Raw genomic sequence first — 72089 nt, forward strand, 5'->3', positions numbered from 1 at the left:
TTAAGTTTCAAGCCAACTTTTGCACTCTCCTTCTTCACCCGCATCAAGAGGCTCTTTAGTTCCTCTTCACTTTCTGCCATTACAGTGGTATCATCTGCATATCTTAGGTTGTTGATATTTTTCCCAGCAATCTTAATTCCAACTTTTGATTCATCTAGCCTTGCCTTTCTCATGATGTGCTCTGCATATAAGTTAAATAGGCAGGGCGACAGAATACAGCCTTGCCGGACTCCTTTCCCCATTTTGAACCAATCAGTAGTTCCGTGTCCAGTTCTCACTATTGCTTCTTGACCCGCATATAGATTTCTCAAGAGACAAATAAGATGGTCTGGTATTCCCATCTCTTTAAGAACTTGCCGCACTTTGTTGTGATCCACACAATCAAAAGCTTTATCGTAGTCAATGAAGCAGAAGTAGATTTTTTTTCTGGAACTCCCTAGCTTTCTCCATGATCCAGCGTATGTTGGCAATTTGGTCTCTAGTTCCTCTGCCTCTTCGAAATCATACCTCTACTTCTGGAAGTTCTTGATCCACATACTGCTGGAGTCTAGCTCGTAGGATTTTAAGCATAACTTTACTAGCATGTGAAATGAGTGCAATGGTGCGATAGTTTGAACATTCTTTGGCATTGCCTTTCTTTGGAATTGGAATGTAAACTGACCTTTTCCAATCCTGTGGCCACTGTTGAGTTTTCCAAATTTGCTGGCAAATTGAGTGTAGCACTTTTACTGCATTGTCTTTTAAGATTTTGAATTGCTCAGCTGGAATACTGTCACCTCCACTAGCTTTGTTGTTGCTCAGATTTCCTAAGGCCCATTTCACTTCACATTCTAGGATGTCTGGCTTGAGATCAGTGATCACCTCTTCATGGTTATCAGGGACGCTAAGCTCATTCTTGTATAGTTCTTCTGTGTAATTTTGCCACCTCTTCTTAATTTCTTCTGCCTCTGTTAGGTACCTGTCATTTTGGTCCTTTATCATGCCCATCTTTGCATGAAACGTTCCCTTCATATCTCTAATTTTCTTGAAGAGATCTCTGGTTCTCCCTATTCTATTGTTTTCTTCTGTTTCTTTGCACTGTTCATTTAAGAGGGCATTTTTATCTCTTCTAGCTATTCTCTGGAATTCTGCATTCAATTGAGTATATCTTTCTCTTTCTCCCTTGCTTTTCACTTCCCTTCTTTCCTCAGCTATTTGCAAAGTTTTCTCAGACAGCCATTTTGCTTTCTTGCATTTCTTTTTCTTTGGGATGGTTTTAGTTGCTACCTCTAGTACAATGTTGTAAATCTCTGTCCATAGTTCTTCAGGCACTCTGTCTATTAGATCTAATTCCTTAAATCTATTTGTCACTTCTACTGTATATTTATCAGGGATATGATTTAGTTCATATCTGAGTGCCCTAGTGTTTTTCCCTACTTTCTTCAATTTGAACCTAAATTTTGCAACGAGAAGCTCATGATCTGAGCCACAATCAGCTCCTGGTCTTGCTTTTACTGACTATATAGAACTTCTCCATCTTTGGCTGCAGAGCACATGGTCAATCTGATTTCTGTGTTGACTGTCTGGTGATGTCCATGTGTAGAGCCATCTCTTGGGTTGTTGGAAAAGAGTGTTTGCTATGACCATCATATACTCTTGACAAAATTCTATCAGCCTGGGCCCTGGTTCATTTTGTACTCCAAGGCCAAACTTGCCTGTTATTCCAGTTATCTTTTGGCTTCCTACTTTAGCATTCCAATCCCCCATCATGATAAGGACATCATTTTTTGGTGTTGATTCTATAAGATGCTATAGGACTTCATAGAACCAATCAATTTCATCTTCTTCAGCACCAGTGGTTGGGGCATAGACTTGGACTACTGTGACATTGAATGGTTTGCCTTGGATTCGCATTGAGATCATTCTGTCATTTTGGGGATTGTATCCCAGTATTGCTTTTCCTACTCTTTTATTGACTATGAAGGCTATTCCATTTCTTCTGAGGGATTCTTGCCCGCAGTAGTATACCTGATGGACCTCTGAATTAAATTCACCCATTCCTGTCCATTTTAGTTTGCTGATTCCTAAGATGTCAACGTTCAGTCTTGTCATCTCTTGTTTGACCACGTCTAGTTTGCCTTGATTCATGGATCTTACATTCCAGGTTCCTATGGAGAAAAGATATTTACAGCATCAGACTTTCCTTTCACCACCAGATGCATCCACAGCTGAGTGTCCTTTTGGCTTTGGGCCAGTTGCTTCACTCTTTCTAGCCCTCTGCTCTTCCCCAGTAGCATATTGGACACCTTCTGACCTGAGGGGCTTATCTTCCAGCGTCATATCTTTTTGCTTTTTGGTACTGTCCATGGGGTTTTAATGGCAAAGATACTGGAGTGGTTTGCCATTTCCTTCTCCAGTGGATCACATTTTGTCAGAACTCTCTGCTATGACCTGTCTGTCTTGTGTGGCCCTGCATGGCATAACTCATAGCTTCATTGAGTTATGCAAGCCCCTTCGCTATGACAAGGCAGTAATCCATGAAGGAGTTGCATCTTGTATTACACAGTTTTTATTTTGTGAACACCCTAGACAACTGTTGTCATGAGATTAACAATTTAACTCTTGTTAATTTTAATTCTTTTTTATATTAATGTTTTTATTGTATTTTAAGCCACCCAGACTCCCTTTGGATGGGCAGCCTATAAATTTAATATAAATAAATAGTTACATTGAGTGAGATCAGACAAGTGTGTTTTCTTAAAAAAGGGTTCTTGAACTATCCACTTGAAGCGCCTTCACCTACAGACTTGATTTAGCACATGCTCCCAAAAAGGATTGGAATATCAGTTCTCTGTTGGAATTCCTGTACCATGATTCTTTGTTGAAAATATTATCTTCAAAGAATATTAGAAATGGAAGGGAAATTTGAAACAGGAAATTGGTGTAGGGCTACATTCTATATAGGCTCCGATGCAAATTTAAGATCATTTGCTATTTTGTCTTTAAATGAAAAGTGACCAACTCAGTTTTAGAAACGAGTGTGTAGTATGCAATATGCCCTTAAATTAACATTTCTCAGGTTGGTTGTCAGAAGCCTCATGCTTAAGATTCTTCAACTAACTGGATGCTTCACTGAATTTAGCAGTATGGAAAGGTCATAACTCTTTAAAACCAATAGGCTGACTCTAGTTATTAAAAATCTATCACTAAGATTTGATCTCATTTCATTTCACTGCATCATATTTGTGTTCTCAGAATCTTTCATTTCATCTCAAGCAAAAGACAACAGCTCACCAGTATATAGACATCTCCAGCTGTTTTAATTAGACAAAGTTAACAGGTCTCACAAACATAAAAGATGGTACTTAAGGATAACAGATTCATTATCAAATGGAAGGGCTATGATTTATTCTTAAGGATGCAGGATCTATTGGCAATCCATTTGGATATATATCTCCCCTGATGATATATGTTCTCAAGCTAACTAGTATATTTCAAGACAGGTGTCTGTAAATAATTTTAGTCTATAATATTCCTTGTTTTAAAATACTGCTAATGGGGTGTGAGCCATAAAAGCTATTGAGTGAAGCTTAAAATTGCAAGGGTTTATAATGAAAACTCTTCTACTCAAGAAGGACAAAGAAAAATGGGTAACTCAGGGCTTTCTGTGTTCTTCTAGGGAGACACTCAGACCTCTCGTGCTTCATGCAATCAGCAGTAATAAACTTGTACTCCAGCACTATATTTTTCTTATAAAAAGTTGTTGTTGTTTAGTTGTTGAATCATGTCTGACTCTTCACAATCCCATGGACCTTAGCACAATAGGCTCCCTTATCTTCCATTGTCTCCTGGAGTTTGCCCAAATTCATGTTCATTTCATCAAAGACACTATCTGACAATCTCATCCTCTGTCATCTCCTTTTCCTTTTGACTTTGATATTTCTCAATATCAGATTCTCTCTTCTCATTAAGTGGCTGAGTATTTGAGCTTCAACTTCAGCATCTGTCCTTCCCAAAAAAAAAAAAAAATAGTCAGGGTTGATTTTTTTTAGGATTGACTGATGTGATCTCCTTGCAGTCCAAGGGATTCTCAAGACTTCTTCTCCAGCACCACCATTCAAAAGTATCATAGAAAAAGTTACACATTGCTAAAGAGAAAAAAAATTATTGCATTTATTTCCCCAAGTGCCTTGTGCATTTATATAAATAAGAGCCGGAAAAATTAGTGTAGGCTTGAAATCAACCAAAGAACAAAAACTAAACAAAGAGAAAAAAAAACAAATTAACAACAGGAGACTACATCAGAGAAGCAGGCAGATGTAGCAGGTAAACATAGTTGAATAAGAATGACACTGATGGGGGAAATGAATGTCAATAACAAACATTAATCAATAGAAACCTTTTGCCAGATGACACAATAGCATCAGGGAGGGTATTAACCTGGCATCACAAAATAGGGAGACCTATAGCATAGGATAGTCACTTTAGGATAGCATAGTCACTTATAGCATAGGATAGTCACTTTAGGATAGCATAGTCACCTATAGCATAGGATAGTCACTTTAGGATAGCATAGTCACCTATAGCATAGGATAGTCTCTTTTATATCTTTTCCGCAATTGTGCTTCCATCAGAATGTCCTCTCTATTAGATCTTAGATGCCAAACAGAAAAATAAGAGTTCTAAAATATTCTTGATCTGGGTCTTCGTTTATTTATTTGCCTTATTTAGATAGCACCATCAGTAACTAGGGCAGCCATTGTAACATGTTCCAGCCTGCAATCCTGCTAACGATATTCCCATTGTTCTATTCTGGTCCAGTGTTTCTAAAACTTTTCAAAAGTAGCTCCAAGTAATAATAATATGTGTTATTGTAGATACGTGTTATCCTCAAATACAAGTTTGAGGGTTGAAGAAGTTATTCTGATGCACAAATTGAATGCAATCCACTGTGTAGAGTTTTGTGAAAAAAGTATTCACTTTCTTCCAGATTTTCTGGATTTTTTTTTTCATATCTTTGCTCCTGAATGATATCAGAACTTTATGATATTAACATTTGAGAGCGCTCTTGCATGAACTGTTCATTTTGAATTCTGCCACAATATTTTTAGAAGACTAAATTTGTTCTTCATCCTTTTTTAGACTTACTTGATATTCATGAGCCAGGATACTGTCCTGTAGAATTCTGTATTCAAAGCACAATTCATGTTTCCTTTATTGAACTAGCAAGTCATCCATGTTCTGGGAAGCAAACACTCCCAAAATATGATATGCCACTTCCATGTTTGACAATGCTATGATTTTTTTTATTAAAAAAGAATGTAGAGTGTTATTTCCATCAGATAAAATGATGCTTACATTACACTAAAATATAATGACTCATCTCCCCATAGAATATTCTTCCAGTTAGAAAGGTCATCCAAGTGGTTTCTTGCAAACTTGAGATGAACATCAATATTTTTTTTTAATGGTTGATGCCTTCCTTCTTGTTACTTTCCTTTGAATCTCATTTTACCCATGGTAGTTAAGCCAAGATAACAGAGGCCTTAAATCTCTGGATGCGGTCCTGGGGTTCTTTATGTATTCCTGGAGAACTTATCCTCTGAAGAGCTATGGTGGCGAAGTGGTTAGAATGCAGTATTGCAGGCTAACTCACTGTTCACTGCCAGGAGATCGAGTTTGGAAAGCTCAAGGTTGACTCAGTCTTCCATCCTTCCAAGGTTGGTAAAATGAGGACCCAAATTGTTGGGGGCAATATGCTGAGCCAGCAGTGTGCAGCAGCAGCCAAAAAAACTAATACAATCCTGGGTTGTATAAACAGAGGCATAGAATCAAGATCACACACTTTATAAAACCCTAGTAATATCACACCTGGAATACTGCAGCCAAGTTTGGTCACCATATCACAAAAAGATGTTGAAAGTTTGGAAAAATTTCAGAGAAGAGCAGCTAAGATGATCAAAGGCCTGGAGACTAAAACATACGAAGAACGGCTGCAGGACTTAGGTTTGGCTAGTCTAAAGAAAAAAAGAAATAGGAGAGACATGATAGCAGTGTTCCAGTATTTGAGAGGCTTCCACAAAGAAGAGGGGGTCACATAAAAAATAAAGAAGAGGTAAGGAAAAAAGTTTTTAAATGTTTTTAAGAAGAAGAAAAACTGCATTAAGTTAGGGTTTTAGATATTGAATGGAATTATATTCATGTCTGAGATAAGATGCTTTTGATGAATAAGTATTTATTTCTTAAATATATCACCAGTATCTGACTTACTAAAATGTTCCCTAAAATTTTATCAGCAATACTGAATTTGGTATGATAGAGAAGTAATTTGTTTCAACTCAAGTACTTAAGAAAAGGGTGGGGAAAAGCACTTATCCAATACTTTAACCCGTATACTAAAATATCACTAAACAGACTGCTTTGCATTACTCAACAGTTAAATATTTGGCTATAAAGGGTTGCTGCAACAACTCCCCAAATCCTTCATTGGTTTGGGTGTAATTGAGATTTTTGTATAGGATGTGTGAATGTGGTTTAATTATTGCTTTATGAAAGTAGAGCAATTTCAGCTACAGGTAATCCTTGCATTAATGACCCTAACCACAATCATAATTTATGTCGCTAAGTGAAGCAGTTGTTAGGGGAAACGTCATACTAGGTGAAAGTTTGGGTAGACCCATTTGAGGTCAATAGACAAGGACCATGCCATCATTAGGTGAGGATCTCATGCTTCTCCTGCCCTGCATGAATTAAGACTCTGTCCCACTGCCTTCTCCCTGGCCATCCCTTTGTAGATGAGGCTCCTCTCCCCAACAGAAGAAGACAACAAGGGGCAGCAGGCTACCCAATGTTGATCGTGTGTCTATGGGGCCTCTGCAACAGTCAGAACTTCGGGAACAGTCATACCTACTGTTGTGTCCTGAGCCTGCAAAAGCAGACTCAGGACGTTGCTATGGTCCCGGGATATTGCAAGCTGCCCGGGACCAGACTAAGCAGCGCCAGCCTGCGTGCATGCGAAAGGCGCTAAAGCGTGCCATTTTCTCATTGTAACCTTTTTGCCCAGGAATCTATATAGTCAGAGAGAGGCCTTCGAGCCTCTGAGCTGTGTTGGAGTGAGCAGAAGAAGAATAAAGAATTGTTGAATACAGAATGTGTGCTCTTCTTTCGCCATTAACTCGAGGATTTAACTCCTACCATATGTTCATGACCGTCACCAGTCCCAAAGGTTGCTGAACAAATGGTCATTAAGCAGAGTGAAAACATGGCTTTGCTGCCTTGTGTGGGGAACCCTGAGCAGCATGCAACTAGGGGCCTGGCTGGCACTGTGGGAGTCCTCCCTTCAACTTCCAGTTTAATTTTTACCAGTGTTTTAAGTATCCCTGCCTCTTTTAAATTTTTAACATCTGCATGTTGTTTTTATATTTTAATATTTTATCGTACACCACCCAGAGTCACTTTGTGAGGGACATGGGCTTTTTAACAATATGACATCCATTTACAGTATCTCACTGAAATGTATACAGTTAGAATGATTGGGAACGACAGATCAGATCAATAAGAGATGTTCAGGAACCACAAACTGATAAACTAGTATAAGCATTTTATTTTAACAAGCAGCGTTGCTCTCCTCACAGTGAGTACCCAGTACTTGTAAAAGACTGCAGGAGTAGTGCTGGAGGCCATAGACTTGTACAGGGTTTTATGTTTCAAAATTACTGAACAATTTTTCTTCACATTAAAGGTCCAGTGGACCTTTTCTTTCCTTTCCAACGTGGGGGAATGGTATGTATTCACAGCAATAAGCCTGACATCAGCTGCTGTTTTACTTTCCATCCTGCTACTGTTGCATCCGAGCAGCTTGTTAGATTCAGATTTTAGTGCTCCTGCTTCTTTCTTCTGATGTTGTACGAAGGCTTTATGTCTGCTTTAGAGGATTTCTTTTTTCTTTTTGCCAAACAAACAAATTCACAAAGTGGCAATACTACTGTATAAATTCCTTTTTTTCCCAGAGATTCAGAACATGCATTCCTATTGTCACAATTATATTGAAGTAGCTTTAAGCAACTACAATTAAATTTTATCAACAAAGAGAGATGTTGCAAAGGACCCGGAATAAAATAGTTCCATGATAAAAGTCAAGAAGTGTAATAAGACTATAATATTTAGTCCAGCTATGTATGGCCATCCCTTTGCCCATTATTCCCAGCTAAATCCTTTTTAAGATTCTGAGAGTCGAGAGGCACACTGTTTGTTTAATTTCCATTCCCTGACTTCATACACATATCCTATGTCAGGGTGTTTTCCTTGCTGTTCTAATTCACTGAAATCAACATCCCAATTGAGGAACCCGAACTTCTGGGAGAGGGGGAAAATCTCATTTTTTAAAAAAAACAGATAAATTCTAGTGAATGAATGAAAGGCATCAATCCTTATAATCTTTTCATGAACAGAACCATATATTGGATGCCATTTGCCTTAATATTTTGCCATGAGTGCTGAGCATCCATTGTTACGACAAGTCTACAGTAAAATGTATTCTGGCAGTTAAATGACCTCCAGAATAGAGAACTAGGATTAGTATAACCTAAATTTAGGGAAGCTAAAATGAGACACTTCCAGTGGAGAACGTATAGTACTCCTTTTATTGTCATTAAATGTCCTTCACTCTGCTGTTTCAGCTCCTGGATCAGAAAAAGTTGCAGACATTTGTTGGCACTGGATCCGAGAATCATAATGAGCACATTATTTGGCTATATTGTAAAACCGCATCATCCATCTCACAAATGAAAACCTTTTAATGTGTACTCTCTTAATTATAATATCTTGAAAGAGAACATCGGCTGGAATCATACCGAGAAGGTCACTGAAAGAGATTTCTGCCTTTGTAATTCCTTCTCTTTTTACTGTTCAGTGCTATTCAGTACCTCTATAGCACAGAACAAAAGCAATTTATACTGTTTATATGCAGTTTTCACACCTTATTTTAATTTATTAAAATGTATAACCTGATCTGTCCCAAAGTTTCATGGCTCATTTAAAAAAACAAAATAAAACAACCCCCTGATTGCAGTTGCGTTAAATGCCTCTAAAATGGGTAAAAAAAAAATCTCAATGCTTTGCCCCTTCTTTCACCACTGAACATAATAATTAGAATGCAATTAGCACAGCCTGCTGCAAGAGGATGAGTTTTTAAGCATTCACCCAACTGCAGAGCAGGCTGCTAGAATATATAAGAAGCGTTATTAATACATAAATAAACTATAAAAAAATGAATGTATAAGAAGAGTTCTAGATTTCTAGAATTCTACGTTTAGTTCAACTTCAATTCCACGATCCTCACAATGACCCATAGTACTTGGTAAAGGATCCCTGCTTATGCGTCTATTATTCAAGTACGATGGCAGATAAGATTGCCCCAAAGACATTCTCAGGTTGTTATTGTGTATGTATTCAAGGGGTCATACTTTTGAGGAGACATCTGAGAATGCAGCTGAGCTAAAGAACAAAAAGATCTTTCAGTTGCTGCATTTCGGGAATAGTATCGCACAACCTCTGAATACATCCCCAACCCTGTTGGCTTTTAAGAAGATACTGAAGACCTGACAGTTTCTGTAGGCTAGGATAGAGATATGGCCCCACTAACCATCAGTTGTGTATGAGGCTTTGGACTGCATTTTCTCCTCAGCATATTTGCCTTTTTATTGTAAGCTTTGGTGTTAAGCTACCCAGAAGCCTTTGGTGAGAAACCCACAAATCTGCTAACTAAATAAAGAGATTGATGCTTGGATGTTGAAGAATTTAGCAACAAAATCAGCAAGCTAGCTTATCTCTAGAACTAGAATGTGAGTATAACATAGACCTAAGTTAATATCTTTGAGGAATAAAGCCATGCTAACATTTCCTCAGCGAAGTCATCGGAAACAATTCAGTTTAAATGCAAAATGATAGCTTAGCTGATTATGAATGAATAAGTGAGAGGGCAAGTGAGTGAGTGACATTAAGAACAAAATTGCATGGTGAAAATTAAAAGTATAATATACAAACTAATATATATACTAATATAGCAAATATTAACTGATAAATCATACGCAGTTGAGGTGTCCCTCAGGAGGGGGCCTAGACAAAAAACACAGTGATGAGCCATTACAAAGCAAACTCCCCTTCTTCTTTTGTATGTATGTTGTAACATAATACAAACATTCAAAAGGGACAGATATTTTCTTATGATAGCATGATGCTTTTTTTCGTCGTTTTGATGAAAAATTCCATTCTGGTTATGGCAGTTTAAAATAAACTTCAGACTTCAGAATATCAGTTGCTGAAATACTCATATCAACTGTAGCAATCATTTATTCTTGCTAAAACCTGGAATGCTTACATATCAAATATTTCCACTTTGGATGATGGAATTTTGGATACTTTTGCTTTATGCAGCAGTATCAGTTGACTTGAGAAGGCCTGGTTGCGTCTTGGCTCCTGAAATCAGAAGTGTCCCAGTTTGTTGAGAATGAATAGCAGCTGAAGAAGGTAAAATCAGCAGGGCTTAAAGAGAAATTCTCCTTTCAAAGCTAGCCTTGTAGTTGTCATAGGTTAAAAGAAAACAGGCTAACAAGGTACAATGTTAAAAGATATTCTTTGTTTTTGTCGGGATGATTCCACTTTATATCAATACAGCAGGTCACGTTGGAAGAACCAAGGAACTGGCAGCACAGCAGAGCTTTTTGCAAAAATATTTGCTACATCAAAGCTTTTTAAAAAAAATTTTAACTTTTGAACAGTTTGTCTTTGATTAGAAGCTGAAGCATACATACTGATTAGTAAAAGAGTCCTTTTAGGAAACAGCTACTCATGAGCAAAGATGAATAAAACTTAATTCTTCCATGTATAACCAAAGATACAGTTTTAGAACATAGTTGGTTATATGCATAAAAATATATGACATAGATAAAATATTACAAGGGCTGTAGAGAATTAAGACCTGTGACACTGAAAAAAAAGTAACTAGAAAAGGAGTTGCTAGCAACTCTTTTAGCAATATAGCAACCATCCAAGGGCATGTTTCGGGGTGGGGGGGAGACTAAAACATACCTATTATTGGTACAAATTTAAAATTAAGTTCTGTAATACTGGCACTTTTATTGGAAGATTTGTAAAAAGAAATGGAGTGGTGCTGTGCATTGCTTAGGTATATGGCAGTAGTGGTGAACCTATGGCATGGGTGTCAGAGGCAGCACTCAGAGCCCTCTCTGTGGGCACGCGCACCGTCACCCCAGTCCTAGGCCTTCAGCTGGGTTTTATAAAACCTTTTCACTTTAGGCTTCCATCGCCGTGTACAAAAAAAAAGGTTCAATCAATCAGTCAATTTCAACTTCTCGCGGGGAAAAAAAGATCTTGCAAAGTTGGAATTGATTAATTGACCTTTTTAGTCCCACCCAGTCTGCTGTAACCACGGCAGCCACACCCACCCAATGGGCCACACTCACCCAATGGGCCACACCCACCCAATGGGCCACACCCACCCGGCACCTGACGATGCATAAGTGGGTTTTGGGTTGCAGTTTGGGCACTTGGTCTCTAAAAGGTTTGCCATCACTGGTATATGGTAACCTACAACTCTATGGTTTTATTTTATCAAGAAATGGTTTAATATTGTAATGAGGCATAAAGCAAGCATTCGAGCTTCAGTTATAACTTCTTCTGACCTGTGTCAGTTTGATCAGGTAGATCAGATCAGGAAATTAATCCCACAGAATAGCTAAAAAGACTTATTGAAATTAGCTATAATAACAGAATTGTGGAAGTCTGATTGTTCTATACCTCCTTCCCCTTCTTACATTCAAGTGAATCAGGGAATCGTCTTCCTGAGCAACTTCTAAGTGTTATCTCATTGTTCTACACCTAAAATATTTCAATCCTTTTTTCCTAGGTATCTCCATCACGATCACCTTCCTTATTCTCTCCACTCCTCCTTAGTGAAACACCTGTGGTGAGTAGGGCATAAGTCTTTCTCTGTCTTATTATATTCTTGAATATTAACATGTTTATATTAGGTCTTATGTTAATGTTCTTTGTTTCTGAAATTTGGAAGGGAGGCCGACTCACTGAGAGGTTGTTTTCTTTGTCCCATTGTTTTCGTAGACCCTTTTCAAGTGTAATTGATTGTATCCCCAAGTGATTATGAAACTGAGGGTTTGTTCCAACTTGGTGTCCTTGAAAAGGCTGTGCTGGCATGTGCGAGCATGTTGTTACTCCCTCAACCTCCTATGTCTCTACTCATAATGAAAGACACAAGACTTCCATCCTAGGGTCTCCACATAAGGAACAACAGTCCAAAATGCAAATGGACAATCTGTCCTTTAGCTGGAATGACTTCACCAGCCAGAAATCACCTCTGGCCATTGCTTCCTTCCGCAGTGCTGTCTCCGCTCCTTCAGTGGCCTATAGTCCACCATAGAACCTCACTCAGAAAGCAACATAAAATCATTCCTAAGAGAAAACGTTTTTTTTCTTTTCCTTTCTATTTTTTTTAACTTTCTGCTTGTTTCCCTTTTCCCTTTCTATTTTTCCTAACTTGTTTTTCCTTTTATTGTGTGCTTTCCTATGGCTGTATACCCTTCTTTCACCTTAGGTTTTTTTTTTTTTTCATTCCTATTTCATATACAAATCACAGCACAATTGCTGCTTAAAAGCACAACTACAAAGAGGTGACTTGAAAATGGCTAGTGGTTTGTTTGAAAATGACTTCTTAGATGGTTCCAGTAGCTTAACTGAGTTGTAAAGGAGGGGAAAGAAAGACAAGATGGACTGTGTCTGTTGTGTTGACATCAACAAATTTATGTGGAAAGCTACTTCACCAAACCACATGCAGTTGCCTCTTCAACCCTAGCACCAGCTTTGTCTGTAACCAACCTGGAATAAACTTATTTTGTGCAATGTAGAATATTGTACTGTACTATGCAAAAAGCACTTTTTAAAAAAAACAGAAAAAGTTTACATGGGAAAGATTTTTTTTGAAAACCTTTCAATAAATTTAACATTTCTTATTAGCCAAGTAGAACATGAGAAGGTGAAAAATGGTTGATCGTTCCAAGAAATACTTAAACATTACTGTGACCCCTCAAAATCAGGTATTTAATTGCTTTTAAATTTCTAGGCAAAAAAAAAACAACATTCCATGCAGCCTTCCCATGATTTGACAAAATATTTACATCAGTAAGATGTTAATAGTCTCACTGGTTTCCAAGACCAATTGCTTTAATTCCACGAGTATTCTTACCTATTCAACCCCCAACCTATGAATCCAGCCTTCATTCGTTTTTCACGGGAAGTGAGAATCTCTCCAGGGCCTTTTTGTGGCTTATGAAGGAACGGCTGCTATAAATCAAACAAGTGGTGGCATTACTGAAGGAGAAAGGGCTGCGTGTAGCATTTTCCCTGACCTCTTTGAGAAAGAGTCAAGTCTAGAGTTTAATGAAACAAAATCTCTTTCCAAGGGAATATGAATGAAGCTGCCTCCAGTGCCCTGTTCTGAGGAAATGATTTCAGCTGACCTCTGAGAAGATTTACACTCGGGTCTCCTGTGTCAGGAGTTTAAGTCACTACCTGGAGACCTTCAAAAGGTTTCAAAAGGAGGCGTATCTAATTGTCAAGCCAGGAACTGCGTAGAAAAATGCTTAAAGTAAACATAAACACAGGCTTTGATAGAACTTCAACAAACACTCTGTATGACAGAAAATTAAGTTTAAAGATTTCCTAAATTAGCATGCTGGATGCCAAAATACACAGAATTACTAAAGCAGGTTATTAGACTCTTGCATAACATTGAAAGAGTCACTTGGTGGGAACAAAGGACACCTCCTTGAAACCTTGAGGTAGTTCCATCATTTGGATGGTAGGCTGTTGGGAAAGTCTTCTCCCATTTTGTGTGTATGCATTTTATTTACTTACTTATTAAATTTATATGCTGCCCATCTCAATGTCCTGAGTGACTTCTGCTGCGATGCATTTACTGAGCTTTCCAAAGAATATGGCAGCCTCACTACTTCTAGGAAGAATACTTAGCTTGCACTAAGTACCGTTTTGAATGCTTTGCATAGTCCTGCTGGTTAATGTCACTGCACTGCAAACATTGGAATGGAAATAGAAAAAGTGCCACAATATTTTCTTTGTCCTCCAGAAACCTATTGCATCGTACAAAAACCAATTCAACATTTGCTCTTGTTGTTTCTCAGCACTTGTGGGGGGGGGGGTGGAAATGACTGATTGTAATGTTTGGATTTGGTTTTGTCCATTGTGTTTTATTGGGGACATCTGAGCAGTGAAGGAAAAGAATACAGGTAGTCCTCGCCATTCGAAGTTACAATGGCACTGAAAAAAGTGACTTATGACTGTTTTCACACTTATGACCATTGCAGCATCCCCATGGTCACGTGATTTACATTTGGATGCTTGACAACTGACTCACATCTATGATGGTTGCAGTGACCCGGGGACATGTGATCCCCTGTTGCAACCTTTTGACAAGCAAAGTCAATGGGGAAACCAGGTTCCCTTAACAATCGTGTTACTAATTTAACAACTTCAGTGATTCACTTAACAAATGTGGCAAAAAAGTCATAAAACGGGGCAAAACTCACTTAACAAATTTCTCACTTAGCAACATACATTTTGGGCTCAATTGTGGTCGTAGCTCCAGGACTACTTGTATAGGATGATAAATAAGACTGTGATCATCACAAGCTGCACAAAGATGATACAAAGCTGTGGAGGTATATAGGTATGGAGAAAATTAGGAACTTATTTGCTTTTCTTTTGTGAAGAGAGATTTGTTGTTTCACAGATCACTGAAGAGCACAGTCCATTCAGCAGTTAAGCAGTTTAAAACAGAGGTGATTGATGTGTGTTCTCAGTGCTTAGCTAACTTCGTCTAACTCTGACCTTAGTAACAATAAATGGAGGTATTCTCAGTGAGCTCTAGATGTTCAAGCATATAGGGAATATTTTGGGATCTGCAGATAGCAGTGCACAGTGTTGTTTAGTTTTGTTTTAATGTGCATTGTGAATGTTTGACAAATGAAAAACATTGTTGGTGTGGAAGTCATAGTAATTCCAAGAAGACATATCTTGATTCCAGAATTCCACTTTGGTAGCCTGCATCATTCTTTGGCTGGAATATTGAACACCATAAAGAGAAGTAATTTTATAAAAGAAGACCCAGCATGCTTTCCACCATTCATAAGAAGTTCTACATTTTATACCACTTTGGGCCTAATTTTTTAATTAGTACTTGTACACATATCTTCAGTGTTTCCAGCAATGGAATGGGACAATTGCCAATGTCTTGCAATATCTGGATTACTCTAGTCATTAATGAGATAAGGATCTATGGATCTACACTAGTTACTTGACCCACTCTAGCACTACCATCAGAACCACTTAATCCCACTCATCAAATGATGTGGGTAGAACAACCGCTATCAGCTCTGTAACAGGCAAGGATATTGGTAGTATCTCTGTGTCCTGGCCCTTTCAAGCTGTGACACTACACAAGTCCATGAGCAATCCAGGAGGTAAATAGTGTTCAGCTATTGCATATTTGCTAGTAGACTCAGTTAGGTTTGAATACAAATGGGTCACACGTGGGACTAGATTAGAATGGTCAAATGCTTAGAAAAATATTCTTTAAAAAACATGGAAGAACAAATTCCATAAGCACCTGGGTTGAAAATAAAATATCAAATGGATACAATCATGTAAAATTTATAAAACTCATGTATCAGATTGATTTTTCACATCAACATTTAATCTCCAACAAATATTTTCATTGCAAGCTGCTCTACAGATGGTCAAATAACAATTAGCAAATACTAGTCAATTATGGTTAGTATTTAGCCACTATTGGTGTTAAATAATTCATAAATATTTTCTTCATTGCTTGAGAAGGTGATCACATGCCAGATGCTTTCAATTTTTTTAAAAAAAGCAATACATCACCTAGAATCAAATACTATATAACGATTTGCATAGCTTCATTGAAGCATTCTTTTATTATTCAAATATTTATGATTATGCCCTAGAAAACTGGATCCTGATTTACAACTACAGTAAGTCATGGAAACTAGACTGTTTGGAAATGAAAATGCTGGCATGATTTTGAATCATATAAAAACACTCAAAAAGAGACTGATGGAAATGAAAGAAATGAACAGAAAACTGTCCTAAATGAAGCGGTAGGCAGGAAACGGATTGAAAACATTCATAAAGGGATTCTAAAGCAGAGAAGTGAAAGCAAAGAAGAGGTCAAGATTATTATTCTTTGATAGTTTACTAAGTGCACATCCAAAAAGCTAGATCATGAAAAGTAGAGAATGGGTTGATTTAAAATAACCTGTACATTCTGCTACTGAAATTTATTTTTCTTTTTCGTTTCCTCTCTGTCATGGTCTAATTGTCCCTTCTTCCTTTAGGAGTTCGGAGCAGGAGCTGGAGAATTTGAAGTTTTAGGGAGCTACAGCTTGCCAATCTCGGATCTATAAATTCCCCTGTTATTAGAGTAAATTTAGAAACACAAGATTAACAGAGTGCACTACTTTGGCTGTAAGACAAAAAATAAATAATCATTTTTCTTTTTCCAGATATTTCTTTTTCTCTATTTTTGAAAGACAGAACCTGTCTTTGGCAGTGTTCCTGATCTTTTTTTAAATTTCAAAATATCATGCCCGTAAACTATAATAAAATTCATTAATCTCTCTCCTACTAGGGATAGGAATACCAGGATGTCATGTAAGGCCTTTCTGAAAATGTTGTGCTTAGAGCAGATTTATCCCCAATTAAACTTTATGTTTTAGAAGTGCAATTAACTTTCCCCATAGCTGAATCACAGAAATAAAAACTGCTTACCTCTAAGGAGAAAGCAGAAGAAAATAACCATAATACTTGGAAGAATCAATTTATTTAGGCTTATTCAAACCCATTTTCTTGTGGTACAGTGACTACAAAGAACTAGTTTCTATATTATAAAACAACTTCATAAATGTCATAGGCATCTGCAGGTAACCAGATTAAAGAAGAAATGATTACATGGGTATGGTAAACACTATACCTATGTTCTGAAGTCAAATCTAAATCAAAAGTTTGTGTTATTATGTTGTGTCTTTCTGTGACTAAACCATGAATAAAATATAAATTGATCAATCTTATTTTTTTAAAAAATATGATGGGTGGATGAAACATCTAAAGTCAATGTGAAATAATTTTAATTAGCATCTGCCAAAATAGAGAGAAGTTTAAGAATGTATTTTGCTTTCAAAATACATTCTTAAACTTTATCAATTTATCAATCCAGAAAAGAAGATTCTACTTTTATTTTTGTCTTTAATAATAAGATTTTAGCATACTGCTGTAATTTAAATATAGATATAGATTAGGGATAGAGCAGAATGACTTCTTTGAAACTTTCCAAAGTTTGTCTCAACAACCTAATATATATAAAAAATGATAAATGATTAAAATATTGTCAGATCTTTAAGATGTGAAAAGCATATTTGGCTGCAAATTCCCTGTGGAGGAAGAATAGCATCAAAATACTGTAAAAGACGCAACTGAGCGATTAAAGGTCTAGTCCTTTTTAATTTGCACTGCATTCATGAGCCAGATATAAAAAGGAATGAATTCACCAATTGCAGATTTTTGGTATATATCTATCAGAATCTTGTAAACTCAGGCAGTTTACAAATCCTTTTTAAAAGTGTCGGTGTGTGGGTCTGTCTCTCTGTCCATCCGTCTGTCTGTTATAGTGTCTTGAAAAAAGTTGATAACCCCAAATATTCATTTTTTAAAAAAGTGATATATTTATGGCATTTTATCCAAAGAAAAGTAGCAGTAATACAGATGGCTGTGTTACTGCTATTTTACAGATGGCTGGGAGAGGAATGTGGGCAAAGAAGATTTTGCCCCTGACCTCTTAGTTGCTTTTGAAAAACCATTGGGTTTATAAATTTTAAAATAATGCTAGAATGGGTTGGTTGCCATTGAAAGAAAGTAATTATTCTTACAAAAAAGTTCTCAAACTCAAACAATAGATATTTTGCCAGATTGCTTCAACTTATTTTACTGGATGTCAGGTGGATATTAACTGCAGTCTTAACCTTGAACTAATTCTGTCCCATGTCTGGATTTACACAAGACCAATGACCACCCTGTTAATGCAAGATAAATAAGTCATTGAGCTGTTCACTTAATCATCTTAGCTTCATAGCTCAAAAATAACATCAAGGATGGAACTACTGTATGCCTTTTTTCCAGGGCATCTTTTCAGAAATGGCTAACCTTATCTTGCCTGTGTAAAAATAACAAAATATTCCATACAACTATAATAGAAAACTAGCTTCCTGGTGGCATTTTGGCTCTGTGGCTTTCTTTCCTGCTCCATGACAATGAGAAAAGGGTTTTGTTGCATTTAGTTCTATTTTTTCAGAGCCAGGAAAGGGGAAAGAAAAAAGGTCTCTTAGCTAAAATGTCACCGCGACTCTTACTTTCCATTTCTACTATGTATTCAAAGCTGAAAGTGACATTTTGTCCCAAACTCTCATTCTGGTGCAAAACAACAATGACAATGCACAGAGCTATCAGGAGACTCAGATTTACCTCCTAATTCCCAGGTTTTGTTTGGTCATGGCTATTACTCATGCTTTACTCCCTTCGGTCATTATGACCTTTGTTGCCCAAGGGAATGGGGTGACCATCTCCAAGTCAAGCTTTTAAAACCTACTCACATAAGTTTCATCCAAAATGTGAGCTATATTTTGCTTTCTCTTTTCTCTTTTTCCCTTTGCTTCTCCCCACTCAGCTATTTGTCCAAGAAATAACAATCAAAGCAGTAGACTTTTTTTTTTTTAGCTGCTTCTCCAGGTTTTTCAATGTGTAAGGCATTTGGGACTTTTATATTATCCGATTCTTGTGTTTTATACAAGATTTGCAGCAAAATATAGTACAAACATACAACCTCAACCAACCTCTTCCATTTGCATTCTTTACCATTAGTCACATTATTAATCTAAATTGTATTTTCCATGCTAGATCTGAAATGTTTCCAGATAATAATTTATTATACAGCTTAAAGGTTGACCTTTTTGGTCAAAATGTAAGTACACTGTGTTTTCTTTCTTGGCATCTGAGAATGAATAAATTGAAATCCCTGTAATGAAAGTTTGCAGTTCAAGAAGCTAATGTTGAAAATTTGGTGCCATCAGAAGAATGTCTATGGAGATTCTCAGTCATCCAGGTCATAGTTACCCAAAGGTGCTTTTTCACGCAGGAACTGGACTTTCTTTTTTTTCCTTTGAAGATGTTTCACTTCTCATCCAAGAAGCTTCTTTTGTCTCTGACTGGGTGGTGGGGAAGGGAAGAATTTATACTCCTTTCAGACAGCCTGTCATTTGCATTATTTTAGAGGGTTGTTGAGGGCACCTGAAGGTTTATCTGTGTCGTCAGGGTCATCTGAGTAGTGGAAATGGATGTGAATTCCATACCCAAGTCACTCTTTTTCCAAATTAGATGCTCTAATCAAAACTTGCAAATTGCAATTTTTTTTCCCATTTGAAGATGAACTATGATGCTTTCTTCTGTTTTTCCATGTCTTTTGGTTTGCCTTGTTTTGTTCTGGTTTTTTGTAATATGGATTTGAATTTGCATTCAAATTTAACATTTTAAAGTGGTATGTGTGTGTTTTTTAATTTGGAGGATAATTATGTAGAAAGACATGATTAAAAAGTTGAGAAAACATAACTAGCTAATTTCTCCACCTATTTTCCAAGTTCTGCCTTAACATGTGAAGTTAAACCACACATTCAAAGACAGTCATTTCCACATATATAGCCAGTCAGCCTAAAAATATTTGAAAAAGGGATGAACCAGTCCATTCATCTCCCTAATGGCCCTTGACAATCTGGTTTCATAGTTGTGAAATTTAATCCATTTCTAGAATATTATGAAATTGAGATTAATAACCTGGCTTCAAGAAAATGTTACATCTTTCGAAGTTAAACAGGGCAAATAAGTGTACCTAGTAATTGTATCTAAAATCCATAATTGTACCTATTATTGTTCCTAATAATTGCACTTATCATATGTATAAAATTATTTTAATCAAAAAAGTCATATGGTGAAGCCTGTTAAAGCAGGTTTAGTCTGTATACTGATGGTCCCTCGTGACTAAAATCTGAAGTTGAAATATTGCAGTTTCTGAATGTTTCATTTTTGAGGGGGGGGGGAAACCAAATCCTTGGAATAGATCCTTTTTAAAAGCATATAATCATAATACTATAGGAGCTGTACAGTAGTATTAATCTAAATGTATATAGAGGTTAATATCCTAATATATTTGTGGTCTCAAATAGCTTAGAACTGAACCTTCAGGTTTATAGCTTTCTGTTAGGACTGCATGAAGAACTAAAACCCTCTTCCTTATTATCTGACCATATTGAAAGAAAATATATGAACCTGTCAATGAGAAGTTATGTTTCAGTTCTATTCTGGATCCAAAATGTATAGACTAGATCAGGGGTGTCAAACTGCCAGCCTGCGGGCTGGTTGCGTCATGCGGAGGCTGCGCCCACCCCAGCTCTGGCAATGTGAAAAAAATTGCGATACATCACAACATGTCACATGATGCAATGAGTTTGACACCTGTGGACTAGATTCACATACAAAAACAGACTTTACCAAGCCAGCTCAGTCAGTAAAACCTATGTTAGTTGGAAGAAGTATTTGCAGAATAATTTTGGGGAGAGTGCTATTTGTAGAGGTAGGTCAGAACAATTTGTTCTCCTTTTAGAGCAGTAGAATATAAGATCTCTGTTAAACAATGGCTGTGTTGTGAACTGTATGACTGCATAATGAAGAAATGCAGTTAAATTGCTAACTGCATTTGCAAATGCATTGTCACAACACAGATGAAAGGCACAGGCCAAATGCTTTGAACTCTCATAGGGGCTCTATTTTCAAGCTATAATTACCAGGTATGATGATTTTATGTACTCATAAACTCCAAGGGGCCGTGACTGAAAAGCAATAACTCTATAAAAATGAAAATCTATCCTTCAGAAAACATACCCTTGTGTTTCATTTGGGACGATGTGGTCCTGGAAGGTAACAGAACATTAAATAAAACCTCTGAAATATATTAGTGATGGGTGGAGACATTTAGCTTTGTCCTATTCATAATTAATATGTGGAAAATTGTACAAACCACCGAGGCATTTACTGCACAGATCCAGATTAATCTGTTATTTCTAGACGAGTAACAAATAGGGTAGCCCAGCCTTCCCAAAACCGGTTGTTCTTCCATAACTTGAAGAAGTCTGTAAAGTCAAGAGTTTCCAAGCTTGTGATGGGAATTGTAGTCCAGCATTTCTGGGAAAGTTGGCCTACATTTTTTCCAGGTGGAGAATGTTGGCCTAGGCTATTTTCTATGTTTAAAGGCTTCAAGGGATCTAAGGCCTTTTAGGAACCTCCAAACCAAATTGAATAATACTCTCAACCTTTCTTTATTGATACTTACTATAATTTTTTGGGAATTCAAAGAGGTCTGTGTTTGAATGGAAAAAACAGTGTAAAAAATAATAAAAAAAGACTTTCTACTTTATTTGTTGCAAAATGAATATATCTTATTAATGATCAGCTAAGCTGATTGGTTCTATTTGCATCAACCATATGGGAGAAAAAAGAACCAATATCCAATATAATACAGTATATTGATAAAACCAAAGCCAGGGTGATAAAACTGTTTAATAAAGATCTCTATGATACATTCTAAGAATTAAAGTCCTCACATCAATTGAGGAGAATCCAAGGATTCTGCAACCTTTTCGCTCACAAATTCATCTCTCGTGGATAACTTTTCCAAAGGATCTTTGTTCTGGTTTCTTCTCTATTTTCTCTCTATCTCATTTTTCACCAGTTCACCTGGTGAATGAAGAACACCAATGTTGCAGGATCCAATCTGGGTCAGTGAACTTTGGACTCAGGCTGGAGCTCATCTTCAGGGAACTTCTCTCTAACTGACCCAGACTGGATACTGCAACATTATCCTGGGACACTTATATTCACTTTCATTCATAAGACCAATGTGTTACATATGTGCTTAAGCTGAATTTCCTCTTGAGAACAGTTGCAACCAAATGAAAAGAAATCATTAAGAAGCATCCGAAATGAGAACATATGTAAAATAATAGGAAAAACCAACCTATACTGAATCTCACGAGGTAGAGACAAAGCCACTGAGGGGCAACTTGTGCAATTTGAAATGAATCTGATCCTGCAAGATGGTTCTGTGGTGAATATCAGGTTGCCTCAAATTATTTTTTTTAAATAAAAGTTTTATTGTTTTTTTCCATTTTTTTTTACAAAAGCTTAGGACACAACATGGTGGTCAGAGTGTCAAATCATTCAAAAACAAAATCATATGCATATAGCTCAAATTGATTGTAAACAATTTCCTCTCTGTAAGGAATAATATTACTTATTAAAATTAATACAATTTTAGATAAAGTTCAATCAAACAAAAATCCTCAATCACCTTGCAATTATGATAATCTATATCCTGTGTTAAGCTTTACTAATTACAATTGTCATATTCCAGTTACATTTCAATAAACATATAGTTGGGATTTCAGGTATCCTTAATAATAGATCGTTCATTAAAACTAATTTTTTCCCTATCACAAGTGGCTCTTTCTCTCTATTACAGCGTATTTTTCACGTTTAGAATAACAATATAAATCCAACAAATACAATTCTATTTTTAAAAACATGTTCTATCATTTCATCACTCTACGTCTATAAAATCTTTTTAAGCCCTAAACAAGTTTGCTTCCTAATAATTATCAACTATGATAACAGTCAATTCTCATCCTTCTTTCATTGTTAAATCAGACAAAAACTCTAAAGCCTTTTTAACCCATCAAGTAATGTTTTATATCACATTTAAACCTAACTCTAGCTTTCTTTCTAGGCCAAGTTGGTTCCCATATTAAAACTTTTCGATTATCAAACCTCAAACTTTGGTTACAAAAGTTTCTAATCAATTCAAACTGAACAAAATTTTCTTCTCTTCCTGCCAATATCATCTGGGTGTTATATTCACTTTTATTCCATATTATAATTGTAAATAAGTTATCCGCTCTGTTGTGGTTTCCAGAAAGTTGTATCTGAGTGTCAATCTTTGTAGTTTTCGGTAGTTGAACTGAATCAGTTACAGTTAGTTCTTGATCATCCAAGTTATCCATCTGTTGTAGGTAACATTGTGTAGAATTAGTTGGCTCAGTGGTTACCACCTTTTTTCCCAGCGTAGATTCACTATTGGGTTGTAAGCATAATGTCTCTGTCTCTTTAGATTGTGTGTCTTGATGTGTAAAAGCCTGTTCAGTATTGCTCTGTTCTTCCTCTGGTGTTCCTTGTTCCATGGCTTGATTCATTGTTGGAAGGTCTGTTAGAAGTACCAAGATGGCATCTTTAGATTGTCTTCTAGATTTCCAATAAGTTTTGAAGTCTGCTGTCATTTCAAAAAAAAAAAAATTCCAATATTAAATCATAGTCAAGATATGAAATATTTTCTTCCATTTTGGTGGTAGACTAGCCTATTCCTTTATTAGAGACTATATTTAACAAAAGTCCACAAATATCCGCCTCCAAAGGTCTAATAGCCAGCTTCACCACCCAAATGTCAGATTATCTTTTCTCTTTTACTGTCATATGAAGTCCAATCCATCTTCCAATCACAAAGATAGAGTTGTAATGTCACTTTTGGCCACCAGATGTCCTCAGTGGACCCTAAGATCTTTTTTCCAAGTTGATAAAGTAAAGGAAACAAAAAGTTTTCACTCTTATTTTTTTTTTAATTTAACAAGAGAGGTATCTCCAACGTTATAAAGTTGATAGGAACAAATTAGCAATGTCCCTTTTTTCTTCTTTCCCCCTAAATATCCTCACAGAGAAAGTCCAATGGTAGAAAATACAAGCAAAAAAGACAAAAAGTTTTTTTTAAGTTCTTTTTCCAATATAGGCAGCCACCGCTTTCTTAGCAATAGCTCTTTACAGGGAAGATCAGGATAGCGAGAGAAAAGGGAATCTCACCTGGATTCACCACAGTGGGTCTTCATGCTTAGTTGTTCTTTTGACTTGCGGTTGGTGCAGCTGGGTGATTGGCCATTTTACTAGCCGATCTCCGTCGGCCCTCAGAGTTCGCTCAGCCAGTTGGGGGAGCTGCCACTCCTCCGTAGCCGAGCACAGCCTCCTCGACGGTAGTCGCACTCTCCAGGGTGACTTTCAACCCGCATAAGGGTCTACCGGTGGAGGGAAACTAGCTGACGAGGAGACGAGTCTCTTCGTACAGCTAGAGGAGCCGCAATCTGGAATCAGAAGTCACCTCAAATTATTTTAAGTGACCATCATATACAGTGCGTTGCCTGATATTCAATAAAGTTAGCATTACTGTTATGAGGAAGGGAATTTTGTTTCATACAAAATTTTCCATGGAAGTGAACAAGGTTCATAAGATGACCAAATCAGGTTTTCATTCATCTGAAACTGATGTCAGGGAGATTGTTAACCTAATGAGGAAATTCAGGATATATAGCAGATTTTGGCAATTTGAGACTGATCAGCAAGCATTTCCAGTTCCAAATTGTTTTAAAAAAAATTAAACATCATTTAAATGAAGCTGTTGAGGTAAAGAAAGCTTTACTTGCTCTAGGGATTAAATGCAAGGCTAGAAAGCAAGAGGCTATGAGTTCAAGTCCCTCCTTAGCCATGAAAGCCAGCTGGGTGATTTTGGCCCAGTCACTCGCTCTCTCTCAGTCCAACTCACCTCACAGGGTTGTTGCTGTGGGGAAAATAGGAGGAGGAAACTGTATTATATATGTTTTCCTCTTTGAGTTTTTTTGTGAAAATGACAAAGTCGGGATATAAATAAATAATAAATAAATGTGAGTTCTGGGACTAAAAATGATAATTAAAAATATTGATAAAGGTTGAGAAATCCTCTTAGTCATCTAACTGTATACTTCTCAGATGAACGTATCTTTAGTACCTGAAAAGCAAAATAGATCCAACAAATATGAAGTCTGGAAGAAGTGATAATGTTATCTAGTTTGATCATGGAACATCTGCAAGAAAACCACCAAACTCAGCGAGCACCAAGAACTGACTCCACAGTTCAACCCTACAAATATTCTCTTCCAGATATGAAATTTGCCTGTTCCTAATATAGCTGATATCAGTTCTGTATAATATTTTATATGTTAAGAGCTGTTTATATCTGAGCTCAATATTCTTCTAAACTATAAAATAAAGCAATTGCTTAACAAACTCTTAGACTTATATTCAAAACACCTGGATTTTAAAAATCTATTTATAAGATTGCCTTTGATCTTGCAAAAGGACTTATGTGTACCAGTGCCAGCCTCATTATTTGTATGAATTTTTAATAGCAACAATTGGCTATCACCAAATCTTGTGGGAACCCATTCCAGAATTTCAGCTATGTGAAGCCTTTCCTTCTGACTGACTCTGGCCTGCTCCCATTCAGTGTCCTGGATTTTAAAGCCCCATCTGATTTACTATGCCTTTGTAAACAGGATCAAACTGTTTGGAACAAAAACCTTCTTCTCTCAATTTAAGTTCCACATTTTATTTTCAGGACCAGTTGCACATTTGCCAACTAATAAAGAAAACATAATATTGCAATGCCCATGGCAGCTACTGCAGAGGATTTTAATTTTTCTGAATTAAAAAAAAAAATAGGACAACAAGTCCAGCTGGAGAAGAAAGGACAAATACTGAAAATTGGGCAAGAAAGGGAAACACAGAAGTTTGCACAGCTGTGGCCTTTTTAGTAACTTAGAGCAGGCCTGCTAAATTTTAAGATCCAGCATATGACAATTTTAATCAGGGCATGAAAACTGAAACGAATGGCCAAGAGATGCAGGAATCTGCAGCATGTATTTTTCCATTTCTTTCTTGCTGAATGCTATTTTCTGCTATCTCTGTCTGCCCAAAGTAACTGGCCACCCACTAATTTCCAGGATGTATTTGCTTTTGTCATCTTTGAAAGGACATTGCCAACCTGAAGTCCCATAGACTCTCTTCACAGTTGTGTGTTGCTATCTGCAATTCTTGAAGTTTCCAGATGTTAATTTGTTTAATAACAAACTCAGCTGATTACATTTACAGTGTTGGGTCCCAGACAGGATCTCTGAAAAACTAGCAAATGTTGACATGCCTTGGAATTCCTGAAACGTTGAGTACAGAACTTTTTTAAAAGATAACTTAATGAAATAACCTTCCCTAAGTCTAACAGAGCATTGAGAAATGAATTTTCATTGCTTCGTGTAGAAAAAATGTTTCTGGGTATGGTATATCCATTCTGTCCATTTGTTTATATTTCCTTGAGACACACCATTTCCCAAATGATAAACATAATATTCATGTTTGGTTTTAATTTGTGATGCATTTTCCTTCATTTTAATATTTATGAAAGTTTTTATGTTATCTAAAAGCTTGCAGTCATAATAGTGATTCATTCTTAAGAACTTATATTTTGTCTGAGTATTGATTTGGTGTAGTAGTTAAGGCATCAGGCTAGAAACTGAGAGATTGTGACTTCTACTCCTGCTTTGGGCATAAAGCCAATTGGAGGATCTTGGGCCAGTCACTCTTGTTCAGCCCTAGTAGTCAGTCAATGGCAAACTACTTCCAAAATCTTGTCAAGAAAACTGTAGGGACTTGTCCAGGCGGTTTACCAGGAATCAAGACTGACTTGAAGGCATACATACGTACGTACATACATACATACATACATACATACATACATACATACATACATACTGTAATCTAGATAACATGATGATTTTTGATTTTACCTTTTACTCTTAAAATGACTTGTAATATCTTTGTTTATGTACTGACCACATTGCCCGCCAGACTACAATATTAGAGACAATATTACAAAATCATTACTTTGCTATTTTATTGTTTTATGAATCTGGGTTCTGGGTTCTTCAGATATATGTCTGAAGATGGATGGTTTTCAGTCTCTCCGGATTGTGAAATCTCTAGATCCAAAACCGTATTTAGAAGATTGTTCTTTGGGTCCTGTTGCACATTATTTAATGTGATCTGCTGCCAAATTCTTTCTGAGATACATTTCATCTTTATTAGATAAAAAGGGAAATATTTTATAATAGCATCTTGTACACATTGATGAGATAATTTGCAGCTTTTCAAACAGCTATGAAATATATGCTTAGATGAAACCTCTTGTTCCACAAGTTCCTCAGTTTTAACCACTGTTTTCACTCTAAATGAATTGTATGAGCTAGCCTTGACTCCTGACAATTACCTATAGGGATGAGGAGCACTGGAGCTATCTATTTCTCTCTATTTTGGGTAGGCATTTGATATTTTACTGCACAGTAATCAGTTCATCCAAAAATCAAGACCAAAAAACCCAAGTCAAACAATAATCACCATTTTCAGTCTACTGCTATAATTTCCCATTAAATCTGCATAGAAGGAATTAGCAGTGTTTTACAATAGCTGTGAGAATTGCTTTTTTTGACCTGCTCTAATTGCCATTCTGATTCTTTTAAAAAATAATTTGTAAATTATTTCATCCTGAAAAGATAGTTTGTGGCTGCAGTAAAAAAAAGCTCTTTGGAAAGGTGTTGAAAGAAGATGTAATGGTATGTGGAAATGACCTTGGGAGACAGGAGGGAGACTGGAGGATTGAGGTGTAAAAGCTGACTGGAGGACTGAAGTGTAAAAGATATCTCAACCCACAGAAGGAAGGAGTCAATGGGAAACATTTCAAAAGGCATCCTCTATAGATTTGAGGAGAGGAGAGGTACAGTCTTGCAAAATTCTGTTAAGGTAGAATAAAGATATTGCTAGTTGTGCTTCTTGTCTAGGCCAACTCACAGAGCTTTCAGAAAATAGATGATGGGAATAAATGCTTTGCTGCAAAGGATGGCAGAATCCTTTAAAATAAATAAATTTAAAATAAATCAAATGTATTCTAAAGGAACATTCCTCAGACCGAGGCTATTTCCTCCATGCAGCCACCGGCTCATCCCAAACAAGAGCATTCTCTATTGCTGCCTGGAATGGTGACCGGGAAGAAATGGGAGGATAAAAAAGCCATCTGCCTAGCCAGTGAGGGGGGAGCAGAAAAACTCACTCAACGGCCAGTGCCCTGCCTTTCTCATTCTTTCCTCACTGTTCCTTTTATACAAGGAGGGAAAAGAACATTTTGACTGTGTAGCAAAATGGCAAAGGGGCCATTTCTGATCATGAGTAAGAAATAGGAGGATGGTGCAAAAATGCTGCCCTTCCAAGTGGAAGACACCCACAAGAACTTCAGTGATTCTTGAGAAGCAATTTTTATAAGTTTCCTTTGGTGCTGGATCCTCCTGGCCTGGAATATCAGGAGAGCCATTCTCACAGCATAAGCACATGCTTCCGATCCCTGCAAATCCTGCTTTTAAGTATGCAGCCTATTCTGTGCATGCTCATGTTGGGAAATATTTAGGACAACCAAGGTCATAAGAGACACGTTCCATGTTGGCTAGGGAATTCTGGGAAATGATGCCATACATCTTAAAGTTGCCATGTTTGAAAAACATCAGACTACATTATCATACAGTACATTAAGGATGTGAAAGAGCCCTCTTTGCAGGATATTAGCCAGAAGTGGGCAGCTGTGGCCCCTTTTATGACCTGTAGACTTCAACTCCCAGAATTCCTGAGCCAGCAAGGCCACAGGTCGTAAAGGGGCTACAGCTGCCTATCCTTGATCTAAATCCTGGTGATGTATTTCAGCCAGGATAAGAAAAATAAAGCCTAGAATGGAATGTGGCATTAAGAAAGCATACCATTAATTTCCAGCCATTTAATCATAAAGAACTCTGAATTCAGAGTTCTTTATGATTAAATGGCTGGAAATTAATGGCATGTTTTCTTAATGTTTTCAGATAGAAAATTTCTAAAAACTATAACGAACACTCCAAAATAGCCTGAAACCTATTTTTAAAAGTTCCAACTCCGGCCCTCTCTGTCTTTTAAAAGCAATTTTAAAAGATCTTTTTATCCTGTCTTTATTATTTTTATCAATTACTCAAGATGCTGAACATACCTAATGTTCCTTCCTCCCCCTATTTCCCCCACAACTCTCCTGTGAAGTGAGGTGAGTTGAGAGTCACCCAGCAAGCTTTCATGCGCAAGGCAGGATTAGAACTCAAGTCCTCTAGTTTCACAGTCCCGCCCATTTGGCATTGTTGCCTCATCCATTAAAGCTTTTGACCCTTTGAAAAGCAATAGGGCCTTATGGGAATACTGCATTGCAACTTCTCACCTAGCCTTTGCCTATATCCATAGTCCCGTCAGTTTGAAAGGGGCCATGAAAGCAGCAGTTAAATTATCTACTGGTTAAAAGCAAAACAATAATAATAAAAAGAACTACAGTTGAAAAAAAGCAAATATATTTGAAATTGTAATAAAATCACTGGAAATTTAAGTACGTAAGGCCTCAGGTATTTTATTTCCAATAAGAGTAAGGCATGAGAAAATCTGTCTGCTGAACAAAATATGTGGATATTATGAAGGTCCAATCTTCACTTTTCCTAAAGTAGCAGAGGATGCTAAAAACATCCTACAAAAAAGAGGTTTTTATTGAATAATCCGCTTGCCTCACACACAGCATTTTAGTGAGGTTTTTTTTTTTTTACAGGGCTGCTTCTGTAATCCACTGCTTTTTTTTCCTATCAGGCAACATCTGTTCATGAGGAAAAAAAAAATAGAAGGAATGTCAGTACAGCCCATTTTATTGGGAGGGTTAATTGTGCAGTTGGGTACAAAATGCCATCTTTAATTTGATTTTTATCATTGTTTTGATCAATATTAGTAGAATATAAACACCCCCTACTACACAAAGAGACTTCTGCTGGAAGCACTCATAAAAAGTGGCATTTGTGAGACTTTTTAGAATATTTATCTCTTCTAGTGATTACCCTAATTCCAATTCTCCCGTTGATGATTAATTCAGCAAATTCAACTCCAAAATTCCTCAGTCAACATAGCCACTGCTGAGAATTCTGGGACCTCATGATCACACATCTGTGTATATCAAAGAACACACTCTACGAACCAAACTAAAAATTAACTGCCATATCCAACCAAACACCTTAACCCTGTCTTTGGGGACTGTGGTTTTCAGGAAGGATTTTTGTATGCACCAAAAGATACCCCTTAACTACAGTACCTCTTCTCTCCCCAGAGCGTCCTTCTTATCCACATTTCCCATCCACTTAATTAATGTAAGTAAAAGGTGGGAGGCATGCTAAGCCAGAAAGCATCAAACACCTTGTTAGTAAAACAATGATTCCCAGAATCAGTGGCTTCAGGCTGCTTGCTGAATTATATTACATTGCGTTACAGCACACTGGAGCCCACTTAAGCAGCACCTGTTGAAGGCACAGTCCCAGTTAAAGAATTAATTTCTCTGATTCACACCACAGAACACTGAAAAACACAATGGGGCCTGGCCTCTTGATTGAATAGCTACCCCAGGAATAGCCAAGTTGAAAGTGCCAGAAACCAGTGGGTCAAAAAGCAATGGGAAAGAGAAAGCCAGCTACCAAGCTGCATAATTCATAAGCAAACACATCCAAGTCAGCTAAATATTTTATAGAGAAATGTAATTGTTGGAACATGCTTTTTATGGGCATTAAGTTAAGAATTTAACAGATTAGAATTCATGTCTAAAGATGAAATACAAAAAAAGCCTTGTCTCATTCAGATCATTTTACACGGAAAGCAGTAGCCAACAAAAAAAAAAAGGCCAATTAACTCTTGGTCAATAGTGTTCCAGCAATACTGATTGACTGATATTTACACTGGATTGTCTGGTGTCCACAGCAAGGGTTGATAGAATCTGCCATTGGGCTAGAGAAAGGGTGGCATTAAAAAAAAAATGGATGTGGCCAGGACTAGGTTTTGGTAGGGCTTGTGAAATAGCAAAATAGCAATAAAAGAAGGATGCTGAGAAACTGGGATGAATATACTGAAGAACAATGGAGATGGTGACGGACTTTGGAGGCTAAATCTAGGAAGAATGACTAAAATAGCACCACGTTTAAAGAAAAGAGGAATAAGAAGAGACATAATAGCAGTCTTCCTATACTCAAAGGGCTGTCACAGGGAAGAGGGTGTGGGGTTTATTTTTGTAGTACTTACCCTCCATAGTGAAGAATAGGACAAGAACCAATGGATGAAAGCTTTACAGAGAAGACAGAGACCCAGATTTGAAATTAAGGGGAAATTCAGGAGATCAATTCCTTTTGGGCAGTAGAACAGCCTATGTGCTCCATCAGTGGAAGTTTTCAAGCAAAGATTGGACAGTCATTTATCTGGGATGGTCTCAGGATGCCAGTTCTGGACAAGAACTTCAACCAGAAGACCTCTGAGATCCCTCCCAACTCAATGATACCACAACAGTGAAAAAGATGGATAGACTCAAATCAACTAAAAATTACGGTATGTCTGCACAGTTTGACAACAGAATGAGGAGTGGATCAGTGTTTTGGATTAAGTAGAGCTGATATGTATCTGGTGAATATATTCTTCCTTACAGTGATTTCTTTCTTTGTTTTATATGTCCTTTTCTGTACTTGCACAATATAAAACATTTCCAAGGACGTAAATGAAGCAATGTGCTAGCGAAGGACTAGTTCTATGAATTTTTTACAGCTAATAAATTTTATAAGGGCTCTGTGGCCACATTCCAAGGCTTTGAAACAGCGCAGGTGGATCTATAGGTGCAGGTTGTTCACATTTTAATTGTATGCTGATTATACCTAGAGTACATTGAGCGTGCATATATTCCCCTAATCAAACAATCCTTCCTTTTATTTTTCCCTTTTGTCTTTTTGTGTTGATGGAAGAGCATGGCTGCGCTATTTTTCTCCCTCTGTTGCATTTTCATTGGCAGTCACACTACCCTTCATGCATGAGAAAGCAACTATATATAGCAGGAAAGTATACTGTGCTCTAAAAAAACCTCCCCCCCACATTTAAAATCCTGATCATATAGGATTCTCCCTCATATTTATTTGTTATTCAGATTTATATCATGCTCTTCTTCCAATAATTCAAAATAGCATATACAACCAGCGGTGGGATTCAAATATGTGAACAAAGGGTTTTCTGTGTGGATGCCACTTCTGGAAGTCCATTCTGGGCCTGGGCAACAAAAAATTAACTACCTGGTGCGAACTGGCTGAATCCCACCACTGTATACAACACTCCTTCAATTTTTTGTCAAATCACAACAACCCTCTGAGATACATTGGTCTGGGAAAGTCCAAAAGAACTTTGATGGCCTCCCTCAATACTAATCGTACACTTTAAGTACTATAGCTCATATATCAAAGTGTGTATATCTTGCATAGGGTCAATAAGCATCTTCCTGCAGTGGTGTTTTATTTCTAGATTATTTATTTCTTCATTAAATGTATATGCCACCCATCTTGTCATCAAGTGACTCTAGGCAGCTTAGGGCAATATAAAATATTTAAACATTAAAACGTTAAATATTAAAATAAATAAGGATGGCTAAGAAAGGAAGCAACATACAGTGGGGTGGAGATAGAATTTTCTCATAATCCATTGACCACTTCAGTATGGAACAACCCCATCAGGCCTCCAAGCCAATCGGTAGATCCAGGTTTTAACCACTTTCCAAAAGGCCAAGAGTGTAAGGGCAGATCTCATCTCGAGGGGCACAATGTTCCAGACAGTTCCTTTGGCAGAAAAGGCTCTTTTCCTGAACCCTGCCAGTCAGAATTCCTTGACTGATAGGGGTCTGCAGTTTTCCTCTTCTGTTAGTGGGGTGGGATGGGGCAATCAAATTGGGGTGAGACCGTTCCTCGGGTAACCTGGACCCATGCCATAAATAGTTTTAAAGGGTAATAACTAACATCTTGAATTGGACCCAGAAACAAACTGGCAATGAGTGTATCTCAGACTACATTACTTCAGCCACTGTAGAGGCCCCAAGAACTGTAGAGCAGTGTTTCCCAAACTTGACAATTTTAAGGCATGAGGACTTCAACTCCCAGAATTCCACAGCCAGCAACGCTGGCTGTGGAATTCTGGGAGTTGAAGTCCACATGCCTTAAAATTGTCAAGTTTGGGAAACACTGCTGTAGAGCACCTTGCAGTAGTCCAGAGGCAAAATGAGCAGGGCCTGAGTGATGTTAGAGTAGCAGAGTTATCTATCTACCTCTGCCACTATCTACCTCTTAATGTCTTCTCACATGTTCTGAATCTTTTCCAAAAGTCACATGGCTAATTTTGACAGTAGGCCTATGTAGGCTTCCTTATGTCTGAAAATGCCATGAAAGTAACTGTCAGTGGACAATTTCTGCAAATAACTGTAAATTATTTAAATTGCAGTTATGGCAATAGTTCAGTTATCTCTTCTTAATATTATTTTCGACATGCATTTTGTTTCATCCAAGTTTTGACACTTGCTATGTTAATTAAGTTAAATGTTACTCCATTAGAGGTTTTAGCAATGATATGATTGTCACTCCTGAGGGATTAAGTGGATGTTATTAAGAGGAAATCGGCTTTTATAGTAGTAACACATTCATTTAATCTCTATGATAAAATAAGCATGATAAACTGATTGGCTGAAGCAGCCTAAGAAATACGGTAGGAGAACACAAAGAATCATCTGAGCATTTTCACCATCCTGTTAATTTTTTTGTCAAAACAAAATAGCATTTAAAAATAAAATAACTTTATTCTAGTCATGCTCAATGTGTAAATTACATTAGACTATTAAGTAGAAGATAGTTGTTTAGAACAAAGCCATTTCCCTTGTTGTTAGAATGAAAGCGCTGTTCAAGGACTGGAAGAGAAAAATCTATTGTAGAAAAATAGTAAAAGCATGTGTGTAGTGCATTACCACCTTTAGTCAGTGACACCTCTTTCATATTTCACTAAAGGAATAGAGCTTGAAAAAGATTGTAATCCATTGGAGAGATATACAAAGGGCATAAATATCTGAGAGTAAAGTATAACTGCAAACCTAAGTATGAGCATGAAATTCCCACTCAATTTTTATTGATTGGGGAAAAAGCTGTGCAATGAATACCGTCATGTAGTAACATGGACTTGGCTACCCATTAGAATATCTCAACTCAGTCCTTGATTGAGTTAGATTCACAGTCAATAACTAGGTGCTCATTTGCAATATAATTCTTTTTTTAAAAAAAACAAAAAACCTATAATCCCTTTTATTGGGGTAGACATGGAACGGCTGAATGGAGCTGAGCGTTTACTAGCCAGATGCCCTTCCTGATGCCTATGGGGAGTTTGCAGCAAATATTTCCTCTTTGCGCCCTGATAAAGAAACATCTACTGCATGGGTGTCGAATTCGATTGTGTCACGTGACATATTATGATGTATCGTGATGTTTTTTGCCTTTGCAGAGCCAGGGTGGGCGTGGCCTGCACGTGACCCATCCAGCCTGCAGGCCACCAGTTAGACACCCTTGATCTACTGCATCTTCACCTCTAGGCCACCATGCTGCTCAGCAATGTAATTCTCTTAATTCCTGATATGTTGACTATTTGGTTGAACTTTATGGGATGGGCAGCACCAGATTACTAATCTTTGTTATAAATAGTCGACACTAAATTGTTTGAAAAGAATAAAAAATACAAGATATTTGTAATCTGGTTAAGGCATCAGGCTAGAAACCGGGGGACTGTAAGTTCTAGTCCCACCTTGGGTATGAAGCTATCTGGATGATGCTGGGCTAGTCACTTTCTCACAGTCCTAGGAAAGAGGCAAGGGCAAACCTCTTCTGAAAAATTTTGCAGGGACCTGTCCAAGCAGCCTCCAAGAATGAGATACAAATGAACAGAAGAAAAATAAAATCCAACAATGTTTTCAATATGAAATAGATTCAAGTAAAAACATTTTTCTCACAACAAAATTTAGAAAATATACATTGGATTGGATATCTCAAATGGATGGCAACTTTATTTTATTTTATTTTTAAGATTCCAATATGGCTCAGGATAGAATACCAGAATGGTAGAACAGTACTTCAAGGACTCTTAGTCCATTTGTGGTCAGTGCTTATGACACAGTCATTATGTAAGCCCATGTGGATCATCTGCAATGTATTTCTGCCTGGGTCAGTCCATTAGTTGTTGTGAGTTGTTGCAGACTATTCAATAGGTCTCTGTAAAGCAGTGTTTCTCAACCTTGACAATTTTAAGGCATGTGGACTTCAACTCCCAGAATTCCACAGCCAGCAATGCTGGCTGTGGAATTCTGGGAGTTGAAGTCCACGTGCCTTAAAATTGTCAAGGTTGAGAAACACTGCTGTAAAGTATGAAGAGCAGTCATTTTGAGAAAGGTAGCCAAGCTATTTTTAGAGGCTCCTTGAAGCCTGCTTTTGATTTCCATTTTTTTATTATTTTTTGTTTTGTTTTATTTATTAAATTTCTAGTTCTTTTCTATCTTTGTGCCTTCCTGGATTATAAATCTGAGCACAGGGACTAGCTTATTTTTTATTAACCCAGAAAAATCTCTTTCTGTTTGAAAAGAGGGTATGACAAACTAAATCGATCCTTTATAATGCCATGAAAATAGAACAGGTGACTTTTTCAATAAGATGAGAGCTTCTACAAGGCTCTAAGTCTTTGCTGTAATAACTATAACAGGGCAATCAGTCAAACTCTGATAAAGTGGAGAGCAGAGTATTTTCATGGCGGAATATGAACGGCTGAAAACAAGATATTAATCTGTAGAGGGAGAAAACACGTACCGGAAGAAGAAACATTTTGGTGTAATAGATGCTTTAACAAAACACGTATGTAGGTATGTATTTTAATATGTAAGACCTACAGAGATTTGGAGGGGCTGGCAATCTTTTCTTCTATCTCCTAATAAGATTGATGGCATATGTGAAGAAGTACAGGCAGTCCTTATGACCATTCATTTAGTGACAGTTCAAAGTTACAAACGGCACTGAAAAAAGTGACATATGACCATTTTTCACACTTACAACTGTTGCAGCATCCCCATGGTCATGTGATTTAAATTCAGATGCTTGGCAACTGACTCATATTTATGACGGTTGCAAATGTCCCTGGGTCATGTGATCACCTTTTGCGACCTTCTGACAAGCAAAGTCAAATGGGGAAGCCAGATTCACTTAACAACCTTGTTACTAACTTAACAACTGCAGTGCTTCACTTAACAACTTTGGCAAGAAAGATGGTAAAGTGGGGCAAAACTCACTTAACAACAGAAACTCACTTGGTAACAGAAAGTTTGGTCCCAATTGTGGTCTAAATTGAGGACTTCCTGTAATAAGATGACATCAAAAAAAGTGAGGACAGCAGGACATATTCATTGATCTGCATTACCAAGGATTTTTCATGGAGACTTGAATCTGCGTTTTTTTTAATCTTTATCCAGTATCTTAACTGCTGCACCATACTATCCTATTTGGGAAAGCCCTAACCAAGACTAGGTAGCAATAAATAAATCTAGCCAAGAGAGTTACAATGGCGTTGCTGATTTTTATCATTATAGATTTTGCATCTCATTTCTGGGGACAAACAAGAGTCTTTTTTCTACAGAGCTTTTGGAGAAGGTAAATTGATAATTAATCAAAAGGTCTGTTGAAATCTTTCCTCTCCAGTCCATGCCCATTCTGATCATTTTGATCTCCAGATAACTGCTCTCAGAATTGTTTTTACATACAAATTGAAGTGAAAAGTACTTCTTAATCCAAGTAAAGCATGAATTGTGGTTAGTGCCTGGTTAAAGAATTGCTCTCATCCCTGAAGCATTGGAAAATAACTGAGATTGTCTCGCCATCCCAAATAATTTCACTACCTACTGAAACTAGGAATATTCTCTTCTTACAATGCCAAGCAAATAAGATAATAACCCCACACTCGTGGGAATTGTCCCCTAAAAAAAAAAAAATTACACATAGTTAACAGCTCGCCCTAAATGCTCCCTACATAAAAACATTGTAATGGAAAGAATTCTCCAATGCACAATGGATTTCAGAACTGATTCATATGACAGCTGCAAGAGGGGATGAGTAAGAGACTTCTATATTCTTTTCTCAATTTGGGGTATTTCATGGAAGAAGAAAATGCACATACAGATACTTGCCCCTGGTCTCTTAGTGGCTATTCACTGGTCTTTTCCCAAGAGCCAATTTCAAAGTTCTGCCAAGCACCCTCCCCCGGGCATGTGACTGCATTTTATTTATTTAATTGGTATCCCACCTTTACTATTTTTCTAAATAATTCAAGGCAGCAAACATATCCAACACATCTTCCTCTTCCTATTTTCTTTGCAACAATAACCCTGTGAGGTGAATTGGGCTGAGATAAAATGACTGGCTCAAAGTTACCCAGCTGGCTTCCATGGCTAAGGCAGGACTTGAACTGATGCGTTCTTGGCAACAATCCTCATTTATGGTTACATGATCATGATTTATGTCATTTCTAGCTGGAAACCAGCATTTATTTTGGTTTCCGGCAAAAAAAATGTTCATTGGGTACAGTGGGTTCTCGTAACAACTGCTGCAAAAGCATCATAAAATTGGTTATGGCCACATGACTGGCATGATCCAAGTCCACAATTCTGGGCTCAATTACAGTCATAAGTCGAGGACTACCTGTATGCATTTTTCCAGAATATGTGCCCATCTTGCACTTTTTCTCTATAGAGAAGATGTACAAATGATTCATTTTCAGCAAGCAAGCAAGCAAGCAAACAAGAAAGCTCATTATTACAGAGTAATTTTTTTCTCCCTCAGATCAATGATAGAGGTTAATTTGGGTTACCATATCTGCATTGCAAAAATCCTGTTGGCCACTACTCTGAATCTCTTTGCTGACACCCACTGATCATTCGTACTGTTGCTGCCCTATATGGTATATGGTAGCTTTACAGACATTACATTGATTTAAGCAAACCAGTAATCTGAAGAGGGGTGATTTTGTAAAATCCTCCCTATCACCCAGACAAAAAATTTTTTTTCACTGATTCAGCTTTAAATTAAATTAAATTAAAAATTAAATTATTTCCAGTAAGCTGCCTTAAGTCTCTGTGAGCGAGTAGGGGGCAATATCAATTTTCCAAATAAAAATAAAAATAATAAAAATCTTTGAATTTTGTGAGGGTTCCTTCTGATGAGCACAGTTTATCACTGATAGTCTCTAACCCCCAACGCAATGTCAAATTAGAACCATTAAACTCGTGTCTGGCTGGGTAATGAGGTGATCGTATACACCTTTGCTTTTTGGCTCTTGAGTGTCTTCTGATACCTTCCACATGAACTTTACTGACGTGGCACCCTCCATCTTGCCCGAAAAAAAATAGCAATTCTGGGAATGCTTAATGGAGAATTCCTAAAAATCCATTTCCTTGCCCTTCCAAAAGATGGTCCCATGATGTAAAAAAAGGGGTAACATAATTGTCTGTTTTTCATTGTCAAGTTGTATAGGTCAACTGGGTTTTTGCAATGCAGGTATAGTAGTCCTTTTTTTAAAATTTTGTGTAAATTCATGCCTGTTAGGCCTATACAGAATATAAAGGAACATTGCATAGTGTTCTATCTGATGGGGAAGTTATCCATTCAGTTGAGTCTGATTCTTGGTGATTCTATTCACATTTTCCAGTCTTGCACTATTAGTTTTTGTTCCTCCATGTTCTGGCTGGTATATCCACCAGCTTTGATGGTACATTGTATATCTGTGGAAGTGTATTCGTAATAGAGGTATTAGTTACAAAAAAGCCATGATAGTTTTCACTCTAAAACTTGTCACCCTGGAACTTGTAGGCAATCTGTGTCACTTGCGAACCAAGACCAGGAAATTTATAATTCCAGGATCCAGGGAAAAATTTGGATGGGGAGAATTTAGGAAACATCTCTACTGATTTCCCTTGCAAACATAGCTCCAATGGCTAGTTTGCTCCACAAGCATAATTGATTGGAAAGAGGTTCAGGGAGGCATGAAAGAAAAGCTTGTATTTTTAATAATATTTTACAATACGTACATGCACACATGAACAAACGCACTTTGGGACCCATTGCTGTCTCCTGTTGAAATCAAAATGAATCTTTAGTCGTGAAATGTGCAAAAGGAGCAATAGAACATTTAGATGTACAAAGATTAGAAATTAATGTTGCACACTGTAAAATGCTTTTGCTGATATTGTACTGATTGTATTAATTTCCTTAAAGTGTTTTGTAGAATTATACACATTCTCACAAATTTTAACAAATTATCAGTTAAATATTATTTTTCATTCTTTTATATGTCCTTTTATAAGATCAAAATAAAATTAAATAAAATACTGTAGGGTTGGGAAAAGAAATATTAATAATAATGGTAATAATAATAATAATGAGGCGAAGAAGAAGAAGAAGAAGAAGAAGAAGAAGAAGAAGAAGAAGAAGAAGAAGAAGAAGAAGAAGAAGAAGAAGAAGAAGAAGAAGAAGAAGAAGAAGTTGGAAGGGACCTTGGAGGTCATCTACTCCAACCCCCTGCTCAGACAGGAAACCCTATACCATTTCAGACAAATGGTTGACCAATTTCTTCTTAAAAACTTCCAGTGTTGGAACATTCAAAACTTCTGGAGGCAGGTTGTTCCACTGATTAACTTTTCTAGCTGCCAGGAAATTTCTCCTTAGTTCTAGGTTGCTTCTCTCTTTGATTAGTTTCCATCCATTATTTCTTTTCCTGCCTTCGGGTGCTTTGGAGAATAGCTTCATTCCCTCTTCTTTGTGACAATCCCTGAGATATTGGAACACTGCTATCATGTCCCCCTTAGTCCTTCTCTTCATTAACTTTATTATTTTAAAAAAATATATGAAGTGGACCTGCCTAAAATAGGAAAACAGTTCCAAACAATTTTAGGAAATTCGTGGTTTCAAATAACCAAATTCTGCATTTGACTACAGTTCCACCATTTAGGACATGAGCAATTAGAAGTACAGTATGACTAAGTTTGAAATTAATTTAGATTCACCTACTAATCAAGAAAATGGGAGATTTTACAACCTTGCATTACCAGAGAAGGCAAACTTTTTGAATAGGTTAAAAGTGATTTGGAAATCAGTTGTAAAAAACCAATTCCACTTAGGACTTATATATCGCTTCATAGGACTTTATAGCCCTCTCTAAGCAGTTTACAGAGTCAGCCTATTGCCCCTAACAATCTGGGTCCTCATTTTACAGGGCTCAGAAGGATTGAAGGCTGAGTCAACCTTGAGCCGGTGAGGATCGAACTCCTGGCAGTGAGCAGAATTAGTCCCCAATCCTGCATTCTAACTACTGCACCACCATTTCTGTGTATTAGTCTTTTTCCCTTTTACTCCTTTACCTTTAACTTTATGCTATTTGTCTGTCTTAACAGAGCATTGGAATTGATTTCAGCCAGAAGTACTGTAGGGAAAGCTCAGTGAAAGTATGTTACAGATGGTAAGTAATCCCAAGGAAATTCAACCTGATAAACTCCAGTATAAGCCCCATCTGTTGGGGGAAAAGAATCTAAAGAAATAGTTTCATATTATGTGTGGTTCTCTTGTTGTTTGGGGTTTTGGGCACTGAATTTTTCATTAAAATAGGACAAGTCAGAACTCCAGCCATATTTATGTTAAATCTTTATTAAATTTATTTGATAATCCAAAAGATAATCTAAAACACAGAATGTTGATTGTTTTCTAATCAGTTATATCACAGATACTGTATGTCATAGAAAAGGATTTGAATATTTCCATATGGTGGCAAATATACTGGAAAATCTAATGGAAAAAAATCCCTATCCCTAATAAAGTTGGTGATATTATAATAACACAGAAGAATATTTTAACTTTACCTGGTTTAAACTTATGAGTTATGCCCAACAAAGGCCTGATGATCATTTACTACTCAGTTCCAGGTTCCCAGAAAATCTAATTAAATAAAACCAGAATCTTAACTTGTGGCAGTTCCATGTCATGGTTATTATTCCCTCTCAATTGGTTTGGTTAGACAGCTGAATTTAGGGTAAACTAATTTTGGTGATATTTGCATATTAGACAATCTGCCTAGTTCAGTTGATTAGTTGTGTCTAAGTCCCTTAGAAACCAATTCATACTTCTTAATTCGGTTCATGGTCAGACAAGCTCCATTTTAATTTTTTTTTTTTTGCCATTTTTCTTCTTAAACCCCAATCAGTCTGGAGGAGATCATTTGTTTGTGATGAAACTCTAGAATCATGAGTTCAGTGCACTTTTATCTGGTAGAGTAGTGGGGGATCTTCTGGGTGCAGATTGCACCACAACCAAGGACACCATCTTTTTTTCTCTTCTGTCTTTCAGCCTAATTTGTATAAGAAGAATTAGCATGCTGGCTGGGGAATTCTGGGAGTTGATTTCTACACATCTTAAAATTGCTAAGGTTGAGGAACATTGTCCTAACCTTATTTTTTCCCCACCATGAGGATAGAAAGCTCAGAAATTTTTGACATAGCGTGTAATTCATTTAATAATCCTAAGCCTCTGGCCCTAGGTACACTTAATTAGTTTGATTCTATACCATACATGTATGTTCAGATGTGAATAAACTGAAGATTACATCTAGGAATTAATTTCTTTTTTCTTCTCATTATCATCTTTGCTAAAAGAAAGATGTACATATTTTGGTATTTTGCCTGTGTCTCCCATTATGGCTAAAAAGGAAAGCATTATAAAAGGAAGAAATAAAAGGGTTTTTTTTAAAAAAAACAAAACAAAACAGCAACAACACAATGTTGCAGAAAAGACTTCTCTTTACTCACCATTCTTCCATTCAGATGTAATGTCCCAAGAGTCTTTAATTAAAATGGGGGGAAAAGCAGAGCATAACCAGTGAATGTATAAATTTGTTGGATTGGGTGTTTACTATGTATCTTCAACTTCTGTTTGCCCTTGACATCATCAACAAGAAGGGTCAGTCTCTCAAAACAACTTGATGATTGAATGTTTTATCCACAGTTTTTAATTAGAAATAAAAAGTTACAGTTAGCTTCTTCCGTCTTTTGGGTTCCATATATTGCAGTCTCTACCACCCAAAAGGAGTTCAACTATTCTGTTCAAGAATACGAAGTTAGCAGATTTGTATTACCAACCGAAATAATGCATTAATGAGAGTATGTTGATTTGGGGTAATTCTAGATATTATTAGGGAATGAGGAAATATGTTTTCAATGTGAGTTCACCTCATTTTTTCAGTACCGAGACTCAATTTATCATTCAAAAGTCATTCTTCAGTTACTTCTATAATGCAGTCCTTTAGTCAAAATATGTTTATAAAAACAGATTAGGACAATGCTCAGGAAAATTCATGTATTAGTGAAGATAATGTAAAAATGTATTTCTGAAAAATGCTTGCAAAATATGTGTATTTTAGGTAAATGCATCTGAATATAGATATATGCTTGGGGATCAGTACAGAGAAAAACTTCATCTAGTAGCACACACTTTTAAAATAAATAATTTTCAGAAAATGAAGGTGAATCAAACTTCAGATTAAAAAAGAAAGAGAGAGAGAGAGAGACAAATAAACTACTTCCATCTGAAGGCTCCCAGTCTTATCAACTAAAACCATAGATAAATTATTGTGTATTTTTCCTCTAAAATAATTTTCTTTTTTTTTCTTGGTAAGGGAAAAAACCTTATTGGAAAAAAACTAGATCGGATACAAATGAGAGATAAATATGTCTAAACTCACTGTGGAATTCTACAATGAGTAGGGAAAATGGCTGGAAAAATTCTAAAGAAAGAGAAAATGGCTAGTTATGATACAGGACAGAACCTGCTTCATCAGATTAAGGATAATTTAGGATGCTTTTAATGATATTATACTTCTTCTACCTTAGTCATCTAAGATAGTCTTAGATCTTAGTCTTCTTCAACCTTAGCCTTCTACCTTAGTAGTGGCATAGGGAAGGATAGTAAGTTGCAGCAGTGGTGGGATTGGTGGTGGGAACAACCAGTTCTCTGTGTGGATGCTGCTTGCGGAAGTCCATTCTGGGCCTGAGCAACAAAAAATTAGCTACCGGTTCTGCTGAAGTGCTGCGAACGGCTGACTCCCACCACTGAGTTGCAGGGAATGGTGTCACTCAAAAATGAGCCACAAACAGACTTCAGGGTGTGACTGATGAACATTTATTTGTGTTTGCTAATGGGAATGGTGAATCTCTTCTCTGTTCTTACAGATTTGTATATTACATATCTGAAAGGTTTTACCTCATTTCATGAAAAGCTCTCTTGATTATTGATCCTCCTTAATAAAAAAAACTGGACTGAATTTCTCATCTTTTCCTGCTTTCATATAACCTGGTCCAAATAAAGGCTTTAGAATTTAAAATTAGCATTTCTAATTCACTCCAGAACTATACTAGCAGCCAGTGCAATGGCTGTGAAATTGATATAAGATAGTAACGTATAAATTCCATTTCAATAAGCTCATGTGTATGTTGCTTTTTATTATTCCTTTGATAATAAATTTTGCATGCTTGTTTAATCTAAAGCTCTAATCTTATTCCTCATTTGGGTGCTTTGGCCTCCAGCTTTTTTGAGCTGAATACATAGATTCAGGAGATTATTAATTTATTAATTAGTGGTTAGTCAGCTATGTATGCACTACTAGATCTGGACTGATAAAAACATTGGTTAGTAGATTTTAACAATTACACCAGGGATACTTGGAGATTTATTGTTTTAGTTTCCTGTATTATTTTAGATTTGCTTATTCTAAATACAGTATCCTTATTTATTTGCTTGTTCTATAAATTATGCTAATACTCAGATCTAGACACAGTTAACACTCAGAAAATGGATCCTTTTTTGACATGAAGCTGTCTCATGCATGTCCACAACTTGATTCCTCTTCTTTACATATATGTACACATGCCATGATCATATTAAAAGTTGTAATGTTGCTAAGTTTCTGAACTAATTGAAAATCTCTTGAGTTGAAATGGGCTGAAAAGAGATTAGTGGCATAGGACTTGTTTCTTTTTCCAGCCCAACCAATTCAAAAAAGGTGAGTGCAAAACATTAAAATTTTAAAAAATGAATAGAGACTGTAATAGATTTATTCTTTCCCTTAGATGGGTGTCAGAGACATTTTGGTATGGTTGAAAGTTCAGTGAAACAAAACCATCTTCAGAAATCTTCTAAATGCCATGATGAAACAGAGTTTTATGATCATCTAGGGTAGAGAGCTCCAAAATATGGCAACTACCATAGAAAAAACCTGCAGTCCTTCCATGTTGCTGTCACTTCTGATAAAGATGTGATTGTGTGTGCACCTGGAGAAGCAGTTGGGGGTGGAGGCAATCTTGGCAACACAGACCTTTCCCAAACAGATGCCTGGATTAAGAAACTGCACAGTGCACAGCTGGATGGGAAAGGAGGGAATAGGTTCAAGGTAGCCATACCCTAGAACAAGGATAGGCAACCTTGGCTCTTTTATGACTTGTGGACTTCAACTCCCAGAATTCCTGAACCAGCACAGCACAGCACAGCTGGTTCAGGAATTCTGGGAGTTGAAGTCCATGAGTCATAAAAGAGCCAAGGTTACCTACCCCTGCCCTAGAACCTCTCAGAGATATTTACTAGGTTAGAAGGTTATAGCTCTAGTTTGGCAAGATCTTGAATCTTGCTGTGTCATCTTGGGTTACGACCTAACAAGAGAGAGACTCTAAGCAAGCCTTCTTGAGATGATCTCACTAGATGAGCAGATTAATCTCTGGCAAGGCAGTGCCTGATCTGATCTAGTAGTACTCTACATAATGCTTTGTAAGCCATTGACCTTGGCCCAAAAGATTGTTGATCTCCACTGCAAGTACAGTGACTTCAGGAGACATGTTGCCCTACAACAAGTAGAATCTGCCAGTAGTGTCCCTGCCACATTCTGGATCAAAAGGAGCTTCAAGATCGGTTCCAAGTACATCATAGTAATCCAACGTTTCATCTGTAGTGGTCTAAATTACTATTTGACATTGTAGTTTGAAACTATTTGATGTTGTACTCTTAAACAGGTGCATGTGAAGCCTGCAACGGTTTTATTGGAGGTTGAACTGTGCAAGGAAACACTGAGTCCATGCTTTGCATGTTGTTGCTAAAAATCATATTTTGGTTAGACCAGCTGAGGCACAACAAACGGGATTCTGAGCAACAATGTACAAAGCATACATAGTATTGCAAAATGTGATTATGCAGAGATTGGCACTGAGTACCCCAAATACCAGCAACTTTGCACGCCACAAAAACCATACAATGTGCAATTGTCTTGAAGGCAGGACACTGGCGCCAAGAAAGGCACCCCACGAAACCCAAAATTTTAATAGTTGCTTTCAGGCACAGAATCATAGTACATCTTTATACGAGCTTCTCCCTTGAAAATCTTGTTGTGAGGGAATGAAATGAAGAGATGTTTGGAAGGAAAGAAGATAACAACAAGCTAATTCAAGGATCTGATCAGGACTGTTCTGCAACAATTGCTCTTGTTTTATCATAATAGGATGCATGCTGCTTATTTTCTCTCTCTTTCTGTCTCACTCTCTCTCCTGCCTGAACTACAATAAAGCAAGAGGGGATTTTTGTCACTTTAAGTCGTGTTCAGAGCTAAGAGTGCCACCTACTGTGTCCATTGCACTATTAAATAATTCTGCAGCGACACTCCAGTCATAGAGAAAGTTAGACAAAGTACGCCAAATAGCCACCTCTGTTAGAAAAACCTCCAAGTGGCTAAACAAATAGAGTTGAAGGAAGCACCAAAAGATTTTGGTTTGGCAAGAAAAAAATGTCTTTCTCAAAAGGTCACACTCTCATGAAGAGGCAGCCCTGCAATTCAAACTGCATTTGTTTCAAGCAACAAAAAGAAATCGGGTCATGGAGCCTTTGTGGTTTTCTTTCTTGATCTATCCCATAAAAAGAGATTCCATCCCATCATCTTGGTGACCCAATAGATTAATTAAAGGGCTTTTGGGGGCATGAAGAGTTGACTGTTACTTTGGAGTCACTTCATACAATTCTCAGGGAGAAAAAAAAAATGATGTTAAGGCAGCCAGATTACGGGTGAGTTCATTTCTTGAGTTAGGGCAGGAAAATGGCAAAGACAATTTTGTTTTTCTGACAGGAGAAAACCAAACCCAGAAAAATAGTTTGGTTTGGTTTTCTCCCTTTCAGAAAAACAAACAAACAAAAAAATGGATTGGTTATTTAAAAAAATTGAAGACGCTTTCCCTCGTTGTGTTGCACTTAAATAAGACATGTAGTTTTGTTCATTCAAAACAGCAAAAAAAAAAATTATTGGGAATGGGCATATTATTTTTCTGTTAAAACAAGGAAATCATACTTTTTAATTATTTATTGACCAATATGAACATTAAATGTGGAACATCCACTATTCAATAGGCTGAATTCCAGTCAGGGTCTACAGCTCACCAAAAACATGTATTAGACCAACAGTCATTCTGTGAGGTATGCAGAAATGTATATTTCTGGCTTTTCTTATTTTTATATTATTTTTATAAATAAAAGGCAGTGAACGTATCTAGTATTCATTTCTCCTCTTATTTTCCACAAAACAACAACTCTGTGGTGTAGGTTGGGCTGAGAGTGATTGACCCAAAGTCACCAAGTTTTGGGTCAGGCCTATGGTGGAACTGGCTTTCAGGCCTACAGTTGGATTAGATCATAGTCTCCTGATTTTTGCCTAGTGCCTTAATCACTAATAATTAGACACATTCATTCCTCTGCACCTCTCCCATCAACTGTCCCATCTTTCTATTGCATTCTACTCATTCTTTAATTTCTTTCTTTTTTTATATACCATGCCTTATTTTCACCTTGTCCCAGTCTAGATCTAGCAAACATCTGGATTATGTTTAAGTGGACTGCAAAAAGATGCCACACAATCTAGAAAAAACATTTTTAATGGAGCTGCAAACATCTGCATGAAATGAATTCTAGAATTCTTTTTTTCAAGTCTTTGGCTCGCTCCCTTTTTTCTCTGTTTGTGCTTAAGAGTGCTTAATAGCCTTTATGCTTGAAAAATAAACACAACCAATGTGGTAACTACAGTACTAAAAAACGTAATACTAGAGAGGAAAGCTTTCAAGGGAAAAGGAAGGGCCGAGATAGTTGCACATATAATTACTGTGCCCAAATGACTGCAGCATTGATTTGATTATTCTGCAGTAAGTAATGGGATTCAAACCTAGAAATATCATGGCAGAAAAATATATATTTCCTTTTCTTGGAAAGAGGAAAACATTCCTTTGTTTTTCTACTTGTATATGCAGAGACAGAGACACACAGACACACATAACCACATGTGCATACACATTTGTATCACAAAAACTTTAAACCTTAAAGTAGTTGAAATTGTGCACCAAAGGAAGATGACCATGAATGTAATTCAGTCCTTCAAGCGAAAAATATGTACATCTGTGTACAGTGCCCAGATTCTTCTTCCTTTCCAGCAGAAAACACTTCTGCAGATCTTCCTTGTGTCTTTAAAGTGTGCCCCTATCACTTTTGTGATCAGGTGTGTGTGGTAAGAATGAGTGAGAGAGCACACTCACACATATATGCAGAAGCAAACATCTGTGGATAAGTAGCCTGGGGGAAAGCAAAATAGCCTGTTTGCAAAATTAATTCACACACCACTCAGATACCAAATGTTCTGTCACATCCAGAAAAACATAAGGATATGCACATCTTCCTCTCATCTTCCAGCAGAAAGAGCAAAAGAGAAAGAAAACAAGGATGGAGATGAGGAAGGGAAGGGGTAGCTGACAGGAAAAGGGAAGAAATAGTATTGCATGAAGAGTTGGCAAAGGAAAAAGGTACTGTAACTGAACAAGGAGAAAAAAGACAGTGCTTTTGTGTTACCCATCACAAGTTTAAATTCACAAAAGCACCAGCCATTTTCAAAGAACAGGTACTCTTCAAGCCATTCTTTGGACATCCACACATTTTAACAGTGATTTTTGCAATACTTTGCACTTCCTGCCCTTGCCTTTATTTTTATTTAATTTCTATTATTATCGATAAATGTAGCCCTTTCCCTGAAATTCACAGGAGAATAGAATAGAATAGAATAGAATAGAATAGAATAGAATAGAATAGAATAGAATAGAATAGAAGCTGGAAGGGACCTTGGAGGTCTTCTAGTCCAGCTCACTACTCAAGCAGGAGAACCTATACCATCTCAGACAAGTGACTGTCTAGCCTCTTTTTAAAAATCTCCAGTGGTGGAGCGCCCATGATTTCTGGGGGCAAGCTATTCCACTGGTTAATTGTTATTTGGGAGGAATGTCTGTCTTCTAATTACGATATGTAAATAAACTTCATCTAAGCTGAAGTGGTCCAAAGTAGTCCAAAGAAGTAAGAAAGGTAATAAAACCCACAAAGAAATAGTCAATACAAAACAGCCCAAAGGCTCTCACAGTTACTAGTGTTAATATTAAGGTACCCAGATCTGGGTTGTAAAAATAGAGAAGGCTGAATTTTTGTGTTGGCATCTGGTGTTGATTTCCGGTGATATTCAATGAAACAAAGTTTTGGATGTGTCAAGAAATCAGATTTGACCAAATTAAATGGACAGCATCCAGATCATTGCCATGTAAATGAACCGGTGTTATAAGAATGCTCAGTAGAAAGCTGGCCCTCCTTTGAAAACAGCCTGCAACAGAATACAATTCCCATGACAGAAAGAAAATCCTGATAGTTTTTATTTTTATTTTTTCTGTCTCTAATTTTTCTTGTGGGAAGCAGAGAGAGGAAGGGAGAAATTCTGGTCTTTTAGCTCTCCAGATCTGCTCTGAGCTCCTCTTCCTACCATTATAACTTTTCCTAGCAGCAGCCAAACAGAAGAGGAACTTGACAGACTGAGGAAGGTACAACTTGGGACGTCCCTCCAGACCCAGGTTTTGCCCCTTTTCCCTTATTAGCTGAAAACTGAACTACCCCAGAAGTTGGATGCATAGCTGGATACATCCAATTGGAAGCCTGTCTACTGAATGCAGAAGATCAAGCACCAAAGAAAGAGGTCAGTGAAAGAGAAAAAGAGATTCAAGTTGTTCTTAAGCAAGAAAAAGATTCCCAATTAGAGGAACACATTAGTCAAACATCCATGTTTATTGCTAAAAGTGGGATAGCAAATTAAACTCGGTTTACCAAAATTGCCACAGCCACAAGAGCCTGGCAAATTCCTCTGCAGCAGCATCTTGTGTGCACAGAGCTGAGCCCTTGAGGGCTGCCCTTTTATCTCTTGCACCATAATGATTTTCTCAGTGCCAGTTGTAGGCCTAGTAGTAAACCAATATGCCCTTTGACACCTCTTGACCTGTCCTCTAAATACTGTTTTGTCAAAGCCTACGAGGCAAAATGAATTCCTGCCTTAAAATAAAAGAGGAAGGAAAAGAAAAACAAGCTGGATCAGGCCCCAAATCTACAAGGATCTGGCTCACAACATGCAGGGGAAAGAATAAAGTCTAGTCTAAGGCTTCCGGTTTTGCGCAGCTAGCGCACCAGTTGAGGAATCAAGACGATCCGATCCCTACGGCTGATTTCTCTCTATTTGGGGACCCTAAATGGGCTCAAAACCACCCCAAAGAGGTGGCAAGGAAGGAGGAAAGCCCTGTCAATCCTGGGGAGATGGCGGCCGATCCAGACGTCTGGAGAAAGCTCTCCAAAAACCGACAGAAGAAAGGCTAGCATCATTCGTGATTGTAAACAGTGTGACTGAACTGGGTAAGAATATTGATTTTCTCTCTTCTACCTGACTGGTTTCCTGAGGAAAAAAAGAAAAAAACCCAGAAGTAAAAATCCTCCGAAAGTGGGGGGGTGTTTTCTCTGTTCCACCCTCCTCTAAACAGAAGCAGTGAATTAAGTTTACAGGGGGAAAAATTGAAAGATGGACTGGTGCTGACATCTAGTGATGGATGAAAATACTGCCCTAAATATACATCCCATAAAGAGAAGCCTGTTGTCATGATCTTCAAGGTGTTGATTAAACAAAGAGCAGCTGGACTATCTACAAAGTGAGAGCTACAAAACTTAGAAAAAATTGACCTTCCTGGATTATAAATATTTTTTAAATTGCGACTTTAAAGTGATTGGCAGAGAAAGGACTTTTGGTTATTATGGAGTATCAGAGATCTGCAGAAAGAACATACCAAGAGAAAATAAATACTTACCAGGAGGAAATGTTTGTTCTGTTACAACAAATGCAAATGATATTAAATTCAAACCATGAGGAAATTAAAAATGAATTTGAAAATTTAAATGAATGCATTCTCAATTTAACATCACAACAATCAAATGATCAGAAAACAAAAAATGAGTGAGATCATGTAAAGCAGACAACTGAACATAAACTAGTGGAGACTCAAGTGGAGAAAGACAAGAATCATTGAACATTGAAAAGATAACTCTAAGATCACAAAGTAAATTTGAGGATAAGGAAAAAAGATTTGACAAAATGGATTGCAGAGCCGTTGGGAGTACCACAAGAAATGGGGAGACAAGGGATGATGAGAGAAATCTTCAATGAATATGATGTTTGATTTGTCTGTTATATCCACAAGAACATTTACAAGATTATGGAAAGACTCTTTGATGCAACGGAATATATTGATTGGGAGAGATGCTTGGCAAAAGAAGAGGGCTAAAGTGAGAATTGAGGAATTAGATGATGGGATGTATCAGAGGAAATATTTAAAAATTAAACACTTGTTTGAATATGGCTGAAGAAATTGAAAGATTTTAATTTAAGAGGGATGAACTTTCTAAGTAAGACAGTATCTTTTTTTCTTTTTTTTCTTTTTTTCCAATATGGGAACTATAAAAATGTGTGGGATGATTAACATAAAGGAAATGTTTTAGATATTTAAATGTAATTGATTTTAAGAAAATTCCAATGGATAACTAAAAATGGGAAAAATGTTTTGAATAGAGTTAAAAGATTAGATGATTGGATTTATTAAATCGAACATTTAAAGATTAAACATAGGTTTAATTATGGGTAAAAAGAACAGAAAGAATTTGGAAATAAGTATATACTAATTCAAGAGGGATACAAATTTTAAGTAATATATTATTTTCTTCTTTTTTCTCTTTTTTTCTCTTTTTTCTCTTTTTCTTTTTCTCACGTCTTTTTCTATGTCTTTCTTTTCTGTCTTTTTCTTACTTATTTTTTAAGACATGAAAATAAATTTAAATATTTTAAGGTAATTAATTCTGGAAAAATTTTAACCAGTAGAAATGTTTTGAACGTTGTAGGGAAAATAAATTTAAATAAGAATTGTAAACAGGATTTGTGACAAGGCAACCAAGATGAGATAGAAAAGAAGCATGATACTGATGAGATTATTATTGGTAGAAATTTTAGAAAAATATTTATATTTAATTGTTATCTATCGAATTAATAAGAATTGTATTAATTTAGGTTGCAAAGAGAATATTATTGGAAGAATAGAAAATCAAGCAAAGTTATAATATGGATTTTGGAATATAGAAATTAACCGATAGTGATTACTTTGTAAATATAAACCCAGACAACACACTGTTTACCAAATATCAAGATATTTATATTAAAAAATCAATAAAATATATTTAAAAAGTCTAGTCTAACTATGTCTGCATTCTAGCTTCATGTATTTTCCTCCTCCTCCTCCTCCTCCTCTTCCTCCTCCTCCTCCTCCTCCTCCTCCTCCTCCTCCTCCTCCTATCTCTCCTAAACACACAGTGGCCGAGATTGAGTTTGGTATATCCTAAACAATGCAGACAAGAAGCAGATATTTGCTTCCTTGCAGAGCATAATTTTAAATGCTGGCTTGAATTAAACAGGAGGTTTAACAGTATCACAATAACAGATTAAGGGGAAAAGAAGATTTTGTTGCTGTTCCTGTTGTTGCCAGATTCATGACATTACAAGTGTTTGGTCTGACTCTCTCTGTCACTATCAATTTCCACAATCATTAATAGCCCCATTACAGATGTAGAAGGATAGCTACAGCATCCATACCATTATTCCATTCAGAGATGCAATTGATTTTCCTTGTTCTATAGAAAATAATGCCTGGAGAGAGAGAGAATGAAAAACAATGACTATTTTCATAGACATTCTGCTATTGCTTAACACACTAAAATGAATATTTTGTTTAGATTACACCATCCACCATGCATTCTCTTTAGCCCAGGGCAGTGATTTGGGATTTTTTCCCCCCTATCCTCACTATTGTCAGGAGAGAACCCTAACATTTTAATGGCCTTTTTCCACTTTGAACTAATTACATTTTTCCCCTACTGTGTCTTAGCAATGCTGTTCATATCGTGCACAAAGCCCATGGTTAGGGCGCTAGGTTGACAATCAGCAAGCCTGTGTTTGAGACCTGAGTGTGCTGCATGACAGGGCGAGCTCCCATCATTCTCTCCAGCTCCTGCCAACCCAGCAGTTCGAAAGTGGGCAGCTTCAAGTAAATAGATGGGTACTACTTCAGTGGGCAATTTAATAGGGACATGAAAGGAGGCCCCAACCAGGTGCCCTCTTTCAGCCCAGAAGTGTCTCAGTACTTCTCACATGAAGGCAAGCAAACACAGAGCCCATAAGTGAAGTGGGCTAAGGCCATCTGTAGATGTGGTATTTTCCCTTCTCCAAGATCAACTTCAAGTTTTGCAAAATCTGTCAGGCTTTGTTATCTATTATTAAGAGGAGAAGTCAGGTGACTGCAGTGATTGGGAATGGAGGTAAAAGAGGCCAAAAGATGAGGTAAAAAATGAGACAAGAATTGGTGAAGACCAATGGAAAAGCTAACTCTTAAACATCTTGCCCGCTGTTGATCACTATCCCTTCCTTGGATATTTAGCTTAAAATATAAAGCTATTTTATTATGTTTAGCATTTGGTTTTTGTTGTACCATTTTGTACCAATGGTTTTATTGTTTTGCCTCAGTAACCCAGGGCTACCTCACATGTTTAAGGTTCTAGTTGCCTTTTTCTGAAGGACCCAAGTGGATTCAAAATGCTTAAATTGTTGAAATGCTAAAACTGAGATCAATCCACACATAACACATTTTAAAGTTACAGAATGCCATCATTTACCTAGGGCTTCTTTCAAAAGCAGTCTAAGACACAAAACTTCCAGAATTTCTCATGACTGCAGGGAAGAAGGATGATACCCTATTTGTTACATCTCCACAATAAAACTCATCTGATTGTGTAGGAAAATGTGATGACAACTTGCTCTGAAGCAGAAGACAACTGAGTTCAGAGAAAAGAATGTGTGCAGTGGGAAATGCCTTGGCCTTATGGAAGGACTTTGGCCTTGTAGGAGTATCAGCAGATGCTCTTCAAAATGTCCCCTGCAGCTGAACATCTGGCTTCAGCATAGAGTCCTTTTCCAATAAATAAGCAAATGTTCCCAAATTAGAAGCATATGTTCAAAACAGACCTCAGGCTGCTTCAATTAAAACATCTTCATGTAGCAGATACTGTATGTAGTTAGAGAAATTTCTTGCTTTGCGACTCAGAACTCAGCAAATTGTCCTTCGGTCTTACAAATTCATGCCTGCTTGCTCATTTTAATAGACATGCAGAAAATGCTAAGTTAGATCCAAGAAATACTTTAGCAGAATTTGATTCTCTGTAAAACAAATATGTCTTTGTAGCAAGAGTTAATTAGAAGTCCTCACTCTTCCAGGCAAAGAGACATCTACAGCATGTCACAATAGGTGTCTGAGACTGGGTGAACAAAATGCAATCTCAACACTTTGGGGTATTGATCATGAAGTCAATTCAATTATATATAAAAAGGGGGATTAAAATAGTGAAAGTTCTTCGACTACTGAGGAATATCAGAAGCTGAATGTAGTTGAAAAATTCAGGAATGTAGTGTATTTCTCCAACAATCATCTAATGTGAATTACAAATACTGAAAAATATTTAGCATGGATAGATTTTAAATAGTGTAGGTTATGGAGAAGCTGGTCATGCCAAACGTTAAAGTCTTCTGAAGGAAACAGATTGCCTGGCTCTCTTCCAGTCAGGTTTAAAATATGTGCATAATATAAAGACAGCACAGATCACACTTCTTGATGACCTGTGATGGGACCAGGATAGAGGTAGTACATCCATTCTGGCCCTCTTTGAGTTTTTAGTAATCTTTGATAACATCAATCATGGTGTCCTTATAGAATGGCTCAAGGGGTTAATAGTGGGACAAATACTATTATGGTTGTGTTTCTCCTTCCTTCGGAGCTGGTATGACTTGAGTTGATCAAGGTGGAGGGAAGATTTATCCTTGCTTTGTGAGGTTCCTAAAGATTGGATTCTCTCCCTGTTCATGTTTAACATCTTCATGAGAATGATGAACAAGGCCATCTGTTTGAACAGGGCTGCCACAAAGAAGAGGGGGACAACTTATTTTCCAAAGCACCAGAAGACAAGACAAGAAACAATGGATGGAAACTAATCAAGGAGAGAAGCAACCTAGAAATAAGGAGAAACTTCCTAACAGTGGGGACAATTAACCGGTGGAACAGCTTGCCTTCAGAAATTGTGGGTGCTTCATCACTGGAGATTTTTAAGAAGAGACTGGACAGCTGCCTGTCCGAAATGGTATAAGGTCTCCTGCTTGAGCAGAGGATTGGGCTAGAAGACTTCCAAGGTCCCTTCCAGCTCTATGCTGATTAATTGAGGAATTGAGTAATCATCAGTATGCTGATAATAGTTTTACATGTCAACCCTAGGCTCTCCAACTAATGCCCTGAGGTTCTTTTTCAGTGTCTGGAAGCTCTAAGGTTCTTGATGGGGGAAAACCAGCCCAAATTCAGCCCTTCTAAAGCTGTGGTGGATTATACAATGCAGAGATTTTTCTTCTTTGGTGGGATTGCATTGCCTTGACAGACCTCATATGGAATTTGGGGGTCCTCTAGACTCATGACTCCTCTTGAAGAGAAAATAGCAGCCACAATTTACTGTAGATGCCTTTATGCAGGTCCATCTTGTGCACTAACTGCATCATTTGATTGACCAAGATTGTAGATGTTCACTGAGCATCATCAGTATTTTGATGACATCTCACTCCATGCCTATAGATGACCTTTCTCAGAGGGTTCAGTAGGAGTTAATAGGAGTGTGATAGGCACAGAGGCTTGAAACTACTCCTCAAAATAGGGTCTAGAGCCTTCCCTTCTTTACCAACACCATCAAGAACTGATCTGGAAGAAGGAGGAGAAACATCACAAAACCTTGTCCTCAGTTTTACTACTTCCCATATTCAAATATCCCTTTGAGTTAGTTCAGATGAATACTGTGATTGATGGGATCAAAAGCTGCCAAAAGATCAAACAGGGCCAGGATTGATGCACTACCATCTTAAACCTTACATACATGGTAGGCCCCAACTTTTTTTGCAGTTAAGATATCGTTTTTCCTCAGGCACTAAGGTCCAGTTGCCTCCCTAAGCAGAGTCCTCCTTTTGATTTTTAATAATCCAATTTTGGTTTCCCATTTTATATGTTGTTGTTGTTTAAACAATGTGTGGGGTGTTTTTATTTTTGGGCAATGTTTTCTTTTACTTGTACTCCACCCAGAGTCATATTGCTTGAGCTGGATGGCCTCATCAATGCATGAAATAAATAAATAAATAAAATCACAAGTGCAATCAGTGTAGTCATAGTACTCTATTCAGGTCTGGATCCTGACCAAAAACAGCCAAGGCCTTTTGTGTGACGCTTCCACAAGGGAACATATACTGTAATTCCTATGCTGGCTAAGCTCTGTTAGCTCCCAGGATAGTTCCACCTTTAATTTAAGATGCTTGTTGTTATGTATACGTCCCCTTCCACTTTGGGACCTATGTGCTTAAAGGAGGGGTCTTCAAACTTGGCCCTTTTATGGACTTCAACTCCCAGAATTCCTGAGCCAGCATGCCTGGCTGAGGAATTCTGGGAGTTGAAGTCCACAAGTCATAAAAGGGCCAAGTTTGAAGACCTCTGGCTTAAAGGAATAGTGGTCCTTATATGTTGAAGTCCTTATATGTTGACATCAGCAAAAAAAAAAAGCTTATTGTATGTGCTGTGAAGGAGGGACTCTTCCTAGAAATAACCATTGGGAGGGCATTCTTTGTGGCATCTTCAGCACTTGGAAATTCTCTCCCATGAATGTTTCATTTCTCTCTGCTACAGCAAGTTTTAAAAAGAGACTGATGACAGATTGTTTTATTTAGCCCTGATATGAGTTTTATGGTTCCGTTGCATGGATTTTATTCTGACATCTGTAATTATGCATGCGTTTTTCCCTCTTTTGGTTTATTTATTACAGTAATAATTTTGTAATATTGGTTATTTCTTTTTAAACCATACCTCTTTTAACCAACCTTCTGCTGCTCGCTGCTCAGGCTCTTTTTACTGAAGGAGAGAGAAGGCAGCCTGCAGAAAGAGAGTGAGCACATTTGAATGAGTTCAGTGACATTTGCTGCTACACACACCCACATTGGAACATTTCCAGCCACTGATTCAGTACTCTAAATATCTGCCCAACCTTGTTAGTGTCTCTTTCACCCCCAGAAATATCTGTGATGCTTCTTAAATTACTCTCCTCAATTGTTTGCTTGCCCTGACAATTCAGCTCTATAAGCCAACCACCAGCAAAACTCAGGTTTAATCAAGGGCTGCTTGAATAATGTATATGATGTTATTTTTGCAACTGCTGCACGTTTGGGACTAAATTCGGCACTCAGGAGCTACCGCTCAACAGTCAGCTCCAACTGAACCTGAAAAGTAACAATCTCTCTCTCTCTATCTCTGTCTCACACACACACACAGCCAGAAATTACTGCAATGTAATTACATTGGAGCTTGTACTGCAACATAAGCTAGCATGTGTTTCTTGTAAAAAGAAAATGACAGCTAAACCCTATATCTACATTAGGTTTTTACCTAATCCCAGGGGCCTTCAAACTTGGCCCTTTTATGACTTGTGGACTTCAACTCTCTGGCATGCCTGGCTGAGGAATTCTGGGAGTTGAAGTCCACAAGTCATAAAAGGGCCAGGTTTGAAGACCCCTGACATAACCCAACTGCTACAGTTTCCTCTCTCCAATTAGCATTTAAATGCTATGGCTAGGGTGGATCCTCTGATGACAAGAGGTCAGTTGCTTATCTCAGCTCTGGCCTACTAAGTGATTTTGCTGTAATGCAGGGATCTTCAAACTTGGCCCTTTTATGACTTGTGGACTTCAATTCCCAGAATTCCTCAGCCAGGCACACTGGCTGAGGAATTCTGGGAGTTGAAGTCCACAAGTCATAAAAGGGCCAAGTTTGAAGACCCCTGCTGTAGCGTCTCAGTGGAGAGGAAGAGGCTCGGGCTAAGATTTACTGAGTGGCTTTGGGTTCAGAGATTGTCTGTCCAATCCAGGATTTCCCATCATTAACTCCAGATGGGATTAAACTGCCCCAGACAGAACTAGAGTGCAATAGGCCTACATTTGATTTATTTCTGGAATATGTACCATCAAGTCATTTTTCAACACCTAGCAACCACATATATTTTCTTCATGATGATCTATCCCTAATCTGTTTTTTCCAAGTCTCTCAATGGTGTCTGCATCATTGCTTAGAGTCCATCTATCTTGCTCTGGTCACCCTCTTCTATTTCCTTCTACCTTTCTAAGCATTGTACCTTTTTCAGAGATCTTTGCGTAGCATGTCCCAAGTAGGATAATTTGAGCGTAATGAGAATGCTAGGTTGATTTGTTCATTGACCCATTGTTTTGTTTTCTTAGCTGTCCACAGTATTCTCAAGAGTCTTCTCCAACACCAAGTTCAATAGCATCAATACTCTTCCTATCCTGCTTCTTTAAAGTCCAACCGCGCTTCTACAGAATGCCACAGTGAATATCATGGCTTGCATTTCTATTACCTTTATAGATATAAATGCATCATGGTATTTAAACCTATTTTCCAAGGTCTTCATGATTGCCATGCCAAGTGCTAGCCTGTGGCATACGTCCCATTGAAGCATTGTAGCTATTAATTTTAGTGAGAACCTTGCAAACTATAGGACCCAAGGCTTTCAGATCACAACCATTAACACAATATCAGGTTCTGTGGGACCAGCACTCAAGTGTTATGAAGCAGTATGGAATAGGAGGAGGCCAAGTACGTTTTCAAATGAATTCTAGTGTTTGATAATGACTTAGGATCAATCAGCTTAAACCTTGCTCCCACTGTCAAATTTCTCTACTTCTCATGTCTCACAACCCACAAGCAAAAAAAAAAAAAAAAAAAAAATGGTTTCATTCAAACAACCATCAGGCTTTTAAACTGACTTCTTCACTAAAGTAGGTTTTAACTTGTGGATGTACTTTATTTCTTAACTTATGGGTACATTTTACATTGATTTGCTTTTTAAAATATATTTTATTGCTGCTAGCTGCCTTGAGCATTTTAAGTAGTTCAAAGGGAAAATATGAGTTTAATAAATAAATGATAAATATGTACAAAAAAAGGTTTGCTATGGTTTGGGGATAGTCTGTGTTAATGCATCGTGTTCATATTCTTCTTCCGAGCTCTGATAACTGCCTCTGCCTTTTCCCTGTAGATGATTAATCTCACTTTATTGCTTATTGATGTTTATTCTTATATCCTGTTAAGCTAAACTGTCTAAGTATTTCAAGTCATGCCAAAATAAAAAAAAAGTTTCAGGCAAGTCCTACCTGGAAAGAAATGAACAAGATTCAGATCTACCTGGAAACATTTCTTTCTGGTCTTGAAGACTTTTCCTAAAACTTTTGAAGATATCTTTTTCTAAAGGTATCTTTTTTCTAAAGGAAATGTTCATTGCACTTACTCATTGGATCTTATTTGGTATTTGTTACATTTATACAGAAAGTACTCAGGATTTGAGTATCCTCTATTCACGTTTGAATAGAGATACTTCTCTGAAGTAGGTTAGCTTCAGAGAAAATACCCAGCCAATATCATAAACCAGGATGTCTCCCACTTCCATGCTTTATTCTATCAATAATGCTAAAGGGTCTCGCAAAATTGTAGTATGTTATTCAGTTGAGCCATAGTATCAAAAAACAGGGACCAAGACTTGGTTAACAACTTGGTAATGCTGTCAAATAATCTAATCCAAACACACTATGCTCAGCTACAGCAACACTTCCACCCCTTTATCAAATTCAAGCTTATTTATTATAGCCCTGAGGCCAGATAAAAGAAGCATTACATCCGTGTGTGTGTGTGTGTAGGTGTAGGTGTATAAGAGAAAAACACATATAAGAGAGTCTTGAAATAATTGAAAACATAGATGCTAAAATAAATCCAAATAAAAAATTATCAGAAGTTCCAATTGTAAGCAATGATATGGTGTATTGGAAAAATGGAGGCACAGAACTGAGTGACTTGAGAGGTTATTTTCGAGTCCTTTCTGAGAGCAGTAGCATTAAATAGAAATTGCACTTCCTGACTGAAAATTTGTTCAAGACAGGACATACTGTATAAGAGTCTGTCTGGTGTCCTTATATACAGAACAGTAGAATAGCAAATGGACCTCCTTTATCTATTGCCATTTAATGCATTGAAAACTCTTCTAAAAATGCTCAGAAATATTCAATATAGCTCAGAAAGCCATTCAGAAATGCCCCATATGTATTATGTTCACTTTGTCTCAGAGGCGCTTTTATCATTTTTAATGACACCTTATTAAATTTCAAGAAAAATTAGAATGCAAAATAATTACAAAAGTGGTAATGCAAAGAGGGAGGACGCTGTAATCCGTCAGATGACAAAAATCCTTGGACATAACTAACATGGCTCGACAGTCTGATCCACCATCAGAAATGTTCTAATGAACAGAAAGGGATGTTCTAAAGAACCACAGAGATATGACATATTTCTATTCAGTTCCCCAGGCTACCTCAGCTTTTCTAACATTGGAGCCCTGCCATTTATTCCTACACCCCTAATTCTCAGAAACGGGACACATGGTGGGGTAAACATTGTCGTCCTGTTTATTTTTCTCCCACCATCCCTCCAGCTAATTCAACAACCTGGTGACGAAAGCATAAATTCTTTCCCTTCACAGATTGTGTTTCCTACCAAACCAGCTTGGTTTCTGTACTTGCTATTGTTATTGTTCATTGGGAGTGATGTGCTGCTATTCCTTAATGAGGCTATTCAGCCAACACAGCGGCTCTTTCTGTAGTGATCGGTTGCATGCCAGTGCTCCTTCCCCAGTTACAAATTTCTATTTGTGTGCTATCTCGAGCAGGCCTGGGGGAATAGGCGAACAAAACAGTTTGAGGCTAAAATGCTACAAATATGCACGGCCGCGTACTGCACAAGCGGCATTCTACTTATCACCTGGCTACATACTGCCCAGCATTTATTTCTTCAATACTGTCATGGTTTGCATGATTTTAATCTTTGCAGGTCCTGGCACTTGAATATCTTTCCCAAAGCAAGATGCAGAGTTTAATAGTGGAGCAAACCTTTTGCTTCAATGCAAAGCAAGGACCTCTGGAAACAAAGAAACCATCATTCATATGCATCATTATAACACTCTAACACTTTTTGGTGGATGCCGGGAACTTTAGTGCCAGCATTGTTTACTCCTTAAGTGAACAAAGAAAAGGGTCACTGATGTGTAAATGATCTATATGGTGCCAGTAGCCCTTTCCATTGGGAATTCCATTGCCTCCTAGCTCCTAAACTGTTACATTAAACAGTTAGTAAATGGACAGGAATGCTGCCATGTTGATTCAGCACGCTGTTGAATCTAAACTGGAACGATATGATTATACTTACAGTGTGGCAATTCTGCACTTTACAAATGTTTCAGACCATAAGAAGCACAATAGAATACCTTTGCATTATTGGAACAGGGGCCTCCAAACTTGTCAACTTTAAGATTGATGGAGCTCAACTCCCAGAATTCCCCAGATAGCAAATCTTAAAGTTGCTACAAATCTTAAAGTTGCTGGTTTGGAACATGATGATACCATACAACAGAAACAAAGAATATTAACAAAAGATAAAAAAAATATAACGCTTCCAAAGGACAAATCCAGACAAAGCCATCAACAAAAACCTCCCAACAGGCAATCTAACCTCCCAACTCCAGATCCTGGAGCACCTCTGTATATTCAGCGGTGCACGAAAAGCAAGCAGTCACAACAGGGTCACTATGTCCTTCTAGGCTCTGCCACCCTTAAGCAATCCTATCTAAAAGCAAAACACCAGGTTAAATTGACATCCATCTATTATAGCAAAACGTATGCTACAAGGGCCAAGTTCTGCTCTTAGATATAATTGCCAGCCATGATATCAGTGAATCCTGCCAGCTGGAGAAATCGGTGGCTTTGCCTTTAAAAGACATGATTGAAGAAAAAGTTCAGTGAAATCAGACCATGTGGCGCTTTGCTGCAGGACAACTTTATGCTGTTTAAAATCAATCAATGAAATCTAACAGTGGCAGAAACGGCTTTATGCTTCGGAAATTTACAGCTTGACATCAGCTAAAACTGGAACTCGGTTGAAATTTTAATTAAACATTCTATCAAAATCCATATTCAGCCATTATCTGAGTAGTGGGAATCATAGAACCATTCTGGAAGGCAGGCAACTCAGAACTGTCTGAGGTTTGGAATAGAAACACCAAAGATCCTTCTGACTGATGCTGGGTTGTGTTAAGTGCCCTTGGCCACTTTCCTTTGCAACCAGAGGCAAACTCGCCTGACCAAAGACCCAAGACATAGTTAAGACCTCCTTGTTTCATTTATTGCAATAAACGGGGAGAAGCCATCAAGGCTGGTTCTCTCCAAAGTTCATCATCTCAAATCAACATCTTTATACATCCCCTATATCGGTTGTCTATCCCTCCTTGTTCCCCATTGGCTGAGGTACTATGAGCTTACATTCTCTCCCACATGTTTCCTGCTACCCTCCCCAAACATACTAAATCATACATCACATGTGCATTATAATTAACAGATAATATATGCAATGTGTGTCAGTTAATATTTAATATCTTATTAAGCATACTCAGTTGCCTTATATGCAAATTATTGTGGTTATGCTATAGGTTCTTGGAACTGCAGGTACTTCCCTGTTATTCTAACTGTTTACCTCTGTGGTTAAGCTAGCTGTTTCCTGTTTGGTACTTTCTGAAGACTCTTCACTTATTGCGAAGGCAGTTGGTCCAAAGCATCATTCTTGATAAAGAAAGCTCTCAAAAATCAACTCTTGCATACATCTGAACTAGTGGTGGGATTCAAATATATGAACAACCAGTTCTCTGTGTGAATGCCACTTCCAGAAGTCATTCTGGGTCTGGGCAAGAAAAGATTAGCTACCAGTTCTGCCGAAGTGGTGTGAACCAGCTGAATCCCACCACTGATCTGCACAGACAACATTGTAGAGTTTCTGCAGTTACACACCATGACCACGACGGAGAGCTGATTATTATTAACACTTAGCTGTTTTCATTCGCAGTCTTAAGGAACTAAAACTAGGAAGTGTCTGGCTGGGGGACTGTACTTTGGGGCCATGATCTATTGGCAAGGCTAGCTGTGCAAAACAACAATAGAGAATGTGAAGATAGCAGCTGGATGTTGAGCAGCAGAAGCAGCAGCAGCAGCTGCAGAAACCTTAGGGCAGTGTTGCCCAACCTTGGCAGCTTTTAAGATGGATGGACTTCAACTCCCAGAATTCTCCAGCCAGCAAAAACATGCTGCTCTTTAGTAGAAAATGGATGCTTTCCTTAGTATACATGTGTGTGTTCATCCCACTCTTACAAAGAAAAATTCAAGGAAGAAATAGAACAGTGATTCTGAACCTGTGGGTCGGGACCCCATTTGGGGTCGAACAAACGGGGGTCGCCAAACAACGCAGTCCGCCATTTTTTCCCCCTTTTCCTTAGCTGTGCTACTCCCTTTTATTCTATTGGCTTTTGAAAGCCAATAGAATAGACTCTCTTGAATAGAGTCTAATTATATTGGCTTTCAAAAGCCAAAAGGAATTGTCCAGGCTGTCTCTGCCCTGCTGAGCCCGCCAAAAGTCCCATTCTGCAAACGGTGCTGCACCAGTTGAGTAGTCCTCGACTTACGACCAGTTGAGTAGTCCTCAACTTACGACCGGTTGGGGGTCGCGGCATTAAAAAGGTTGAGAACCACTGAAATAGAACAGGACAGAAGAGAGGGGACGGAGGAAAGAAACCTTCTACAACTTCATTTCTAAATGTATGAATGAGGTTCATTCATGTACACTGCAAAGTGTAATGTCTTCTCTCTCTCTTTCTCTCTCTCTTTGTTTCTCTTCCCTCCCTCCCTCTCTCTTTCTGTTTCTCTTTCTCTTAACAAAAAAGGCACCCCATCACAAAGACCTACTAGACAACTGAGGTGCCAGGAAATCAGCACGTCGGGGTACTTTCTCTTTTCTAGTCATTTTGAAAAAGAAATCAAGAGAGGGTGGGGACTAGCTCTGCAGAGTGACTGACATTTTCAGCCTCAATATGTATGGTGCCAGATCGGTCTGAAGCAGCAGCATAATGCAATGTTTAGAGATGTTGCACCAAAGCAGCAGACAGGAGGCGAAACCCAAATATTTATCTATTTGGATAGCAAATCTGAAGATGAGGGGTGCCAACTTTCTAATCTGAACACTTTGGTTTATTTTAATCACCCAGTTTCCATATGCTAACCACAAAAAGAAAAAAAATGTTTTTAGATTTATTTTTCCCTGCCTCTCCAGGATTCCTAGGCTGCTTCCCTTACTCCAAAGCCTCTGTGCTAGCATCAACAGAGTTATTACGTTTCTCTGAAGGAGAGGTATCTTTCCATATAAGTTATGTCTTTCCTCTTTCCCTATAGAGTATTTCTATACCTTGGCCAGTTTAAGTTGTGTGGATTTCAACTCCCACAATCTCCAGCCAGCATGCTGGTTGGGAATTCTGGGAGTTGAAGCCCACCCTTTTTAAAGTGCCCAAGTTTGAGAAACATCGATGTAGACCATTAAGGTAGCCCACTGACTGCGTGACATACTCACTGAGACAAATTGAATAGATTGGATTTGTTATACAATATGAATTATCTGCAGATACGACCCACCTATCGGTTATTTAAGTGATGCGTACCTGCAATGTAAAATCTCAGCAGGAGTTGTGTTTCTGTCAGCGAAGTCATTTATTTCTTCGAAGGTGGGGGGAAAGGAGGAATTCCATTAGACATATTGTATTATGTTCAAATTAAGCAGATAACATAACATAGCTTGTCAGTAATTCGAGAGGAATGAACACTTGTTCCGTTGGATACCCAGTAGCAATTCAGAATGTAAAGATCTCACCCAGATTTATTGCCATTTTTGGGTAAAGAGCTGATGACTGAGCACAGCCAGCATATACCTAGGGCAACATTTTAATATGTAACTGGGCAATTTAATTTGTTGCTGCGGTTTGTGATATTTCCCACCCCCCGGTTGGGTTTTTTGGAGTGGGAAAAAAAAGACTATAAACATTGATACCTTTGCACAAAGAAATACATGGGCGTTTTAAAAGCAATTATTTAAGTATGCAATTTATATGAAAACAATTTACCCATGGACATTATCTTGGAAACCAAAATGCACCCACAATTGTCCATGCCTTCCAGTTTGTGGCCATAATTTATTTTGATTGTGCAATTAGGAAAGAAGTGTCTTAATCATTTCTATCACTCAAAGAGAAGCAAGACAAATTTAGCAGCCAAAATGTCAAGCTTGTAAAAGGAAGTACAACACGGCTTTCTGCAGTGGGAAAAGCGCTGTAGACATGCTTACCTTTGTGTGGGTGAGGGAACGGATGTGTCCATTCACATACATAGAGGCAGATATCTACAAGATTGATCTATAAGATATCTAGCTAAATGCTAGGCCAACTTCATTGCTCAGAGCCTCCACATTACGAAACTTAGAATTTGTATATATAAAAAAAGACTGTCTAAGGCAATTCAACAGTTTTAAACTGCTTGCTTTCTATACTTATACCAGCTTAAGAAATCACTGTCTTTGACAATGAAAGCTGCCCCATATTCTATCTAGATAGCAACTACAGGCTCTAATTTATGTTTCCATATATGTGAGTAATTTCATTTAGGAGTCATTCAAACAAACCCTGGGAAGGAGCCTTAGAAGTCATCTACAGTAGCCCAATCTCTTACTCCATGCTGGAGACCTTGTTTGCAATGAGCAGTGGACCAGTGGTGGAAGCATTATTTCACCCTTCTTGTTATCATTTGAGCTACAAAAAGGAAACTGACCAACTGTTGTCAGATTCACTCCACCCCAGACCTTGTGGTTAGTCTATATCAGGGGTGTCCAAGCTCAGCAGCTTTAAGACTTGTGGATTTCAATTCCAATGGCTGACTAGGGAATTCTGGGAGTTGAAGTCCACAAGTCTTAAAGTTGCCAAGGTTGGCACCCCTGGTGTATAGCATAGCTGGCTTTGGACTAAGACCAGGTAGCTACTGGTCTGGAGCACCAAAGCTTAGCCAGTGCCGCCCCTCCCTCTGAATTATTCTAAAAATGCAAATATTTGTATTGGTGAGAGACAGCACCATCAGTTAATGGGACCTGGGGGTACCATATCAGCTTGAGCTGACATTGGTCTGAAGAGATCCCCTTCTCAGCTCTGGCTTGCAAGCTTCTTAGAAAAGCTTCAATACGGGTAATCTTCGACTTACATCTATTTGTTTGGCAACTGTTCAAAGTTACAACAGCAACAAAAAAAGGATCTTATGATTGGTTCTTGTGCTTACAAGTGTTCCAGCATCCCCACGGTCATGTGATCAAAAACTGGGTGCTTGGCATCCAGCATATATTTCTGATGTATTTCTCCAGCATCCCAGGGTCATGGGATCGCCATTTGCAATCTTTCCAGCAGCTTCCAACCAGCAAAGTCAATGGGGGAAGCTGGATTGGCTTAACAATCACGTGATTCAGTTAACAATGGCAGTGATTTGCTTAACAACTGTGGCAAACAAATTGGGCATGACTCACTTAATAACTGACTTTCTTAGCAACAGAAATTCTAGCCCACATAGAAGAGGGAATCAAGCTATTCTCCAAGGCAGGACAGGAAGCAATGGATGGAAACTGATCAAAGAGAGAAGCAACCTAGAACTAAGGAGAAACTTCCTGACAGTTAGAACAATTAATCAGTGGAACAACCTGCCTCAAGAAATTGTGAATGCTCCAAAGCTGGAAGTTTTAAAGAAGAGACTGGACAGCCATTTGTCTGAAATGGTATAGGGTTTCCTGCCTGAGCAGGGTTGGACTAGATGACTTCCAAGGCCCCTTCCATTATTATTGTTGTTGTTGTTGTTGTTGTTGTTGTTGTTGTGTTATTCCTAGTTGTGGTCATAAGTTAAGGACTACCTGTAAGCCTAACAAGTGAACTTGGAATTGTGGTTGAATGCTAAGAGGGGAGAGGGGTATTTTTATTCCTCCTCCTTCTTTGGGATGGTTAGGGAGAGGTGTGGAGCTTGCTAGCTTCCTTGCTGCTCTCACCTGCATGGCACATCCACACACATACAAACAGGATGCTCTTTTCTTCTTCTCCCCCCTCCCCTTCATACCTCTTGCAACCTCTCTTTCCTCTGGCTTCTCCATGCTAGCTGGGGAATCCTGGGAGCTGTTTAAGAGTTTCACATCTTGACATTAAAATTGCCAAGGTTGAGAACCACTGCACTAGAGATTTGTTTATTTGTTGTTATTTTTTGTTTTGAAGTACAATTCTCTCCCCCCCCCCTTCCCGGAATGTGCAGTTTTTCACTGCTTCAGCAGCTCTAGTTCAATAGTGGGTGAAGGACAGCAATCAGAAAGGAGGGCGAGCACACATTACCCACATCAGGAACAAGCGCGGCATGCTGACTATGCTAGCTGAGGTTGGGGGAGAAAAATGAAGAAGAAATGAAATATGTACAGACAGCCAGAAGTTGTTCTGTAGTGCACTACAGGCAAGTTGAGGAGAAAGGCACACATTCATGTCCTCCATGAAGTAGGACGTCCCTATGCTGGTTCAGATGAGCTGTAAGAGAAAGACATCAGTCAGCTTGAAGCACCAACAGTGATGTATGTTTACTTTTTCTTTTTTGAGAAACAAAATAAATTCTGTTGAGAAATGAACTCTCTTTTCTACCATTAGAGCCATGGTGGCACAGTTAGAATGCAGGACTGCAGGCTAAAACTCACTGCTCACTCCAGGAGTTCGACTTTCACCAGGCTCAAGGTTGACTCAGCCTTCCATCCTTCCGAGGTCAGTAAAATGAGGACCCAAATTGTTGGGGGCAATAGGCTGACTCTGTAAACCGCTGTAAGGAGAGGGCTGTAAAGCACTGTGAAGCAGTATTTAAGTCTAAGTGCTATTGCTATTAGAATTTCAGAAAATGAGAAATTTAAATCCCTTTTGCTGGCACATTTATGCTATTCAGAAGCCATTACAGAATTTGGACCTTACATCAGAGAGGAGAAAACACATTCAAATGATGGTTTATTGCACTAAAAAATAACATAACCACTCTCTGCAAATAAAGCACACTACGATGTCACTGAGACCAGTGCCCATTCAGAGCAGAGAAATACCAGAACAGAAAATAGCTTTTCATTTTCATGGATATTCTGCAGAAAACTATTTCAAAAAGAAAACCCCCAACATGTCTCTGTCTCTGCAATGAAGAAATATTTGTCAAATCTCAGATGCTTGGCCTAAGGATAAACTTTAACATTCACAGCACTGGTAGCTTGTAGGAAAATCTTGGTGGCAACTCCATGTCAAAAGGAATCTTGTTCCATCCTTGGAAAGCTGCCATATGAATTGTGACATAAGAATTTATTATCTCTTGGCAAGCCTCAGTCTCGGGAACCATTCCTAACATTCACAAGATTGTCAGTGGCTCTCAACAATTAACCAACGTAGAGGCTATCAATACTTTTTCTTCCCCTAATTTGTCATGGCGGCTTTCAAACATACAGGAAACTGTACAAGCCTCTTTCTACAGCTGGTGAGGGTGAAGGAACAAATAGATCCAGAAACTGAATTGGTGCTGAGAAAGAGAGATGCAGCAATGGGCCATCATCATGGTGGCACTTTGAAAGAAGATGCTCATCCAAATCCAAAATGCAACAAGATCATTTTACTCATGTAACCCATTTTTTTTTAATTTGGATCTCCATCTACAGCTTATAGAGCAGTGTTTCTCAATCTTGACCACTTTAAGCTATATGGACTTCAATTCTGGGAATTGAAGGTAGGGCAGGCTAAAGTAGCCAAAGTTAAGAAACACTGACATAGAGTGAAACAAAGAGTAATAGCACAAAGGGAAAGAAAAGGTGACAAAGCCAGCCAGTTTGCTTTAAAGCTTTATTTTGTTTTTGGGATCTGCTAAAATATTTGTATGCTTATGGCAAGCATATGTGCACCCCATTTGTGTGAGAGACAGGCATGCATGCATGCCGCTTGCACAATTGGAATTGCACACACATGCTCACCCACCATTCACGTGGAACCATCATCCCCCCCCCTCAGTCCACAAAGCCAGAAAGGTTGGAGAAGGCTGATTTAGATCATGGATGCTTTGATTTTACTACTCTTGGGGGGGGGTTCCCCTCAGTAAGAGGAGCAGCTTTCTGAGTAATTTTTCACTTGATATTTAATAATAATAATAATAATAATAATAATAATAATAATAATAATAATAGTAAAGTTGGAAGGGACCTTGGAGGTCATCTAGTCCAGCCCCCTGCTCGGGCAGGAAACCCTACACCATTTCGGACAAATGGCTGTCCAGTCTCTTCTTAAAAACTTCCAGTGTTGGAGCATTTACTGCTTCTGGAGGCAAGCTGTTCCACTTATTAATTGTTCTCACTGTCAGGAAGTTTCTCCTTAGTTCTAGGTTGCTTCTCTCCTTGATTAGTTTCCACCCGTTGCTTCTTGTCCTGGCTTCAGGTGCTTTGGAAAATAGCTTAATTCCCTCTTCTTTATGGCAGCCCCTGAGATATTGGAATACTGCTATCATGTCCCCCCTTGTCCTTCTCTTCTAGACATACCCAATTCTAGCAACCGTTCCTTATATGTTTTATTGCTGAATTGCTATGAACATCCCTGAGTTTAATAGTTTAATAGCACCTGAAGGGACTCCGGGTTCTCAACTGGATTTTAATGGTTTCATCCTACAAGAATCAGAATTTATAGCCAGATATAACTTGAAAATTTGAAGTCCTGTTTAAGCATTCAAAGTATATAGACTTCCAATTAAGAAGGACATTTGTTCTGGAAAACTGCTGATTTTAACACAACGCAACATTGTCTGGAAGAATGTTTGCAAGGCAGCTGTCCTATAAAATTCGAAATAATAGAAAATACTTATAGTTTGGGTCAAGTAGGGATCATGACACACAAGTGAAACTCATGTGTAAAGACCATTGGGTTGTATTCTGATCTGCTAAAGTTGGGATCTAAACTCTAGAAAGAAATCCCAGAAAGTATGATATACATTTCTCTGTGGTGAGGATTTTGTACTGTCCTTCAGGTTTCATTCTCTGCATAAAGAGTGGCTGATTTCTACCTAGCATCTGACCAGTTGCAGCAAATTAGTTTCATCCCTTTTAATCTCTACCCTAGAGTTCAAAAAAATCCAATGCTGTGTAGTGGTTTTGTGAATTTAATTGAATGGCATTGGAAAAGGTAATATAGAATGAAAATTCTAATGTCATATAAAAGGTATCTTTCACAGTTTTACTATGGTTAAATGAATTTTTCAAGTAGTTGGGGGCCTTTTGAAATTAATGGCCTATTAGAAGAGGAATCACATACTGAGAATAAATGCTCAGCTTGAGGCCATTACATTTTGAATCAGAATACATTTCAAAGATTACAAGAAAAAGTGTATCATGCTGAGTGCCTGACACAGAAGGTCTTTCTTGTTAATTACTTAACCCCCCAAAGTAGTGCCTAAAAAGCAGGATTCTGTGTTCTCAGATTATGAGTAGAACAGAGCACATAATTTGCATTAGGTGTGATATTCCAGCCTTTGTTTTGAAAGAAAAGAAATCTTTCCAGCCTATATGACTGCCAAAAAAGGCTTGAAATTATGAACAGAATCTAGTTCAGTCTATGTTAAGGCTCTGTAATTTACATATTTCAACATTTTTAAAAAGTATAAAAATATGAGATGGAAGCCTCTGAATCTGAATTAAGATCCTCTGCCATTACATCTGTGAAAATATTTGTTGTACATAGGTAACTTCCCCTCCTATTCCTGTTTCAGACCCAATCCAAATTAGGAAAGATCAACTACAGGTAGTCCTTGTTTTCTGTCTGCTTGTTTAGCAACCATTTGAAGTTACTGTACAGAGGCATTGGAAAAGGAGATTTACTTGAATTCTTACCCTGGAAATTGTCCAAATTAGCAGTAAAGAGAAATGGAAGTAAAACTGCAAAACAAAAGAATTCTGAATTTGCAAATAAGCCAGGGAAATAGTGTCATAAATTGAGGGGGGGGGTTAGAAAAAATAAATAAATCTACAAGATGGAAACAGCATATTAACCAACAACTCAAAGATGCAAAAAAAATTCCATCAATATTATTATAAATTATGTAAAGATTTTCTGATAAAGGTTGACAAATATTTAAAGAAACAAAAACTTACTGAAGATTGCAGAAAAAAAAGAAATAGTGAATGGAATCCAGTAGGGGACATTTATAAAGTCATAAAAAAGGCAAAAATAGGAGGCTCAGCCACACGAAGAGCTGTTGCTCTTCGTTGGTTGTTTTCTCTCCACCGGTAGACCCTTATGCGGGTCTTAAATCACACTGGAGGGGTGACCACAGTCGAGGAGGCTTTTGCTCGGCTACATTGGGGTGGCGGCTCCCCCATACAGTCCGAGCTAACTCCGTAGGGCCGATGGAGAAGTCAGCTAAAGTCAGAAAATCATCTAAGCATAAAGAACCACCGTGGTGAATCCCGGTGAGACCTTTCCTCCCTCTCTCTGTCCTGACTATTTGCTTAAACTATTTTTCCTGCAAAGAGCTTGCTTTTTGGATGACTTCCCTGTTCTAAGAAAGCGGCGTTTGTCTGTTTGGGGGGAAAAATACTTTAAACAAAACTACAGAATAGCACTTATTATATTTTGAATCTTTTGGATATTGGGCATCCCTGGAAAGATTTGTAATATAGAGCATTATTCTACTTACTATACTGAAGATATTTGCTTTTTTCTGTCTTTCTTAACGAGATAAAGGCTTTTAACATGCAAAGAAAAAACTTTCTATAGCTTACTAAGGACATCTTGCACGAAAATATTTACTGCGGTTCTAATGTCTTTTCTTTGGTGATTGAAGATGGTTTTGACCTTCAGGAATTAACAAGAAGAAAAGATAAAGGCTTGGAAACAGCTGTGGGTTGTGTTTGTGATTTAAAAATTGTGGAGGCGGATGTATATGGACTCTTAATAAATGTAGTTTCCACAACAAGAATAAAAGACTCTTTTACTATGGAAATAGAAGACTTTTACCCACAGCTTGACTATGAGCTGATATTGGAAAAAATATTGGAAATGACAGAGGAAATGATGTTATGGAGAAAAACTAAAGATTATTTTGCAGAACCACAAGCTGAGCCTCAAACTTTAAAAGATCAACCTATAGGCCAAGAAGAAATCTATATGCAACAGTATACACGATCTGAGATGGAAGAAGAATTTACTGATCAATTCAATTCTGGACTGGATTATGAGCTGATATTGGAAAAAATATTGGAAATGACAGAGGAGATGAAGTCATGGAGAAAAACTAAAGACCATCTTCTAGAATCACAAGCTGAGCCCCAAATTTTAAAAGACCAATCTACAGGCCAAGAAGAAGCTTATTTGAGATGGAAGAACTCACTGATCAACTGAACTTTAGAAAAATTCTGGACC

The sequence above is a fragment of the Crotalus tigris genome, unplaced genomic scaffold, assembly GCF_016545835.1.
Source record: "Crotalus tigris isolate CLP2741 ecotype Arizona unplaced genomic scaffold, ASM1654583v1 scf7180000018786.1720131, whole genome shotgun sequence".
Lineage (NCBI taxonomy): Eukaryota > Metazoa > Chordata > Lepidosauria > Squamata > Viperidae > Crotalus > Crotalus tigris.